The sequence below is a fragment of the Mus musculus genome, chromosome 4 (assembly GCF_000001635.26).
Source record: "Mus musculus strain C57BL/6J chromosome 4, GRCm38.p6 C57BL/6J".
Taxonomy (NCBI): Eukaryota; Metazoa; Chordata; class Mammalia; order Rodentia; family Muridae; genus Mus; species Mus musculus.
Window position 1 is genome coordinate 73,180,953 of NC_000070.6, and position 72,089 is coordinate 73,253,041.

Genomic DNA, 72,089 nt, shown 5'->3' on the forward strand with positions numbered 1-72,089 from the left:
GATATTGGATCTTTTAAAGGGATTGAACTTTTAATATGTAAAGACTGGGACTTTTAAAGTTGTTTAGATCTTGGGAATGAATAAGAATGTAAAGGGTTGAGGCTTACTAGTGATGTGTTTGTGTGTCAAGTTGACAAGGGGTCAATTGTATTGGCTAGTTTTGTGTCCACTTGACACGAGCTGGAGTTATCACAGAGTAAGGAGCTTCAGTTGGGGAAGTACCTGATGAGATCCAGTTGTGAGGCATTTTCTCAATTAGTGATCAAAGGGGAGAGGCCCCTTGTGGGTGGGACCATCTCTGGGCTGCTAGTCTTGGGTTCTATAAGAGAGCAGGCTGAGCAAGCCAGGGGAAGCAAACCTGTAAAGAACATCTCTCCATGGCCTGTGCATCAGCTCCTGCTTTCTGACCTGCTTGAGTTCCAGTCCTGACTTCTTTCAGTGATGAACAACAATGTGGAAATGTAAGCTGAATAAACCCTTTCCTCCCCCACTGCTTCTTGGCCATGATGTTAGTGCAGAAACAGAAATCCTGACTAAGACATACAGGTTACATTTTAACATCAATCACATATATAGAATATCATTTTACACTATATAATTATGGTATATTTTTGTGTATATGACAATATTAATCTTAATATCATATGGCATCTTATAAAATTATATGATACATTATCTATGACATAATCATACCTGATAGACACATAATCCTATATAATTGATATAACTGTATTTGTATATTATTGATATAATTACATGTGTTATATTATATAGCGATATATTATATAGTGATATATGTCTTATGATATAAGTTAATATCAATATATTTATATGAACATTTATGTTAATATAACGTAAATACTTTATAAGGTATATATATGTATATATGCATCTATTAATTTGAAAGGAGCCAAGGAGGTGTGGGAGGAGTTTTAGGAAGGGGATGGAGGGCAACATGATATGAAAAACAAAAAGGAAAATTAAAAGTAATCAAAAAATGCTTGAAATGAGAAATTTTCCTGCATAATTGAAAAACAATTACATAAAATGATTACAGACCATGAAGAGCCAAAATTATCACCAGAATTCTCAAATTACTGAGCATTTTCCACAGGACAGGCAGCTACCATGGTTGTCTATGTACATTGCTAGAGCGATGTCACACTAAAAATACCTATTATTTAATATCTGTATTGATTATTACTTCTGCCTTTCTATGGTGACTCTGCTCAGGATCACTCTTTTTCAGAAGTAACAGAGAAAGGGACATGGGAATAATTAGATTTTAAAGTATATTTGAAATTTTTAAAGAAAATTGTGGTGAATATCACAGAAAGCATTTTTCTAAGCTTCATAAATTAGATATAGTCTTCCATCTTCCAAGCACAGATACCAATATCATGAAGAAGACCTCAGCTTCTATAAATCCAAATGGGGAGATTGTATAGGACAAACTGTACAAATCATCTTGCAACTGTGGTTTGTGAGATTATGGTTTTTAAAGAAGAAATGAAAATTGTTTGAAATAGCATGAGTGATCTACATTAATGTGGTAGGCACTAGAGCTGTAATTGTAGCTTACCATGTTCATTCTAATTTCAACTTCACTGTCTTTTTAAAGTGAGCAACACAGAAAATACAATAATAAGAAAAATAAAACTGAAAAAAAAAAGAAAATGAAAAAAGAATACTAATAATCAACATATTTCTCTTTTTTATTTGGGGCAGGAGAATGACCAATAAATTCACACACAGGGAAGAGCTAACAGTCAGTGGTAATAGAAATACAGTTATTCATTATCTTTAAAAAGTATAAGAATGAAGACAATGACAGTAAAACATCAAATACCAAGATTTAATATAAAAAATAAGTTTTCTAAAAAAACATCTGCTGAAATATTTGAAAGTATGCTGGACATATTTTATTAATTTTAAACAAACCTAGATTTATCTGGGCAAGAGTGTCTTAATTTAAAAATTGGCTCCATTATGTTGACCCATAAAAATATTTGTAGTGAAAAAGGAAGTCATGAATTTAAAGAACAGTGGCCTTGTTTTTCACTAATTTTTATTTCAGGCATATGTGTATGTGCATATTCAGATAAGTTCCTATGTAAAACATGTTTTATCAGTATAATGCTACCTGTATGTTGTTAGGGCTCTTTGGTACTGATCAACCAATTGACACACCCTCCCTCACCCCAGAGAAGACCATGCAATTTTTTCTCAGTGTTCCTTAATTGCTTATATTTCTTTTTATAGGGTTTTTATAGGGTTAAGGCCTCATGAACTATTCTCTGTCTAGTTTTACAGGTTCATTAGTGTATCCTAGTTCAGCTTGTTTGGGCAGATTTATTGTGAGAATTTCTTGGTATGGCTTCTGATATTACTAGTAGACACAATCTCACAACGAACTCATTGATCCCCTAGCATTACAATCTTCCTATACCCTCCTCCTCAATGGTCCCTGAACCCTAGTTGATGAGGGTTGTAGATATATTCATTGACAATTGTTTCCACAGCTCTATAATTTTATCAGTTGTGATTTTCTGTAGTGGTCTGGCTGTCCAAAAGAGAAGTTTCTTTCATAAGAGTGAAGATAAACTTATCTGTGAGTAAAACAACACATGTTTATAGATTGCTTTAAGAGCCAATGACTACCTACACAATCCCCAATAGGCGAGAGATGGTACACCCTATTATGAGTAGTTACCCAAGCAAGCCCAGAAAACTCCAAAAACATTTAACTTATTGCTATTGTCAGTGAAAGCTAGGGCCCTATTGCTAGGAGACACTACGAATTACAATCACAGGGTCCAAAAAACTATGGACTTGCATTGACCTAAAAGCCTTCTCCCTGATCACTAGCTTTCATAGTAGGAAAAGCAAAATTCAATTTTACAAAGGAGGGGATAAAACAACAGTCCTACCCGTATATGATACCTATGAACCTCAAAAGTCACTGATATAGCACCTCAGTAGTAACAGACAGCTTTCTATTTGGCTTAAGACCTACTCAACAGGCCATAGCACCTAAAGCTGATCCTGTGCCACAGCTCTCCATACACAAATTCTTCTGGGAGACAGCTGATTTCACAGTAGTGCTGACACACATGTGAACACAGGTAAGACCACCACTTCTGCACAAATTCCTGGCCCAAGAAGGAATTGCCCAGAGTCATCAGGACACAGGAAATATGAAGCAGCCTGAGACAGGATTTTTCCAATTTCTGTCTGCACCCAGAGCTGATCCTGTACTACAGCTCTCCATGCCCAAATACCACCTGGAGAGAGCTGGTCTCCCAGGACTGCTGACATACCTACGAAAACAGGTAAGATCACCACTTCTCAAATTCCTGCCCGAGAGGGAACCACTAAGAACCATCAGAACACAGAAACCATGAAAAAGCCTGGAAGAGATCCTTCTGGCTTCCTTCTGCACACCAAAGCTGACTCTGTGCCACAGCTCTCCATAATCAAATTCCTCCCAGTGAGATCTGGTATCCCAGGACGACTGACACATAGGCTTGCAGAAGGGACCAGCCACAGACAGAGAGGACAGAAGACCAGCTAACACCAGAGATAAACAGATGGCAAGAGGCAAAGGTAAGAACATAAACAACAGAAAGCAAGGCTACTTGGCATCATTAAAACCCAGTTCTCCCACCACAATAAGTGCTTTATAAAACAACACACCAGCCCCGGGCTACCTTGCCAGCAGAGTCTTGCCCAACACCCGCAAGGGCCCACACGGGACTCCCACGGGACCCTAAGACCTCTGATGAGTGTAACACAGCGCCTGCCCCAATCCAATCGCGCGGAACCTGAGACTGTGGTACATAGGGAAGCAGGCTACCTGGGCCTGATCTGGGGCACAAGTCCCTTCCTCTCGACTCGAGCCCCGGGCTACCTTGCCAGCTGAGTCGCCTGACAACCGGAAGGGCCCACACAGGATTCCACACGTGATCCTAAGACCTCTAGTGAGTGGAACAAAACTTCTGCCAGGAGTCTGGTTCGAACACCAGATATCTGGGTACCTGCCTTGCAAGAAGAGAGCTTGCCTGCAGAGAATACTCTGCCCACTGAAACTAAGGAGAGTGCTACCCTCCAGGTCTGCTTATAGAGGCTAACAGAGTCACCTGAAGAACAAGCTCTTAACAGTGACAACTAAAACAGCTAGCTTCAGAGATTACCAGATGGCGAAAGGCAAACGTAAGAATCCTACTAACAGAAATCAAGACCACTCACCATCTTCAGAACGCAGCACTCCCACCCCACCTAGTCCTGGGCACCCCAACACAACCGAAAATCTAGACCCAGATTTAAAAACATTTCTCATGATGATGATAGAGGACATCAAGAAGGACTTTCATAAGTCACTTAAAGAATTACAGGAGAGCACTGCTAAAGAGTTACAGGCCCTTAAAGAAAAGCAGGAAAACACAGCCAAACAGGTAGAAATCATTAAAGAAAAACAGGAAAACACATCCAAACAGGTGATGGAAATGAACAAAACCATACTAGAACTAAAAGGGGAAGTAGACACAATAAAGAAAACCCAAAGTGAGGCAACGCTGGAGATAGAAACCCTAGGAAAGAGATCTGGAACCATAGATGCGAGCATCAGCAACAGAATACAAGAAATGGAAGAGAGAATCTCAGGTGCAGAAGATTCCATAGAGAACATTGACACAACAGTGAAAGAAAATACTAAATGCAAAAGGATCCTAACTCAAAACATCCAGGTAATCCAGGACACAATGAGAAGACCAAACCTACGGATAATAGGAATTGATGAGAATGAAGATTTTCAACTTAAAGGGCCAGCTAATATCTTCAACAAAATAATAGAAGAATGTTGCAGCCTCCAGCAGCTCGCAACGTGAACGGTTCGACTGAGAAGGCCGCTCGAGCTGTAAGAGAGGAATCTAGACGGGGCGGAAGAAAAAACGGAGCTAAGACAATTTCATTCTGATCAAAGCTCAAATTTTATTATTGCGACATTAGTTATGAAGGAAGGGGGAGGGGACCCGATTCCCGCCGAATAATCTCTGGTCCAGTAGAAAGGTGCACGTGTGTGGCTCCTCAGGTTCCAGCAGTGGGCGTGGCAGAACGAATGAGCAGGAAGCTCCACCCCGAGCAAGCAGGTTTCAGGCTAGGGGAGGGGAGACTACATCTCCTCCCTTTTATTAACAAAATAAAAAAAAAAAGAAAAAGCTGGCCTGAGGGGGGAAAATTATCTATGCTCAATAGTTCTGCCTGGAATCTAGGGCTAAAGAAAAAACTTGCTTCACTGGGATTCTTTAACTTTTCTTATGGTAAACTGTATCTGGCTTAAGACTGTCCTTTCTAGTAAACAACTAACTGAAAGGCCTGGAGCTGCAGACTCTGACTTTATAATGCTAATTAGTACTTGGTAGGTAACTTTCTAGTTGAATATTAAGTAGGGCGTTGGAACTCTGGCTAAGTTTGACTGAACGATGTGAAAATAGCACTAAGTTGATATTCCTCCGCATTTTTGGAAGATAGGTGGGAAACAGGGAGAAGGCGTTCGACCGGCTCTTTTATTTGGGTGGGAGGCAGTGAAGGGCTTGCCCTTTCAACAGTACGTCTCCAATCTCTCTCCCCCCTATTAATTAAGTTAAATAAGGCAACGCTTAACTGAGGTGATCAAATGATTTTCTCATCCGTAGATGAGTGGGCTTTTAACCTTGGCTTGGGTGGACATGGACCCGATTCCTCCCGTGGGTAAAACCCACACATGTGGCTCTCGGTACCTTTTGGGGAGGCGAGGTAGAGCTGGAAAATATTTTTTATTTTTAACCAAAATTTGGTACCAACCTCTTTCAAACCGGGTTTATCTCACAGGAAACTCAGAAATGGTCAAGCCGGACCTTCCCTTGCAGTAAGTATCTCTGCACCAAGCGGTGCCCATACTGAATTTGTACAATCACAAACCAGTATGCACAGTTCTGAGTGCTGTGCAGCTCCTAAAGGAGAATTATCAACCTCAGAATTAGCAAAGCCTAAGCAAGAATTATGTCGTTAGTAACACCACGATTTGTGGCTAAAATAGGAGCTGGAAGTCGTTCCTCCTCATCCCTGTTTTTTCCACAGCCTATTGAGCTAAGGACACCTTGCAGTAACAGCAAGGGTGAAAAGCCAGAGGTCAGCTAAGGGGCTAAGCCTGTCTATCAAAATAAAAACCAATCTTTATTAATATGGAAATATCTACTCTTCTAGCCCTCTAGGTAAACCTAAATTTTTAACTCAGACTGAAAACCACGTGCTGGAAATGTCCTGAGACTGGGGGTAACAGCTGCCACCTGTGTGCTCTAGGGGGGCGGGGATGCACATCCACTGGTCCGCCTCGGGAATGTTGATTTACCTGCTTGAAAGACAAAATCTTGAAAGACAGTGAGAAAGTAGGAAAGCAGAACTTCTTTCCGGGAAGTCTAGGTACTTTATTCAAATGCAAATTGTAAAGCTGAGGCTAGTCTCCGGCCTCCTGTCGGGAGCTGGTTCAGAGAGTAGCTGGAGAACAGCTTTGAGAGTTGTTGCTCTCAGCTGAATTTTAAGCACAAAAGGAATTTTAGTCTTTAGAATGATACTTACCAGAAGAGTCAGAATCTGTGTTCATCTGACGAATTAATCTCTCTGGCAGCCACCGCGCTCCATCTTCATCTCGTGAAAAAACACAAACTGAGCCCCTACCCCAAATTAGAACTGGATCTGGACCCTTCCATTCATTAGTCAGGGGGTCCTTCCATTTTACCAATGCATAAGAATTAGAAGTAACTGGATGCCAGTGGTGATCCGCTGCAGACTGGCCCTTGATATCGGTGTGCAAGAAATTTAGGACAAATAAAGTGAAGGCAAGGTGGACCTTTGGTGACCTTGGGGGATATAGCTGACCCTCTTTTGTCTTAAAAAGCCAATTCTTTAAGGTGCGATGAGCACGTTCAACTATTCCTTGTCCCATGGGGTTGTAAGGAATTCCAGTTTTATGTTTAATACCGAATTCTTTACAGAATGAAATAAAGTTTTTACTGGAATAAGATGGCCCATTGTCTGTCTTAATAAGTTTAGGCAATCCCATGGCATTAAATGCTTGTAGGCAATGATCAATTACATTTTTTGAAGCTTCTCCTGTATGCAGAGAAGCAAAAAGAAATCCTGAACAAGTATCAATGCAAACATGTATATATTTTAGTTTTCCAAATTCTGCATAATGGGTTATATCCATTTGCCAAATATGATTAGGCATAAGGCCTCTAGGATTAACTCCTAGATGCGGCACTGGAGATAAAGTAATACATATAGGACATTGTTTTACGATCATTCTCGCTTGCTCCTTTGTGATCTTATGTCGGAGCCTTAGGGTATGGCTGGAAAGATGAAACCTTTCGTGATCACGTTGGGCCAAAGCAACCCGATCTGAAACTAAGGCTTCTCCTATTAGAGCTCTGTCAATGCGATCATTACCCTCTGCCAGAGGTCCAGGAAGACCAGAGTGAGACCGTATGTGGCCAATATAAAACGGATTTTTCCGGGCGAGAATGATGTTTTGTAATTCTGAAAATAAAGATCCTGACGGCGTATTGAAGTTAAACGTACCACAGGTTTCCAATAAGGGTACTGACTGAGCAACATATAAACTGTCAGTAAAAATAGTAAAGGCCTCATGCACAGACTGAAAAACCTTCAGTACTGCTGTTAATTCAGCGAGCTGAGCCAAGAGACCAGGAGTCTCTATGATAACCTGTTGATTACTAATAAGATATCCAGCTCGCCCTTTAGAGGAGCCATCAGTAAAAATCAATAGAGCATTATTTAAAGGCTGTAAGGAAGTCATCTTAGGAAATATCATATCATGCACATTTAAGAATTTTATCAACCTATCTTGGGGGTAGTGGTTATCTAGAGTTCCTTCAAACCCTAATTGCGCAAGCAACCAATCTGTACTATGCTGTTTCAGCCAAGTGTCCTGACTCACGTTGTAAGGCTGGACAATGATATCTGGCTCCTTTCCAAAATAAGTCAATACCTGCCTTCTTCCAGTGATAATCATCTGAGCCACTGCTTCGTGATATGGCAAGATATTACGTTTGGGAGAAATCCTCGAATGTATCCACATTATAGGAAAATTTTGCCATAGCAATCCCGTAGGCACATGAGTCGTATTAAAAATTAACAGGTGCAGCGGCAGGGAGTAATCTATGTAAGTGACAAACTGTTCTTCAATAGCCTTTTCCACTAGCTGTAAGGCCAGTAATCCTTCTGAGGTTAGGGATCTAGGGGAATTGGGATCAGAACTCCCTTTAAGAATATCAAATAAAGGTTTCAACTCCCCTGTAGTAAGCTTTAGATAGGGGCGAAGCCAATTTATATCACCTAACAATTTTTGAAAATCATTTAAGGTCCATAAGTTATCTCTACGAATAACAATTTTCTGGGGAAAAACAGCTTGATCAGTGAGTCTAAAACCCAAATAATTATAAGGATCCTGAGTTTGTATCTTTTCAGAAGCAATTTGTAATCCCTTATCAGCCAGGGCCTTTCGTAAGTCTCCATAACACAAAAGCAAATCTTGGGGGTCCTTTCCCGCCATCAAGACATCATCTGTGAAATGGATGATGTAAATATTTGGCCATTGTTGTCTAACAGGCTGAATTGCCTTTGCCACAAACCTTTGACATAAGGTGGGACTATTAGCCATGCCCTGCGGGAGAACTGTCCAATGATATCTTTTCATGGGTTCCTTGAAATTTACAGAAGGAACACTAAAAGCAAATCTCTCACAATCCTTTGGATGCAAAGGGATGGTAAAGAAACAATCTTTCAAATCTATAACAATCTTATAATATCACTTAGGAATGGCTACTGGGGAGGGGAGCCCCGGTTGTAAAGTTCCCATAAGTATCATGGTTTCATTAACCTTTCTTAAATCTTGCAACAGTCTCCATTTTCCCGATTTCTTCCTGATAATGAAAATGGGTGTATTCCAGGGAGAGTGAGACTCCACCAAATGTCCTGCTTCTAACTGCTTCTGCACTAGCAAAGAAGCGGCCTCTATTTTCTCTTTAGGTAAAGACCACTGATCTACCCACACCGGAATATCATTATGCCATTGAATTTTTTCGGCGTGGGATGCAGGCAAGACAGCGGCCGCTACTGAAAATACTTTAAACCTCTCACGTTAGACTGTCCCTTCTTTATTAGTCCACGATCAGGCAGGGGTCCCTGCCTGAACGTCTGTTCAGTCACCATCTCCTTAGAACTGCACAGGATAACGCCCATCTGTGACAACAGATCTCTTCCCCACAGGGTTACAGGCAAATTTGGCATAACATACGGCTGAATATTTCCTGATTTTCCATCCTCATCTCTCCAGGTTAGCAATTTGGAACTACGTTTTGGGTTACTGGCATAACCAATTCCTTGAAGGTGAGTCAAGGAAACAGACAGGGGCCAGTTTGAGGGCCAGTCCTGCCCTCTGATGATCGTTACATCGGCCCCGGTATCTATTAATCCTTCAAAGCTTTTTCCATCAAGAATCAATTTAAGGTTAGGTCTCTGATTGGTGATAGATTTCACCCAATTTACGCCAGAGGAGTCAAAGTTATTCTGTCCTTCTTCATTTTCAAGGAATTTAGATAGTGACCAGCGCAAAAGGATCAAAGTAAGTTGAGCAATTTTCTGATTAGCGGGTATAGTTATAGCACCACGAGGGCAAGCGGCTATGATTTTAATTTCTCCCTCATAATCATTACTTATAACACCTGGATAAATCTGCAGGCCTTCTACAATAGAACTGCTTCGTCCTAAGAGAAAACCACAGGTTCCTACAGGTAGTGGTCCAAAAACTCCGGTAGGCAGAGTTTGGACTCCCACTTCTGGGGTTAATGCTGCATGGACAGTGGAACAGAGGTCCAGTCTTGCATTTCCTGGGTTTGACCTGACAAGCTCAAGAACTGATCTTGTTGGCTGGGCAGCAGATTTATAGCCCCATAAGCTGTCTTCTTTGAGTAACTCGGGGCCTGGGGCTGACCCCTTTCCTCGTTTCCCGGCACCGGGCGGCTCAAAACCCTCGTTTTATGCTTACAATCTTTTGCCCAGTGGCGGCCCTTCCCACACCGGGGACATATTCCTGGGCCACGGCCTGTTTGTCTAACCTCGGCACCCTTGTTCTGAGGACAATCAATTGTAAAATGATCTAAACTTCCACACTTAAAGCATACATTTTTCCCTCGTTTCCTTGAGAACATTGCCTGCGCGTGGGTTCCCTGCAAGGTCTCGCAGGAAGGCCCGATGTCTGCGCAAAGGCGGACATATACCGCCAAATCTGTCATTCCCTTATGCGGTTGAATCGCAGCTCAGCAAATTGCATTAGCATTCTCATAAGCCAATTGCATAACGAAAGGACTTCCCGTGTTCGGATTCCCAAGGATTCTACTAGCTGAAGTCAATAGCCTGTCCACAAAATCCTGATATGGTTCATCAGAACTCTGCCGAATGCTAGCTAAACTTCCACCAATCTCTCCTTTGACTGGCAACCTTCCCCAAGCACGGCGTGCGGCCGTCGCAATTTGCGCGTACACTGCAACGGGAAAATCAATCTGATTTGTCTGTCCCTCATAAGGGCCCTCTCCTAAAAGCATGTTGCTATCCCAATCTGAATTACCAGCCTGAGCGTTAGAAGCAGCAGTTTTCTTACTGGCATCTCGCCATTCAGAATCCCAAAGCAAAAAATCTCCTCCTGACAGGGTAGCCTTAGAAAGAGTCTTCCAATCTAAAGGGGTTAAGTGTGACTCCACAACTGTGTCCAGTAATGCTTGAGTGAATGGGGCTGAAGGGCCATATTGCACAACAGCCGCCTTTAACTCTTTTATCAACTTGAAATCTAAGGTCTGGTAATGTCTGCCCCTAGTATCTTGCTGATCAACTACCTCGACCACCGGAAAGGCTAGCGTATTAGACATATTCTGTCCTTTCCCACGAGCCTGACTCACAACCTTTTCTAGCGGCACCTGGTGAACTACAGAAGAGTTACTCTTCTCCGCTTCTGACATATTTTTTAGTTCCCGAAGCTCATTAGTCAGCCTCTGAAGCTTAATCTCAAACTCTAACTCGCTTAGTCGTGTGTCCCTATGAGTGGCACCTCCCGAAGTGGGGACTACAGGTGGAGCGGGAGATTCACAAGAGGACCAATTCTCATTAAGGTAATGGGCAGCTCCTCTATCTGAGTGATTTTTGTTAAAAATCAGTTTTTCATCCGAGTTTCCACATTTATCAATTTTTGAGTTAAGAAGATCTTTTTCTGAGGAGGCCCTCTCTGACAGGCACTCCTCCTGAGATACCACAAGCTCCGCCTGGGGGCAACTTAGCCCTGGGGAAGTGGCATCTTTTATTGCATCATTTATGAGCGCCCAGAGGCCTAGGGTAAAATTATCTGCCTGAGTGATTTTTAAGGCCTCACCAACTTTCTCCCAGGTTCCACAATCTAGTGTTTCTTCTTCCTTGAACCATGGGCAACAGCTATCTATCTTACCTAAAAAATTTTTTACTAATTGTACTTCAAGCCTTACTCCTCTGGCCTGAAACAACTCCTGAAAACTATGGGCAACCGCCTGATCCATGACTTTAAACCCTTTCTTCTTCCACCTAAGCAGCTTCCTAAAAAGCTGCGGCTAACCTGCCTGTTTCCGTTTCTAGTTCCGATTAACACGCTGCTGACCCAAGCAGAACCAGGGTTGGGTTAGCACTGATTCAAGCTTAATTCGTATCCTACCGCATCCTCAGCAACACTTTACAAAACTGAAATTTTAAGCTAGCGCTAGCATGTGTACCTGTCCGTTGCTCCGATGTCCGATACGAAGATCCTTTCCTGTGGAGCTCCAATGCAGCGTTCCTCTTAGCATCTCTCTGCCATTCTTCAGGTCCCAGTTCTGGCGCCAAAATGTTGCGGCAACCAGCAGCTCGCAACGTGAACGGTTCGACTGAGAAGGCCGCTCGAGCTGTAAGAGAGGAATCTAGACGGGGCGGAAGAAAAAACGGAGCTAAGACAATTTCATTCTGATCAAAGCTCAAATTTTATTGTTGCGACATTAGTTATGAAGGAAGGGGGAGGGGACCCGATTCCCGCCGAATAATCTCTGGTCCAGTAGAAAGGTGCACGTGTGTGGCTCCTCAGGTTCCAGCAGTGGGTGTGGCAGAACGAATGAGCAGGAAGCTCCACCCCGAGCAAGCAGGTTTCAGGCTAGGGGAGGGGAGACTACAGAAGAAAACTTCCCAAACATAAAGAAAGAGATGCCCATGATCATACAAGAAGCCTACAGAACTCCAAATAGACTGGACCAGAAAAGAAATTCCTCCCGACACATAATAATCAGAACAACAAATGCACTAAATAAAGATAGAATATTAAAAGCAGTAAGGGAGAAAGGTCAAGTAACATATAAAGGAAGGCCTATCAGAATTACACCAGACTTTTCACCAGAGACTATGAAAGCCAGAAGAGCCTGGACAGATGTTATACAGACACTAAGAGAACACAAATGCCAGCCCAGGCTACTATACCCGGCCAAACTCTCAATTACCATAGATGGAGAAACCAAAGTATTCCACGACAAAACCAAATTCACACAATATCTTTCCACGAATCCAGCCCTTCAAAGGATAATAACAGAAAAGAAGCAATACAAGGACGGAAATCACGCCCTAGAACAACCAAGAAAGTAATCATTCAACAAACCAAAAAGAAGACAGCCACAAGAACAGAATGCCAAATCTAACAACAAAAATAAAAGGGAGCAACAATTACTTTTCCTTAATATCTCTTAATATCAATGGACTCAATTCCCCAATAAAAAGACATAGACTAACAGACTGGCTACACAAACAGGACCCAACATTCTGCTGCTTACAGGAAACCCATCTCAGGGAAAAAGACAGACACTACCTCAGAATGAAAGGCTGGAAAACAATTTTCCAAGCAAATGGACTGAAGAAACAAGCTGGAGTAGACATTTTATATTGGATAAAATCGACTTCCAACCCAAAGTTATCAAAAAAGACAAGGAGGGACACTTCATACTCATCAATATAAAATCCTCCAAGAGGAACTCTCAATTCTGAATATCTACGCACCAAATGCAAGGGCAGCCACATTCATTAGAGACACTTTAGTAAAGCTCAAAGCATACATTGCACCTCACACAATAATAGTGGGAGACTTCAACACACCACTTTCTTCAAAGGACAGATCGTGGAAACAGAAACTAAACAGGGACACAGTGAAACTAACAGAAGTTATGAAACAAATGGACTTGACAGATATCTACAGAACATTTTATCCTAAAACAAAAGGATATACCTTCTTCTCAGCACCTCACGGGACCTTCTCCAAAATTGACCATATAATTGGTCACAAAACAGGCCTCAATAGATACAAAAATATTGAAATTGTCCCATGTATCCTATCAGACCACCATGGCCTAAGACTGATCTTCAATAACAACATAAATAATGGAAAGCCAACATTCACGTGGAAACTGAATAACACTCTTCTCAATGATACCTTGGTCAAGGAAGGAATAAAGAAAGAAATTAAAGACGTTTTAGAGTTTAATGAAAATGAAGCCACAACGTACCCAAACCTATGGGACACAATGAAAGCATTTCTAAGAGGGAAACTCATAGCTCTGAGTGCCTCCAAGAAGAAACGGGAGACAGCACATACTAGCAGCTTGACAACACATCTAAAAGCTCTAGAAAAAAAGGAAGCAAATTCACCCAAGAGGAGTAGACTGCATGAAATAATCAAACTCAGGGGTGAAATCAACCAAGTGGAAACAAGAAGAACTATTCAAAGAATTAACAAAATGAGGAGTTGGTTCTTTGAGAAAATCAACAAGATAGATAAACCCTTAGCTAGACTCACTAAAGGGCACAGGGACAAAATCCTAATTAACAAAATGAGAAATGAAAAGGGAGACATAACAACAGATCCTGAAGAAATCCAAAACACCATCAAATCCTTCTACAAAAGGCTATACTCAACAAAACTGGAAAACCTCGACGAAATGAACAAATTTCTGGACAGATACCAGGTACCAAAGTTGAATCAGGATCAAGTTGACCATCTAAACAGTCCCATATCACCTAAAGAAATAGAAGCAGTTATTAATAGTCTCCCAACCAAAAAAAGCCCAGGACCAGATGGGTTTAGTGCAGAGTTCTATCAGACCTTCAAAGAAGATCTAATTCCAATTCTGCACAAACTATTTCACAAAATAGAAGTTGAAGGTACTCTACCCAACTCATTTTATGAAGCCACTATTACTCTGATACCTAATCCACAGAAAGATCCAACAAAGATAGAGAACTTCAGACCAATTTCTCTTATGAATATCGATGCAAAAATCCTCAATAAAATTCTCGCTAAGCGAATCCAAGAACACATTAAAGCAATCATCCAACCTGACCAAGTAGGTTTTATTCCAAGGATGCAGGGATGGTTTATTATACGAAAATCCATCAATGTAATCCATTATATAAACAAACTCAAAGACAAAAACCACATGATCATCTCGTTAGATGCAGAAAAAGCATTTGACAAGATCCAACACCCATTCATGATAAAAGTTTTGGAAAGATCAGGAATTCAAGGCCCATACCTAAACATGATAAAAGCAATCTACAGCAAACCAGTAGCCAACATCAAAGTAAATGGAGAGAAGCTGGAAGCAATCCCACTAAAATCAGGGACTAGACAAGGCTGCCCACTTTCTCCCTACCTTTTCAACATAGTACTTGAAGTATTAGCCAGAGCAATTTGACAACAAAAGGAGATCAAGGGGATACAAATTGGAAAAGAGGAAGTCAAAATATCACTTTTTGCAGATGATATGATAGTATATATAAGTGACCCTAAAAAATCTACCAGAGAACTCCTAAACCTGATAAACAGCTTCGGTGAAGTAGCTGGATATAAAATAAACTCAAACAAGTCAATGGCCTTTCTCTATACAAAGATTAAACAGGCTGAGAAAGAAATTAGGGAAACAACACCCTTCTCAATAGTCACACATAATATAAAATATCTTGGCGTGACTCTAACTAAGGAAGTGAAAGATCTGTATGATAAAAACTTCAAATCTCTGAAGAAAGAAATTAAGGAAGATCTCAGAAGATGGAAAGATCTCCCATGCTCATGGATTGGCAGGATCAACATTGTAAAAATGGCTATCTTGCCAAAAGCAATCTACAGATTCAATGCAATCCCCACCAAAATTCCAACTCAATTCTTCAACGAATTGGAAGGAGCAGTTTGCAAATTTGTCTGGAATAACAAAAAACCTAGGATAGCAAAAAGTCTTCTCAAGGATAAAAGAACTTCTGGCGGAATCACCATGCCAGACCTAAAGCTGTACCACAGAGCAATTGTGATAAAAACTGCATGGTACTGGTATAGAGACAGACAAGTAGACCAATGGAATAGAATTGAAGACCCAGAAATGAACCCACACACCTATGGTCACTTGATCTTCGACAAGGGAGCTAAAACCATCCAGTGGAAGAAAGACAGCATTTTCAACAAATAGTGCTGGCACAACTGGTTGTTATAGTGTAGAAGAATGCGAATCGATCCATACTTATCTCCTTGTACTAAGGTCAAATCTAAGTGGATCAAGGAACTTCACATAAAACCAGAGACACTGAAACTTATAGAGGAGAAAGTGGGGAAAAGCCTTGAAGATATGGGCACAGGGGAAAAATTCCTGAACAGAACAGCAATGGCTTGTGCTGTAAGATCGAGAATTGACAAATGGGACCTAATGAAACTCCAAAGTTTCTGCAAGGCAAAAGACACTGTCAATAAGACAAAAAGACCACCAACAGATTGGGAAAGGATCTTTACCTATCCTAAATCAGATAGGGGACTAATATCCAACATATATAAAGAACTCAAGAAGGTGGACTTCAGAAAATCAAATAACCCCATTAAAAAATGGGGCTCAGAACTGAACAAAGAATTCTCACCTGAGGAATACCAAATGGCAGAGAAGCACCTGAAAAAATGTTCAACATCCTTAATCATCAGGGAAATGCAAATCAAAACAACCCTGAGATTCCACCTCACACCAGTCAGAATGGCTAAGATCAAAAATTCAGGTGACAGCAGATGCTGGCGTGGATGTGGAGAAAGAGGAATACTCCTCCATTGTTGGTGGGAGTGCAGGCTTGTACAACCACTCTGGAAATTAGTCTGGCGGTTCCTCAGAAAACTGGACATAGTACTACCGAAGGATCCAGCAATACCTCTCCTGGGCATATATCCAGGAGATGCCCCAACTGGTAAGAAGGACACATGCTCCACTATGTTCATAGCAGCCTTATTTATAATAGCCAGAAGCTGGAAAGAACCTAGATGCCCCTCAACAGAGGAATGGATACAGAAAATGTGGTACATCTACACAATGGAGTACTACTCAGCTATTAAAAATAATGAATTTATGAAATTCCTAGCCAAATGGATGGACCTGGAGGGAATCATCCTGAGTGAAGTAACACATTCACAAAGAAACTCACACAATATGTATTCACTGATAAGTGGATATTAGCCCCAAACCTAGGATACCCAAGATATAAGATATAATTTGCTAAACACATGAAACTCAAGAAGAATGAAGACTGAAGTGTGGACACTATGTCCCTCCTTAGACTTGGGAACAAAACACCCATGGAAGGAGTTACAGAGACAAAGTTTGGAGCTGAGATGAAAGGATGGACCATGTAGAGACTGCCATATCCAGGGATCCACCCCATAATCAGCATCCAAACGCTGACACCATTGCATACACTAGCAAGATTTTATTGAAAGGACCCAGATGTAGCTGTCTCTTGTGAGACTATTCCGGGGCCTAGCAAACACAGAAGTGGATGCTCACAGTCAGCTAATGGATGGATCATAGGGCTCCCAATGGAGGAGCTAGAGAAAGTAGCCAAGGAGCTAAAGGGATCTGCAACCCTATAGGTGGAACAACATTATGAACTAACCAGTACCCCGGAGCTCTTGACTCTAGCTGCATATATATCAAAAGATGGCCTAGTCGGCCATCACTGGAAAGAGAGGCCCTTTGGACTTGCAAACTTTATATGCCCCAGTACAGGGGAACACCAGGGCCAAAAAGGGGGAGTGGGTGGGCAGGGGAGTGGGGGTGGGTGGATATGGGGGACTTTTGGTATAGCAGTGGAAATGTAAATGAGTTAAATACCTAATAAAAAATGGAAAAAAATAAATAAAACAACACACCAGAAAAACAAAACTCTGATTTAAAATTACATTTCATGATGTTGATAGAGGACTTTAAGAAGACATTAATAACACCCTTAAAGAAATACAGGAGAACAGGTAAACAGGTAGAAGCCATTAAAGAGGAAGCACAAAAATCTCTGCAAAGAATTACAGGAAAAAAACAAACATATGAAAAAAATTGAGGCAGAGGCAGGCAGATTTCTGAGTTCGAGGCCAGCTTGGTCTACAAAGTGAGTTCCAGGACATCCAAGGCTAAACATAGAAGCCCTGTCTCGAAAAACAAAAACAAACAAACAAACAAAAAGTTACAACAATAAAAATGAGGTTGTATGGCTAATTGTTCCTGTGTAAAGCCTATAATCTGACTGGTATACAAATCTGCTGTGGCATTGCCCTACTGGGTCTTGTCCAGGAAATCAATTATGAGCTCTTAAATGTCCAAAGGCAGTTCTTTAAAGGAATAGTACATTCTCTTAAATTAAGTTGTATTTTTATAAATATTTGTAAAATGTGAGAAGTAGCACTATCTAAAAAAGAAACAATTTAAAGCAATTGAAAACCATGAACTGGGGCTGGTGAGATGGCTCAGTGGGTAAGAGCACCCGACTGCTCTTCCGAAGGTCCAGAGTTCAAATCCCAGCAACCACATGGTGGCTCATAACCATCCGTAACAAGATCTGACTCCCTCTTCTGGTGTGTCTGAAGACAGCTACAGTGTACTTACATATAATAATAAATAAATCTTTAAAAAAAAAAGAAAAAAGAAAACCATGAACTATATATTGGCTATCAGAAAGAAGGAAAAAAAAAAAACTTGAGTTTTCACCATTTTGCAAACAGTGGCTGCAGCATTTAATTCAATTATTTGTGTTGAAGTGGAACAAAACTCAAGAGAATAAACACATGATCCAAGCATATATATATATATATATATATATATATATATATATATATATATATACATACACCCTTATATGAGCTCTTTATCAATACAGTAAGCACTTTCTGTATTGGCTATATACACAAACTTACAGGAAATACAAAAGCATTCATAGAAGCAAATTTTAAAAACTTTTTCTGCCTAAAAAGTTAGCCATGCAATATGCCAAATATCAGTACTCTGCAATAACCAATTTAGTTGCTGTATGAAATAAGGAATAGATATTTCATCAGGTTCTTAAGGCATTCTTTCCAAAATATGTTCAAGATTCTATCCTACAATTCTGTATTAAAACACCAACTTCATAATGGGGTATTAAAACTTGGAGATGAAGAAAGATAAACCTACACTAATGGTTCCTTTTGCCAAAGAATTGCTGTGGGCATATTGGGTAAGGATAACTAACACAAACTGTGAAAACTTGAATACAGAAGCTTCCTCTACTATCTGCAAAGTCATTTGTCTCTCACCAGTTATTTTGCATCCGTCTTGAGAACATCAAACAAAGGCTTAATTCCTCCTGTGGTGAGATGAAGTTGAGGTCTTAGCCAATTAACACCTCTTTGAAACTTTTGAAAATAATTTGAAGTAAGCAAATTATCTTTTCTTTCTTGAAATTTAATTTTTTTTTCAAAAAAACATTCGTCTATGGATATAACTGATGTCCCAAATATTGAAAAAGATTCTGTTTTGAGTCTTTTCTGGAGCAACAACTACTCCAAAATTTTAAAGCCTGTTGTTTCAGAGCAAAGCCTTATAATAAAACACCTTCAGAGGAATCAGTTAATGAAATATCCTCCATATAATGAATAATATACACTGAAAGGTTCAAAGTCCTAATATCTTGTATTGAAGCAGAGAAAAAAAAAAATCTTCTTACTTAGTGTAATGCTATTAGCCATTCCTTGAGGCAAAACTTTCCAATGATATTGCTTCATGGGCTCCTTAAAATTACAAGGTCACTAAAAGCAACCCCTTTACAATCATCAAGCTGCAAAGGACATTTAAAAAAAAAATTCCAAATCCAAGTCCATAATAATTCTATATGCATTTCCTGGAAGGACAGCTGGAATAGGCAGGGCAAATTGTATGTTCCATAGCCTCATTAACCTTTCATAAATCTTTAGTTTGAACTTTGTTTTGAACAACACCTGGATAGATTTGTAATAATGCTGCTTTGGCCTAAGAGTAACTCCCAGACCCTGGATGCAAGAGACTGAAAATTCCTGTAGGCAGGGTTTGCAAGACAAAAGAAATGCCACTCAAGCCTCTGCTGAAGCTGCTCTGAGCTTTGTATTAACTGAAATGTAAATGTTTTCAGTAGTCTCCTCAAGGCAGCAGCCTCCACTTGCTTGATTTTTTTTTTCTTAATTACAAATATGTGTGAGTTAAAAATCCTGAGCCTATGATCAAAATGCAAACTGCAGCCAAAGAAACATTGGCAGTTTAACCATAATTTTAAAAGTTTCTTTGCAATATTGATATGTATCCATAATTTTGGAAAGCAAGACCCAATTGTAACAACCCATTCTCTTTAAAATCAATTCCAAGAGCATTATTTTCACATTACAGTTTGGCTGCCAGTTCTTATATATGAATGCTTGACAGTGTAACTTTTAATACCTCATTAAACAGACATTGCTTTAAATCTTGTCTCTTAATAAGTCTAGTTTCTAGGATAAGAATTACATAAGATATTATCTCAATTTTTAAGTATCTTTAGAGACCTGTTTTCCCGGATTGGTTCATGCCACATGTTGTTTAAAATTACTCCAACCCTGAGTTACCAGTTTTGTGCTAACTTTCTTGTTACCAATGTTACAATTTTTTAGTGATACCCAATAACTGATAAGACAATACTCTAAGACATGAAGAACACATTTATACCTTTAAAACAAGTCAGAAACAACAATGAAGTGGCTACATACATTTTATACATTGAGATCATACACAATTTTTACTTTTTTTATCTATAATTCTAAGAAAGTATCTTCTAAACCCAATAATCACAATTTCAGAGAATTTTCTAGGAGAAAACAGCCATCAGTTTACTTGTCATAGAAATTGAAAAGCTGCTGGCCCCTTTAAGAGCCCCTTTTCTCCAGCTGTGCTTGACTCCCAACTACAGTGTAAGGTAACTTATGAGTTTCTGCTCTGTGCAAACTTAGACAGCCTACTAAACTAATAGATTTATAGCTAGTAGATAAAGTTTTAACCATTTTTTTCTTTTGAACATGAAACATAGAACAACAGTCATTCAGACAAAATTGTCACACATAGACAGATTGGTGTACCAAGGACAGACAATACACAGAGAAGGAAGAATCAGAACTAAGGATATCTCCAGTAGGAGCCAGAGAGGAAACAGGACATCTCCTGATTTCCTCCTGTCCCTAGGAGATCTGGGAAATGGATTTTCTTTCATTTTTGCTGACTCATCCCAGACAGGGGACAACTGCTTTTCTGAAACTTATTCTTTCTCTCTCTTTCTCATGTCATATGTATATTAACCATTCCTACTTCTGGGAACCATGCACAGCATAAATATACTTGAGCTAAGAATTCTTCTAACATCTTTTTGTTGGTGGTGGTGGTTTTTATTTTTTTGAGGGAGGGTATTTTTCTCTTTATTTTATTTTATTTTATTATTTTATTTTATTTTATCTTACTTCATTTTAAACCCTGTTCCTCTCTTCTGATACATGTCTTGGCCATGGGAAAAATGCCTATATAGAATTCCCCCATCCCAATACACTGGCATATCCCTAGAGAATTCAGCATCAGGTCAACACCACAGTCTCAGCCTTGCCTGTATCCCTCTGAATGCTGCACCTCTTACCACCATTCAGGATACCATTTATTCTTCTGTTTTCCGTGGAGCTCTACCAAAGACAGCATTCCTCAGTTAATCTCCACTCCCCACCTCCAATTTCAAGCCTCTTGTTCTGGCACCATCTATAGCTGTCCATCAGCAATGGAGAACTGGGTATACCTGAAAGGAAGGCTGGGAATAAAAAAGGATGGGCTGATGTGTTGGGAGCCGCGCCCACATTCGCCGTTACAAGATGGCGCTGACAGCTGTGTTCTAAGTGGTAAACAAATAATCTGCGCATGTGCCGAGGGTGGTTCTCCACTCCATGTGCTCTGCCTTCCCCGTGACGTCAACTCGGCCGATGGGCTGCAGCCAATCAGGGAGTGACACGTCCTAGGCGAAGGATAATTCTCCTTAATAGGGACGGGGTTTCGTTTTCTCCCTCTCTTGCTTCTTACACTCTTGCTCCTGAAGATGTAAGCAATAAAGTTTTGCCGCAGAAGATTCTGGTTTGCTGTGTTCTTCCTGGCCGGGCGTGAGAACGCGTTAATAACAATTGGTGCCGAATTCCGGGACGAGAAATTCCGGGACGAGAAAAAACTCGGGACTGGCGCAAGGAAGATCCCTCATTCCAGAACCAGAACTGCGGGTCGCGGTAATAAAGGTTCCCGTAAAGCAGACTGTTAAGAAGGATTCAACTGTATGAATTCAGAACTTTTCAGCTGGGGAACGAGAGTACCAGTGAGTACAGCTTTACGAGGTAAGTCTGGTCTTGAACTTTCTAAGGAAATTCAAGACAGTCTATCAGAAGTAAAGTGGAAAATGTTTGGCCTTGAATTTTTTCTAATGTTAGAAGCCCTTTTGTTCCTTTTCACATGTTATCAAGTGGTTAAGGCAGGGCGGATTCTGGATGAAATTCAGGGCAATCTATCAGAAGTAAAGCGGGGAGAGAGAGTAGGAGCAAAGAGAAAATATGGTACACAAAATAAGTATACAGGCCTTTCCAAGGGTCTTGAACCCGAGGAAAAGTTTAGGTCAGGTAAGAATACCTGGGGAGAGATTAGAAGGAAGGAAAAGAAAAAAGAAAAGAAAAAAGATCGATTAGCGGAGGTCTCTAGGAGATACTCGTCACTAGATGAGCTCAGGAAGCCAGCTCTTAGTAGCTCTGAAGCAGATGAAGAATTCTCCTCTGAGGAAACAGACTGGGAGGAAGAAGCAGCTCATTATGAGAAAAAAGGGTACCAGCCAGGTAAAGTGCTAGCTAATCAGTTAAGGAAGCCAAAAGCGGCTGGCGAAGGCCAGTTTGCTGATTGGCCTCAGGGCAGTCGGCTTCAAGGTCCGCCCTATGCGGAGTCCCCGCCCTGCGTAGTGCGTCAGCCCTGCGCAGAGAGACAATGCGCAGAGAGGCAGTGCGCAGACTCATTCATTCCCAGAGAGGAACAAAGGAAAATACAACAGGCATTTCCAGTCTTTGAAGGAGCCGAGGGTGGGCGTGTCCACGCTCCGGTAGAATACTTACAGATTAAAGAGCTTGCCGAGTCGGTCCGTAAATATGGAACCAATGCTAATTTTACCTTGGTGCAGTTAGACAGGCTTGCCGGCATGGCACTAACTCCTGCCGACTGGCAAACGGTTGTAAAAGCCGCTCTCCCTAGTATGGGCAAATATATGGAATGGAGAGCTCTTTGGCATGAAACTGCACAAGCACAGGCCCGAGCAAACGCAGCTGCTTTGACTCCAGAGCAGAGAGATTGGACTTTTGACTTGTTAACGGGTCAGGGAGCTTATTCTGCTGATCAAACAAACTACCATTGGGGAGCTTATGCCCAAGTTTCCTCCACGGCTATTAGGGCCTGGAAGGCGCTCTCCCGAGCAGGTGAAACCACTGGTCAATTAACAAAAGTTGTCCAGGGACCTCAGGAGTCCTTCTCAGATTTTGTGGCCAGAATGACAGAGGCAGCAGAGCGTATTTTTGGAGATTCAGAGCAAGCCGCGCCTCTGGTAGAACAGCTAATCTATGAGCAAGCCACAAAGGAGTGCCGAGCGGCCATAGCCCCAAGAAAGAACAAAGGCTTACAAGACTGGCTCAGGGTCTGTCGAGAGCTTGGGGGACCTCTCAGCAATGCAGGTTTAGCGGCTGCCATCCTTCAATCCCAAAACCGCTCCATGGGCAGAAATAATCAGAGGACATGTTTTAACTGCGGAAAGCCTGGGCATTTTAAGAAAGATTGCAGAGCTCCAGATAAACAGGGAGGGACTCTCACTCTTTGCTCTAAGTGTGGCAAGGGTTATCATAGAGCTGACCAGTGTCGCTCTGTGAGGGATATAAAGGGCAGAATCCTTCCCCCACCTGATAGTCAATCAACTGATGTGCCAAAAAACGGGTCATCGGGCCCTCGGTCCCAGGGCCCTCAAAGATATGGGAACCGGTTTGTCAGGACCCAGGAAGCAGTCAGAGAGGCGACCCAGGAAGACCCACAAGGGTGGACCTGCGTGCCGCCTCCGACTTCCTACTAATGCCTCAAATGAGTATTCAGCCGGTGCCGGTGGAGCCTATACCATCCTTGCCCCCGGGAACCATGGGCCTTATTCTCAGCCGGGGTTCACTCACCTTGCAGGGCTTAGTAGTCCACCCTGGAGTTATGGATTGTCAACATTCCCCTGAAATACAGGTCCTGTGCTCAAGCCCTAAAGGCGTTTTTTCTATTAGTAAAGGAGATAGGATAGCTCAGCTGCTGCTCCTCCCTGATAATACCAGGGAGAAATCTGCAGGACCTGAGATAAAGAAAATGGGCTCCTCAGGAAATGATTCTGCCTATTTGGTTGTATCTTTAAATGATAGACCTAAGCTCCGCCTTAAGATTAATGGAAAAGAGTTTGAAGGCATCCTTGATACCGGAGCAGATAAAAGTATAATCTCTACACATTGGTGGCCCAAAGCATGGCCCACCACAGAGTCATCTCATTCATTACAGGGCCTAGGATATCAATCATGTCCCACTATAAGCTCCGTTGCCTTGACGTGGGAATCCTCTGAAGGACAGCAAGGGAAATTCATACCTTATGTGCTCCCACTCCCGGTTAACCTCTGGGGAAGGGATATTATGCAGCATTTGGGCCTTATTTTGTCCAATGAAAATGCCCCATCGGGAGGGTATTCAACTAAAGCAAAAAATATCATGGCAAAGATGGGTTATAAAGAAGGAAAAGGGTTAGGACATCAAGAACAGGGAAGGATAGAGCCTATCTTACCTAATGGAAACCAAGACAGACAGGGTCTGGGTTTTCCATAGCGGCCATTGGGGCAGCACGGCCCATACCATGGAAAACGGGGAATCCAGTGTGGGTTCCTCAATGGCCCCTATCCTCTAAAAAACTGGAAGCTGTGATTCAACTGGTAGAGGAACAATTAAAACTAGGCCATATTGAGCCATCTACCTCACCTTGGAATACTCCAATTTTTGTAATTAAGAAAAAGTCAGGAAAGTGGAGACTGCTCCATGACCTCAGAGCCATTAATGAGCAAATGAACTTATTTGGCCCAGTACAGAGGGGTCTCCCTGTACTTTCCGCCTTACCACGTGGCTGGAATTTAATTATTATAGATATTAAAGATTGTTTCTTTTCTATACCTTTGTGTCCAAGGGATAGGCCCAGATTTGCCTTTACCATCCCCTCTATTAATCACATGGAACCTGATAAGAGGTATCAATGGAAGGTCTTACCACAGGGAATGTCCAATAGTCCTACAATGTGCCAACTTTATGTGCAAGAAGCTCTTTTGCCAGTGAGGGAACAATTCCCCTCTTTAATTTTGCTCCTTTACATGGATGACATCCTCCTGTGCCATAAAGACCTTACCATGCTACAAAAGGCATATCCTTTTCTACTTAAAACTTTAAGTCAGTGGGGTTTACAGATAGCCACAGAAAAGGTCCAAATTTCTGATACAGGACAATTCTTGGGCTCTGTGGTGTCCCCAGATAAGATTGTGCCCCAAAAGGTAGAGATAAGAAGAGATCACCTCCATACCTTAAATGATTTTCAAAAGCTGTTGGGAGATATTAATTGGCTCAGACCTTTTTTAAAGATTCCTTCCGCTGAGTTAAGGCCTTTGTTTGGTATTTTAGAAGGAGATCCTCATATCTCCTCCCCTAGGACTCTTACTCTAGCTGCTAACCAGGCCTTACAAAAAGTGGAAAATGCCTTACAAAATGCACAATTACAACGTATTGAGGATTCGCAGCCTTTCAGTTTGTGTGTCTTTAAGACAGCACAATTGCCAACTGCAGTTTTGTGGCAGAATGGGCCATTGTTGTGGATCCATCCAAACGTATCCCCAGCTAAAATAATAGATTGGTATCCTGATGCAATTGCACAGCTTGCCCTTAAAGGTCTAAAAGCAGCAATCACCCACTTTGGGCGAAGTCCATATCTTTTAATTGTACCTTATACCGCTGCACAGGTTCAAACCTTGGCAGCCACATCTAATGATTGGGCAGTTTTAGTTACCTCCTTTTCAGGAAAAATAGATAACCATTATCCAAAGCATCCAATCTTACAGTTTGCCCAAAATCAATCTGTTGTGTTTCCACAAATAACAGTAAGAAACCCACTTAAAAATGGGATTGTGGTATATACTGATGGATCAAAAACTGGCATAGGTGCCTATGTGGCTAATGGTAAAGTGGTATCCAAACAGTATAATGAAATTTCACCTCAAGTGGTAGAATGTTTAGTGGTTTTAGAAGTTTTAAAAACCTTTTTAGAACCCCTTAATATTGTGTCAGATTCCTGTTATGTGGTTAATGCAGTAAATCTTTTAGAAGTGGCTGGAGTGATTAAGCCTTCCAGTAGAGTTGCCAATATTTTTCAGCAGATACAATTAGTTTTGTTATCTAGAAGATCTCCTGTTTATATTACTCATGTTAGAGCCCATTCAGGCCTACCTGGCCCCATGGCTCTGGGAAACGATTTGGCAGATAAGGCCACTAAAGTGGTGGCTGCTGCCCTATCATCCCCGGTAGAGGCTGCAAGAAATTTTCATAACAATTTTCATGTGACGGCTGAAACATTACGCAGTCGTTTCTCCTTGACAAGAAAAGAAGCCCGTGACATTGTTACTCAATGTCAAAGCTGCTGTGAGTTCTTGCCAGTTCCTCATGTGGGAATTAACCCACGCGGTATTCGACCTCTACAGGTCTGGCAAATGGATGTTACACATGTTTCTTCCTTTGGAAAACTTCAATATCTCCATGTGTCCATTGACACATGTTCTGGCATCATGTTTGCTTCTCCGTTAACCGGAGAAAAAGCCTCACATGTGATTCAACATTGTCTTGAGGCATGGAGTGCTTGGGGGAAACCCAAACTCCTTAAGACTGATAATGGACCAGCTTATACGTCTCAAAAATTCCAACAGTTCTGCTGTCAGATGGACGTGACCCACCTGACTGGACTTCCATACAACCCTCAAGGACAGGGTATTGTTGAGCGTGCGCATCGCACCCTCAAAACCTATCTTATAAAACAGAAGAGGGGAATTGAAGAGATTTTACCCCGAGCACCAAGAGTGTCTGTGTCTTTGGCACTCTTTACACTCAATTTTTTAAATATTGATGCTCATGGCCATACTGCGGCTGAACGTCATTGTACAGAGCCAGATAGGCCCAATGAGATGGTTAAATGGAAAAATGTCCTTGATAATAAATGGTATGGCCCGGATCCTATTTTGATAAGATCCAGGGGAGCGGTCTGTGTTTTCCCACAGAATGAAGACAACCCATTTTGGATACCAGAAAGACTCACCCGAAAAATCCAGACTGACCAAGGGAATACTGATGTCCCTCGTCTTGGTGATGTCCAGGGCGTCAATAATAAAGAGAGAGCAGCGTTGGGGGATAATGTCGACATTTCCACTCCCAATGACGGTGATGTATAATGCTCAAGTATTCTCCTGCTTTTTTACCACTAACTAGGAACTGGGTTTAGCCTTGATTCAGACAGCCTTGGCTCTGTCTGGACAGGTCCAGACGACTGACACCATTAACACTTTGTCAGCCTCGGTGACTACAGTCATAGATAAACAGGCCTCAACTAATGTCTAGATACAGAGAGGTCTCATGCTGGTTAATCAACTCATAGATCTTGTCCAGAAACAACTAGATGTATTATGGCAAATAGCTCAGCTGAGATGTGAACAAAAGTTTCCGGGATTGTGTGTTACTTCCATTCAGTATGAGAAATTTACTAGGGCAGCTAATTTGTCAAAAAGTCTTTCTCAGTATATGTTACAGAATTGGATGGCTGAATTTGAACAGATCCCTTCGGGAATTGAGACTTCAGGTCAACTCCACGCGCTTGGACCTGTCGCTGACCAAAGGATTACCCAATTGGATCTCCTCAGCATTTTCCTTCTTTAAAGAATGGGTGGCATTGATATTATTTGGAGATACACTTTGCTGTGGATTAGTGTTGCTTCTTTGATTGGTCTGTAAGCTTAAGGCCCAAACTAGGAGAGACAAGGTGGTTATTGCCCAGGCGCTTGCAGGACTAGAACATGGTGCTCCCCCTGATATATGGTTATCTATGCTTAGGCAATAGGTCGCTGGCCACTCAGCTCTTACATCTCACGAGGCTAGTCTCATTGCACGGGATAGAGTGAGTGTGCTTCAGCAGCCCGAGAGAGTTGCACGGCTAAGCACTGCAGTAGAAAGGCTCTGCGGCATATATGAGCCTATTCTAGGGAGACATGTCATCTTTCAAGAAGGTTGAGTGTCCAAGTGTCCTTCTCTCCAGGCAAAACGACACGGGAGCAGGTCAGGGTTGCTCTGGGTAAAAGCCTGTGAGCCTAAGAGCTAATCCTGTACATGGCTCCTTTACCTACACACTGGGGATTTGACCTCTATCTCCACTCTCATTAATATGGGTGGCCTATTTGCTCTTATTAAAAGGAAAGGGGGAGATGTTGGGAGCCGCGCCCACATTCGCCGTTACAAGATGGCGCTGACAGCTGTGTTCTAAGTGGTAAACAAATAATCTGCGCATGTGCCGAGGGTGGTTCTCCACTCCATGTGCTCTGCCTTCCCCGTGACGTCAACTCGGCCGATGGGCTGCAGCCAATCAGGGAGTGACACGTCCTAGGCGAAGGATAATTCTCCTTAATAGGGACGGGGTTTCGTTTTCTCGCTCTCTTGCTTCTTACACTCTTGCTCCTGAAGATGTAAGCAATAAAGTTTTGCCGCAGAAGATTCTGGTTTGCTGTGTTCTTCCTGGCCGGGCGTGAGAACGCGTTAATAACACTGATGAGAGAAGAATGAAGCCAAGTCAAAGGTTCTCTGATCAAGTCTCAAAGCTTAATTTTCAGCTCTGCGTTTATATAGGCAAAACCCAAAGATCCATCTCTTTATTTCAGCTGGATTGAGTTGCAAAGCAAGCTCAGTAGGTAGTCACCTCCTCAAAGCTCAGCAAGAAATTCCACTACTAGCTACTATGCTAGGCTTCAACTCCAGCCCCATTTGTTTAGCCTATTCAAGGCTGGGGGAAGGGCACATCAAACAAATCAGTAGCCTTTGTATACTCAACTGATAGACGGGCTGAGAAAGAACTTAGGGAAATGACACACTTCACAATAGTCGCAAACATTATAAAATATCTTGCTGTGATTCTAACCAAACACGTGAAATATCTATATGACAAGAACTTCAAGTTTCTAAGGAAAAAATCAAAGAAGATTTCAGGAGATGGAAAGATCTCCCATGCTAATGGATTGGCAGGATTAATATAGTAAAAATTGCCAAAAGCAATCTACAGATTCAATGTAATCTCTATCAAAATTTGAACTCAGTTCTTCATAGAGTTAGAAAGAGCAATTCTGAAATTTATTTGGAATAACAAAAAAACCCAAGGTAGGAAAACTATTCTTAACAATAAAAAAACTTCTGGGGGAATAAACATCCATGACCTCAACCTGTACTACAAAGCAATGGTGATTTTAAAACTGCATGGTATTGGTATAGTGACAGGCAAAGGAATAGAATTGAAGACCCAGAAATGGGTCCACAAACCTACGGTCACTTGATCTTTGAAAAAGGAGCTAAAACCATCCAATGGAAAGAGACAGCATTTTCAACTGTAAGATTTGTGGTAGCTCAAAATGACCACTGTTGTAAAAAGTTAAGTAAATGTCAAGATGTTCTTTTCCCAGAATTGGCCCCTGGTCCTTTAGTTTACTCCATAAGACATAGTCCCCTGGTTGTTAAGAAAGGCCCACACAATGTCTCCGGCCCCCTTACCAGCCCTAAACTGTGACCTTTTATATATTCTAAAGAATGTATAAAAGGTATGTGCTTTAGCTACTTAGGTCGCTTCCATTCTGATTTCAGGATGACTCCACCATGCTGGATAAATAAACCTCTTGCATTTTGCATCAGTCTCCATCTCTGCATCTCTGTGAGTGGGACATATTGGACGTAAGGCTTTTCAGGTCTTACACAACAAATGGTGTGGTTCAACTGGCAGTTAGCATGTAGAAGACTGCAAATTGATCCATTCTCATCTCCCTGTACAAAGCTCAAGTCCAAGTTTGTCAAGGACCTCCATATAAAACCTGATGCACTGAATCTAATAGAAGAGAAATCAGGAAAAAGCCTTGAATACATATGCACAGCAGAAAATATCCTGAACAGAACTCCAATGACTTGTGCTCTAAGATCAAGAATCAACAAGTGGCACCTCAAAAATTGCAAAGCTTCTATAAGGCATAGGACACTATGCCTTATAGTACAAAAAGGCAACCAACAGATTGGGAAAAGATCTTTACCAATCTTACATATGACAGAGGGCTAATATCCAATATATACAAAGAACTCAATAAGTTAGACTCCAGAGATCCAAATAACACTATTAAAAAGTGGGGAACAGAGCTAAACAGAGATTTCTCAGCTGAGAAATATTGAATGGCTGAGAAGCACCTAAAGAAATATTCAACATCCTCAGCCATCAGGGAACTTATATAAATCACAATGACCCTGAGATTACACCTCATACCAGTAAGAATGGCTAAGATCAAAAACTCAGGTGACAGCACATGTTGGGGCGGATGTTGAGAAATAGGAACGCTCCTTTATTGCTGATGGGATTCCAAGTTAGTACAACCACTCTGGATATCAGTCTAGTGGTTCCCCAGAAAAATTGACATAGTACTACCTGAGGACACAGCTATATCACTCCTGGCATATAACCGGAAGATGTTCCAACATGTAATAAGTACACATGCTCCATTATGTTCATCGCCACCATATTTATAATAGCCAGAAGCTGGAATCAACCCATATGTCCCTCTACAAAAGAATGGATACAGAAAAGGTGGCAATAGAATACTACTATATAATAATAATACACAATAGAATACTACTCAGCTATTAAAACAATGACCTCATGAAATTCACAGGCAAATGGATGGAACTTGAAAATATCATATTGAGTGAGATAACCCAGTTACAAAAGAACCCACATGGTATGCAGTCAGTGATTAGTAGATATTATCCCAAAAGTTTGGATTACCCAAGATTCAATTTACAGATCATAGGACACTCAAGGAGAAGGAAGACAAAGAGTGAATGCTTCAGTGCTTCTTAGAAGGGTTAACAAAATACTCATAGGAGGAAATATGGACACCAAGTGTACAACAGAGACTGAAGGAAAGGCCATTCAGAAACTGCCCCACCTTGGGATCTATCCCATACACAGTTACCAAACCCAGGCACTATTTTCTATATCATTGCTGACAGAAGCCTGATATGGCTGCCTCCTGAGAGGCTCTGCCAGTGCCTGACAAACACAGATGCAGAAGCTATCAGCTAACCATTAGACTGAGTGCCAGGTTCCCGACTGAGGAGTTGGAGAAGCAACTAAAGGAGCTGAGGGGTTTGCAGCCCGATGGAGATTGTCAGTGTCAACTGGCCAGACCCTCCACAACTCCTGGGGACTGGACCACAAACCAAAGAGTACACATGAAGGGATCCATGGCTCTGGCATTGGATGGCCTTGTTGAACATCAGTGGGAGGAGTGGGCCTTGGACCTGAGGAGGTTAGATGCCCCACTGTAGGGGAATGCCAAGGTGGGAAGGTGAGAGTGGGTGGGTGGGTGGGGGGGAGTGGGCCTCATAGAGGCAGGTGGAGGGGGAGAAGGAAAAGGGGGTTTTCAGAGGGGAGACCTGGAAAGAGGATTGCATTTAAAATGTAAAGGAAATACCCAATAAAAGAAAAAAAAAGAAATAAAAATAAAACCCTACAGAACAAAGAGGAGGCCATGCCTACTGTTAGACACGTAATTAATCACACTTTGCTGGTGAAGTCATGTTTATTGGAGGAGAATGTACAACCAATAATTTACTAAACCAGTATAATATCTGTAACAATCTAGATATTTTTTGACTGGCAATGACGAGTTCAAAAGCAGAGTCTGGGGAAGGTCTTGAGGACATTTCTTTCTTTCTTTTTTTTAATTTTATTTTATTTTTTCCATATGTTTTTATTGGGTATTTATTTCAATTACATTTCCAATGCTATCCCAAAAGTCCCCCACACGCTCCTCCACCTACTCCCCTACCCACCCACTCGCCCTTTTTGGCCCTGGCGTTCCCTTGTACTGGAGCATTTAAAGTTTGCCTGTCCAATGGGCCTCTCTTTCCAGTGATGGCCGACTAGGCCATCTTTTGATACATATGCAGCTAGAGACAAGAGCTCCGGGGTACTGGTTAGTTCATAATGTTGTTGCACCTATAGGGTTGCAGATCCCTTTAGCTCCTTGGGTATTTTCTCTAGCTCCTCCATTGGGGGCCCTGTGATCCATCCAATAGCTGACTGTGAGCATCCACTTCTGTGTTTGCCAGGCCCGGGCATAGTCTCACAAGAGACAGCCAGATCAGGGACCTTTTAGGAAAATCTTGCTAGTGTATGCAATGGTGTCAACGTTTGGAAGCTGATTATGGGATGGATCCCCGGATATAGCAGTTTCTAGATGGTCAATCTTTTCGTCTCAGCTCCAACTTGAGGACATTTCTTAACTGAAGTTACTAGCTCTGCAAAGACAAGCACACTTTTGGAAGACCTTTGAGCAAGAGAAAAACCAAACACAGAATAATTCATGAGTAATTATTTTATTATTTCTTTTTCTCTCTCTTGACAAAATTAACATCATGCCCACAACAGAAATGTTGACAAGTAACTCTATACTATTACACAACAGGTAATGAAAGGTGGCTTTGAAGCTGAGGGTAAGTGAATGAGTGACATAGCTGGCCACTTACTGTTGTCCTGAAAGAACAAAAATAATAACAATGATTTGGTTTAAATAAATATCTGAAACCTAGTCCAAGAAAGTTAAATCTAGTATCCTCTAAATTATTCAAACAGAGCAATTTGAAAAGCTTACAAAACTCTTCTTATAAAAACCCATGCAGATGAAAGGATGGACCATCTAGAGACTGCCATATCCAGGGATCCATCCCATAATCAGCCTCCAAACACTGACACCATTGCACACACTAGCAAGGTTTTGCTAAAAGGACTCTGATATAGCTGTCTCTTGTGAGACTATGCTAGGGCCTAGCAAACACAGAAGTGGATGCTCACATTCAGCTATTGGATGGATCACAGGGCCCCCAATGGAGGAGCTAGAGAAGGTACCCAAGGAGCTAAAAGATTCTGCAACCCTATAGGTGCAACAACAATATGAACTAACAAGTACCCTGTAGCGCTTGACTCTAGCTGCATATGTATCAAAAGATGGCCTAGTAGGTCATCAGTGGAAAGAGAGACCCATTGGTTATGCAAACTTTATATGCCTCAGTACAGGGGAACGCCAGGGCTAAGAAGTGGGAGTGGGTGGGTAGGGGAGTGGGGGGGTATGGGGGACTTTTGGGATAGCATTGGAAATGTAAATGAGGAAAATACCTAATAAAAATGTTAAAAAAAAAAACCTTGCAGAGAAATTCCCAAATTTTGCAAACCAAAACCCAACCATTTAATCATTATGTTGTAGAATTGTGGAATGTGAAGGAGTTTTTTTTTTTTTTTTAATGATCATGTCAATCAGTACATTTCACACAGAGAAAGAAGAGGGTATCACAGATGAGAAAGCCTGAGTACATTCTGTATCTCTCGAATGCTGTGTCCTCTGGCTTCTCAGAACATCACATTCTCTGTAGTTCGTGGTTTTACTGTTAGCCCTCTTCACAGAATAACAAGAAACAGTAGTTATATGTCTAGTTATTAAACTATGTACTTTTAGGGAAAAAAAGGATGGAATTTTCTCTCTTTGGGATTATTTATCTATTTTTACTAATTGACAAGATGAAACTGAGAGTTTCATAGATTTGAACTATCCTGTCACATATGGTGGCAAGTGACAAAGTGAGAATGAGTAGGTGACTGCATGGTAAGGCTTAATTTTCAGTCATTAGCAAGCTACCCACTTTTGATCTGCGTGGAATATTTTTTACAATTTAATAAGTAGAAATATAATAAGAAGTTTGTAAAAACAATTTCTATCTTAGTAGAGAAAACTGAATATTAACATATCAGTTATAAAATTTCCCATACATATATATTTTTTCTTCTTTCAACTCTCCCAAAACAGAAGTATTATTCCACTCCTATCTTATAAAAAAAAAACAAAAAAACCCAAAAAACAAAAAACAAAAAACAAAAAACCCATGAGGTTAAGGCAAGTTGCTTGATTCTCCCAAGTTATCCAGCTGAAAAGCTTCCTTTCAAGTTAATGTTTTATTCTTCATTCTTTTCAAAAACAGTTAAATTGCCATGAAATGTCACCATGGCAGGAACATGTCTACTTCAACAAATTTAAAAAAAATGGTGTAAGACAAACATATTCTAAGGTTCTATTGTTTAAATATTTAATATATCATCTATTTTTCAACATAATATTTTTGTTAAATTTCTGTTTCTCTGATAATGTATTCTGACAAAGAGAAACTAAGGGAAGAAAGAGTTAATTTAGCTTTTAATTCTAGATTTCTATCATTTTTTGAAAGCAAAGGCACGGATTCAAGGAGGTGATTACATTGCATCCTCAATCAAGAGTAATTGATGAATACATTCTTGCTTGTTCTCAACTAGCTTTCCTCTCTCTTATACTATTCAGAACACTCTGCTCAAGGAATGGTGCTGTCCATCATCACTAGAGTCTACAATACCAGTTAACAATCAAAGTAGCCCTCCTCAGACTCCACATACCAAACAGATCCAGATAGTTCCTCCTCAAAGTTCTTCTCAAGTAGTCACAGGTTGTGTCAAATTGACGATTAGAACTACCAAGCGACAATGTTATAACAGCTTAGTATTTCTTATATTTTCCTTTTAAAATTTTAGCTGACAAATGTGAGCATATGTAAACAAAAGTACAACATATCCTATACTCTAATTATGTCATTCCTCATTTTGTATTATAACTGTAATAAGATCAGGCTGAATTTTATGTGTAGACTGTTAATTAAACATGAGCACACAGGCTAGTACATCTAGTACACCAAAGGTCACTCTTGAAAGAAAAATAGGTCTAACTAATAATTGAGTGTCATACAAGATTTATCACCTGTTGGCCTTTTCCACATACATGCCGGGCCTTCCTAGGAATTAGATTTTACCAGAGTAATTATAAAATTCTTTTTATTAAAGAGGCTTAGTCTATATGTAGGTCTTTTGCAAGGTTTTTACAGTAAACTTTATTTTTAAAATTAATCCTGCTGAAAATTTCACATTTGAGATTTTCTATTTTTACTATGGAAAATGTTAATTAAATTTGATATTATGAAAAACAAGGTATTACTTAAAACAATCCATTATCTATCATCATTCTGACATGTGAAAAAAGTATTAATTTACTTTTATTATAGAACTCTAGTGTTCAATTAATGAACTCCAGATTTTTTGAGGTTTCTTTGTTTTGAATTATATAATATTGAGTTAACATCTTATATTATATCAAATTTTGTGTTTTATAGTATTTAAACAAATCTTTTTCAAGGAACAGACATTTTAAAAGCAAAAACTAGAGAGCCAGTACCTTTCATGGATAATGCAGGCTTTTTCTTCTTCCACTCTACCAATATCTAATGAGTTCTAACACACTCCAAGAAATTTCATTCTTCAAAAAAGTTTAAAATCAGCATTAATCTAGACCCGCTTTGTTCTCAGGAAGAATTTTGTACAGGGCTGTCATAGCCGTGAAACCACTGGATTGTTACTTCTTTTCTGTGGTGGTAGTCCAGGATCTAGGCCAACAACTTAAAAGCATTGTCATAACTCCTATTTCCCAGTGCATCCTAAGCTAGAAGCAGGTCCAGGGAAATCTGGCAATACAGTGTATTTTAGCATATTTAAAAGAAACTCAAGTCGACATAAAGGATCCAAGATTCTATTTCCCTGTTGAAAGAATCTATGTACTGGGTAGGTGTTCTTTGTTTTAAAGCCTAGAAAACAACCTTGCTGTCTTCAGAACTAAATTTCCAGCTATGTTCTACACCTCCAAATTTCATGTTGTATTTATGTAAATGTTATTTATTAAAGGGTTATAATAATTTTTCTCTAAGAAATTCTATCATGTTGATGAGGAAATAGATTAAACCAGACTTAATGACCCTTAGAAAATCCCCTTCACCATTGTTTCTCACTCTTGCTACTTGTCAAGCTCTTCTCTGAATTTCTTGAGAAAATGAATATAATGGGAAGAATTATGTGGTAATCTTTATCTCACAACTGAGTGAACTAGAATAATACAGAAAATTCTCAGTAAGTATTGACATTAAGACACGTTACATACGATGAAACTCGTAACTGGTAACATTACCAGGCTAAAAACCTATGGTTAAACATATAATTGACCTTAGTAGATATCCTAATTATCACATATTTTATGAACTTGTGTGTCTACCTACAAATGTCAAGATATTTTGGGAGGTGTGTTAAAATATTCCAAAGTCCAAAAAAGATTATCAATCTAAAATATGTCTGGTCCCAATTTACAAAAGTAGGTATCCAAGCTTTTTACACTACTCAGAGCAGTGGATACCGAATACAGGTCAGAATCATCAAAATCAACTGGCACAGAAATATTGCTTGTGGGCCAAGATTTATGTTTTAGCAAGTTCTCTAATTGATTCTGATGTGGATGGAGGTTTTTAAGAACTGAGTTGTAAAATAAGAACAAAAGTGATGGCTTTTTTGAGCTATGATGGCATTATGATGGCACTTCAATTTTGTCATTGTAAGAGATCTGACCTAGTCTCAGCAGAGAAGTTTTGTCTAATATGATAGGCAAGAGGGTACACTGACAGCTGTCCATTCTTGTTCATGTTCTCTTAGAGCAAGTATGTTTCTATGATAAGCAAGTCTTTCTTAAGTCAGTGGTCATGGTAGTAATGTGCCAAAATACATTTATTTCTCCAATATAAGTCAGAATCATTTGCAGAACATGTTAAAGGAGGAATACATTTGAACCATTCTGTTTGCATCTCCTTTGCCTGGCATGAAACAATGTCCTTTTCATCCTAATGCACCCTCAGGACTGAAAAATAATGGTTCATTTTAGAATCATTAGTAAATATTGCTTGGCATCACTTTAATAGACATTTGAAATTTAGATCATTCTGTCATTATAAGGAGACCTGGACTCCAGTCATAGCTGAATGTTTCTATAATAGGTTCTCCCTCTGTACTTGTTTCTCTATATGTACACTAAAAATGTTTTTCACATGATATTGACATCTGCGTATCTGAATCTTTTTCCTTATTGTGATATATATTGTGAGTTTCCTGGGAGCTGGAATTGTATTATTTATTGGTGGAGAAATTTCAAGAGAGGGGTCTAGGCCCTTGCTTACCTGGATTTTGCTTACTCTTTTTTTCCCCCTTTTAAAAATTAAACATTCCATCCATTTATATCTCAAATGATATCCCCCTTCCTGGTTACCCCTACACAAACCCCCATCCCATATCTACCCTCTCCCCCTTCCTTTTAGCCTCTGTGAGTGTGCTCCTCCACTCAACTACCCACTCCTGCCCCACTGTGCCAGCATGCCCCTAAGATGGGGCATCCAATCTCCACAGGAACAAGGGCCTCTCCTCCCTCTGATGTTCAGCAAGATCATCCTCTGCTACACATGTACCTGGAGCCATGGATCCCTCCCTGTACACTCCTTGGTTGGTAGTCAAGTCCCTGGGAGCACTGGGTGGTCCGGCCAACTGACGTTCTCTCTATGGAGTTTCAATCCCCTGTTCCTCCCGTTCTTCTGCCCGTTTCCCCACCAGGGTCCCTGAGCTCAGTCTTATGGTTGGCTTCACGCATCCACATCTGCATTGGTCAGTTGCTGGCAGAACCTCCCAAGGAAGAGCCATACTAGGTTCCTATCAGCCAGTGCCTCTTGGCAACAGCAACAGTATTGGTTTTGGTGTCTGCAGACAAGATGAGAGAGTCTTTAGATGGGCTTCCTTCAGTCTTTGCTCCAATTTTGTCCCTGTGTTTCCTTTGGACAGGGAAAATTTGTGGGTTAAAAATTTTGAGATGGGTGGGTGGCTCCAACCCTCAACAGGGGCCCATGCATTTCTACTGGAGGTGGTCTCTACAGGTTCTATATTCCCTTTGCTGCATGCATTTCGGCTAAAGTCATCTACGTTGGATCCTGGGAGTCTGGTGTCTGGGACTCTCCAGTGACTACCCGCATTTCCTCACCCCCCCCACCCACTGATACATATTTTTATTCAATTTTCTGACCCTCTGTACCTCTCTTCCATCCCTTTCAGTACCTGATACTGCCCCCTTTATTTCCTTCCTGTCCTCCCTTCCTTCCAGGTCTCCCTTCACCTATGTGAAAGAGGAGGAAAGGATTTTAAAACCCTACTTTTTTTTTCTTGACAACCAAGGGGTACAGCATTAAGAGTGTGTCAGTACATGACTAGTTTTTTCTTATAAGTTTTATATTCTCATGATCTGCAAAGCAGCTTAGATTCTCTCACTTGTGAACATTCTCACTAAGACTTCTACCTTTTATGATGCTTCCCTACTTGGTTTTACCTCACTGAGTGCACTCAACCAAAAGCTCATTCTGGAGCTCCCTATGGGGGACTCATGTCTTCTGTTTTACTGCAGCATCCATGAGTTCATGATTGACTTCTTTCATGTAATAAGATTTCAACACATGGAAAAGGCATATAATTAGATTTAAGTTCTATTTGTAAGGGGAGAGTGAATGAAAGAAAAGATTTATGAAGTTGATGGTAATAATAAAGAGGGTTTGCTCAGAACCACTCTTTCCATGATTGACATACATCATTATATCTTGACAACAAAATTGAGATGGAGGTTTACCATTTTAAATTCCCATAAACATATATCTTTTACCACTTGATATTGTCAGTTTTGCCAGCTACTATTATCATGGATCATTATATTGTGCTTTTAATTATTATTTTCCCAATGATTAATGATCTTGAGTGTCTTTTCCTGTATTTATTGGCTTGTAAGAAAACAAATTCTCCCTTTCAGCAATCAATGGTTACTGGACGCTGTTCATCTAGAGATAAGGCCATGGGAAATTTCTTCTATCCTCATTAGCATATCAAATTATATTGTCAATGTATACCAGTCTTATTTAGGCTACCTCGTTCTTAACATTTCATGGGTGACGTTTTCCTTTAGTATATAGTAGATACTAGCAACAGACATCCTGTTCCTCTGGTCATTATTACCTTTCCCTCCTCTCTTCTATGAAGTTCCCTGATCCTAAGATATAGATAGTTTGTGTGTGTGTGTGTGTGTGTGTGTGTGTGTGTGTGTGTGTGTGTGCTATTTAAGGATCAAAGTCACTTATTTTTGTGCATTTTGACCAGTTGTAAATCTATGGCAATAGTCTCTACCTTCTTCAAAAAGAAGCTTCTTAGATGAGAGGTAAATGCTACATTTATTTTGGGGTATAATAATAGGAATTTAGAAGATAAGGTATAGTGATAAAGGAAAATGGCTATGATATGCTCTCTTCTAAGATCAATGTACTGTTTAACCATGGAAAATTTTGCCCAGCACTAAGTGTGCATAAGATTGCTTCTATTTTGTGTTCCTAATCTATCTAGGCAACTGTTGTTTTCACCAAGTATGATTGCCACTACTACACTATTAGAGATACTTTAGGGCTATTGACAATTCCTCTCCCTCGTAGTTTATGAAAATGTGAGCACTAGCTCTCAAGAAATTGATATCTCTAGATCATTATCAGATTAATTCTTTCAACTGATATGACATACATAATGGCACCAGCAGTAAAATTTTACCTTTGAATTTTATGGTATAATCAAGGCTAATTGAAATAGCATATATTTCTTTGGGAATCGTTTGATTCCCTGTAACAAACAAAGGGCATTTTCAAGTCTGTCACTGAGATATTTGTTAGGAAGATTGTGGTTCCAGTGATAGCACTAATACCCCATATGGTGTAATTCCAGTCAAATTATATATAAATATATATGCAATTATATGTAATATGTGTATAAAGTAAGGTTATGAAATAATATATTTTCCTATGTTTTTCTTCAAACACCCTTAGTACTATTTCCTTCCTTTCCCTCTGTAGTTCATCCATCCCTCACTCTGGCTAAGCCAAAACCCCTCCTTTTTTCTTTCCTGCTTTTAAAACACTCATGTACTTTTATCTCCCTCTCTAAAAATAAATACCTAATTAAAAAAACAAAATAAAAAAATCTATCTCTGTTTTTCTGTCTGGAATCCCCTTTCTCCAACTCTAACATCTGTTGTTATTGTATATTATTACATAGGCAAATCAAAAGGATTCATAGCTAATTTCTATAAAGAAGAGAGAAGAGTGTATGCCTTCTTGAACCTGTGTCATTTCACTCAATATAATATTTTTTCATTACATTCATTTACCTGAAAATCTTATTATTCCATTTTCCTTTATATCCATATAATATTCAATTTGTATGTATACTCTATTTTCATTATCCTTTCATCTGTGGAAGTGCATTTAGGTTTCCAGTTTCTGGCTATTGGAATAGGAAAGCTAAAAATATTGCTGAGCAAGTATCTGTGAAGAAGGGTGTTAAGGCCTTTACAAAAATGCCAAGGAGTCATATAGCTCTGTCATATAGTAGATCCATTTTTTTTCCTTTTTGAATTTTTCTATGTTGGGTTTCATAATGGCTCTGAGTTTGTGCTTCAAACAATAGTTTGCAATTACACATTTTACCCACATCTTTCTGAGAATTTGTTGTGAATTATTTTCTTAACCTTAGCTATTTTAAATGGGATAAAATAAAAATATGAAAAAGTATGTTTGATTTTCATTTCATTGATGAGCAAAGATTTTGAGAATTCTTGAAAACATTTTCTAGACATTTTAGTTTTCTCTCATGAAAACTCTTTCTTTCTATTTCTAGCCCATGTTTTATTTGCTGTTTGTCTACTTAATTATTTTTCTGCTCTTTGTATATTCTAGATATGATTGACGGTATCTCTCATTATGGACTTCCCTTTCACTCAATTGCTCATTTCCTTTACTGTACATAAGCTTCTTGGTTTGGTGAGAACCTACTCATATACCATTGGCCTTAATGACAGAATGAGTAGCATAGTGATCAGAAAGTTCTCTCCTGCAACTAAGGCTTATAAGGTGCTTCCTGTATTTTAGTCTACAGTTTCAGAAGTTCAGATTTTTTATTGAGACATTTGATCTATTTGGGGTTTATATTTCGGCTTTATTATATATATATATATATATATATATATATATATATATATATATAGAGAGAGAGAGAGAGAGAGAGAGTGTTTAATTTCATTTATCTATAGGAGGACATTTAGTTTCCCCCAAAGACATCTGTTAAACATGCTGCTTCTTCATTCATGTGTATTTTGGGCTTCTTTTTCAAATACCAGATGGTTGTTATATTGTGTACATATGTTAGGGTCTTCTATTTTTTCCATTGATATACATGTCTGTATTTGGCTGCGAGCCATCAGAAAACTTCTTATAATGATCAACATTTCCAACATTGTTGCAAGTTCCAAAATCAACTCACAAAATCAGTGGATTCTATATGCCAATAATAGCAGTCTTAAAAAGAGATCAATGAAACAGTCCCATTAAAAAGACTTAAAAAAAAAAGATATCAAAGACTAAAACCTAACTAAGGACCTGAAATCAATACTTCTACAATGAAAACTTTATATATCTGAAAAAATAAATTGAGGAAACCATTAGAAAACAGAATAACTGCCCATGCTTAGTTTTGATAACATATCCAACTTATTAAAAACAATTCATATATTCAGTGCAATCCCAATTAATCTCCCATGGAATTCATCACAAATATAGCAGAAAACATCCTCAAGTTCATTTGGAAGCGCACACACACACACACACACACACACACACACACACACGTGCGCACAAAGATACAAGATATTCAAAGCAATCCTGAGCAAAGAGAACAGTGCAGCCAGAATTATCATAGCACACTTCCTAATAGTTTACAGAGACACAGTATTACAAACACCAGAGTATTGGCAAGATGTACCTGTCCTTGTTTATACAATTTTCCAAATCTATGTCTTTGGTTGTTTTATTAACATTCAGATTTAAGAGTTCTGTATAAATTTAGGATTCAGTATTTTGTACATGATTTGTTACTGCATGCTTTGTGTTTTTTAAAGGCACACTATGTAGGAAGAAAAAGAAAAAAATGAATTAACAATGCCTTTTACTCTATTTAGATTTTAAATATTTTATTATTATTGCTAACTTTCCTTGATCCAGATTATAATGATGTCCTCTTGAGGACAATAATTAGAATTAGTACATAGGTATTTTATTAACTGTAGTTTCTATTTTATGTTTAGCTTAATACACACACACACCACACACACACATGCATACACACTGCAATAAAATAATCTCAAACTATAATTGCTTGGCAACATTTTTCTTTCTGTATAAATGGATCTTTCTCTCAATATATAAATATTTAATTAACAATAATCCTGTCATTAACCCACAAAACTGCCATAAATATTTAAACAAAACAAACTAGACTTCATTAATTCCATGCCAGAAATGCTAAGTACTGGGGTTGAACCCAGAAGAGACTTTCAATAAATTGATAAACCCTGAAAATGAAAACTTTTATCTGCAATGTTGAAAAAGACGTAGAAACAAACACTATAGTGGTAAACATTTGACAATTTAGTGTACATGTATTTATGTTTAATTTTGAATATTATTTACCCTACTTACTTCTTTAGCAGCAATACATCAAATATCGTATATCCACTCAACATTCATCAATGAATTATGAAACAGTATTAAATAGAATTAATTAGAAGATTAATGAATCATCTCTGTCCTCATTTATTATACAATATAATTTTCAAGGACTGAGTAATTATGAATTACCTGTGAGGGAACAGTTAATGGAGTCTGTTAACCTTGCTAAAAAGTAACAATACACAATAAATGGTTGCTTCTCTGTTATTAGCACATGGTTATGGATTGTCATTGTTTTAATTAACTGGAAAAGTTGCAATGAAACTATAATTGATATTCACTGAATGATAACAAATTATTACCTCTTCTTCTTTCATACACATCACCCAAACATGGTTTAAGATTCAGAGTCATTACTCTACCTATTTTATTTTATATATTTCTATTAGCCTCTTAGTTTGCCAACTAATCACATCCACCTGAGATGCATAAGTATGCTAAGTTAATATTACTTTATACAAGATTATTTAACATGAATGTTTCTGCATATATCCTTGAGGAACATACACAGCTGCCTCATAATTATTGTGATAATTTAGAAAGTATTAGTCATCAGCCCTTCATTATTATTTTTATTGTCTTCATCTTTTAGAAGCTGAAAAATGCACAAGCTGGAAAAAACATCTAGTGTTTACAACTTGACATTTCTGTTTCTAAAGCTTACATATATGTGTAGTTATATACATGTTTGTAAATACATGTATATATGTAGACATATATATGTACAGTTATACTAATATACACACATATGGATGATTAATAAAAGGGAGCCAGGAATTTGAAAGAGAGAGATATATAAGAGGATTTGAAGAAAGGAAGGGAGAGAGGAAATGATGGGATATTTCAAACTTTAAAAGAAGTGTTAAAACTTTAAAAAGAAGAAAAGGCAGTCATCTCTGCCTTCTCTTTGGATCTTTTTATGTCTAGGCATCTCTTTATAGCTTGACTGCCCAAAGAAGGCACCTCCTACTCTGGAATGTGGTCCTTTTCTTTTACATAATATTTCCAGGAAATGCCCTCAGAAGCCTGCCCAGAGAAGTGAGTTTCTTAGTTGATTCCATAGTCCATTCAGGTTATAATCAAGATTAACCATTACACCACTGTAACAGATGGAAGGTGTCACCCAAGCTGAAGTATCTAATTTTGCAGACAATTGAGATGTGTCTAAATAAGACAAGTTTCTTCCAATCATGACCATTAGATAGTAGCAAAAGAAAAACCAGGCAGTAATCAACTGATCCAGAGGGAGAAAAAAAAAAAAAAAAGGAAACAGGCAGCAAACAGCAATGTAAAGAAATTAAAGGAAAGAAACTAGAGAAAAACTAGGAGTGGGAAAATTATTTTAAAAAATCAGGCAAAGCATCTGCAAAGAGATGTCACGGGGAAAAAAGTGAATAAATAATATAATATTTGGGGCAAAAGGTACAGCAAATTCAAGGATCACAGGCGCTTTACTGTTCCTGAAAAGAACAAGACATCTTGAGAAATATTCATCATGTCAGAAACAATATTGGAGATACGGGGCCTGAATGCTGTAATTTCTGCTGGAGTCCCTGGAAAAGACTTAATTTAAACTCAAGAGATAATGGACACTGGCTATATTTTTCTGTTCCAATTCTGAACAGAAATTTGAAAACATGGGAAGTGGAAACAAATGTGACAGAATATCAGGTAGCAGTATAGTTACCATTCCTCATTATAGAGAAGAAAAATAGAATTTCCCACAGACCCTAGAATTTGAAGCCATTAAAAAAAGTAGACTGGTAATATCCTATATTCATTAGGGGCTTGATATTCAGGAAAGAAACACTCATGGAAATCAGGGACTTTCTTGTATATTTGGTGCTCTGTATTACAAACAAATTAAGATCTTGCCTTTCTAATCAGAGACTTGTGAACTGCACTGAAACTCTATCTACCGAACTGTCTAGACAAAGTGGTTTATGGGGCTCAGAGCTGAACAAAGAATTCTCACCTGAGGAATACCGAATGGCAGAGAAGCACCTGAAAAAATGTTCAACATCCTTAATCATCAGGGAAATGCAAATCAAAACAACTCTGAGATTCCACTTCACTCCAGTCAGAATGGCAAAGATCAAAAACTCAGGTGACAGCAGATGCTGGCGAGGATGTGGAGAAAGGGGAACACTCCTCCATTGTTGGTGGGATTGCAAGCTTGTACAACCACTCTGGAAATCAGTCTGGCGGTTCCTCAGAAAATTGGACATAGTACTACCGGAGGATCCCGCAATACCTCTCCTGGGCATATATCCAGAAGATGTCCCAACCGGTAAGAAGGACACATGCTCCACTATGTTCATAGCAGCCTTGTTTATAATAGCCAGAAGCTGGAAAGAACCCAGATGCCCCTCAACAGAGGAATGGATACAGAAAATGTGGTACATTTACACAATGGAGTACTACTCAGCTATTAAAAAAATGAATTTATGAAATTCCTATGCAAATGGATGGACCTGGAGGGTATCATCCTGAGTGAAGTAACCCAATCACAAAGGAACTCACACAATATGTACTCACTGATAAGTGGATATTAGCCCAGAGACTTAGGATACCCAAGATATAAGATACAACTTGCCAAACGCATGAAATTCAAGAAGAACGAAGACCAAAATGTGGACACTTTACCATTTCTTAGAAATGGGAACAAAATACCCATAGAAGGAGTTACAGAGACAAAATTTGGAGCTGTGACAAAAGGATGGTCCATCTAGTGATTGCCATATGCAGGGATCCATCCCATAATCAGCTTCCAAATGCTGACACTATTGCATACACTAGCAAGATTTCGCTGAAAGGACCCAGATATAGCTCTCTCTTGTGAGACTATGCCGGGGCCTAGCAAACACAGAAGTGGAATGTCACAGTCAGCTATCGGATGGGTCACACGGCCTCTAATGGAGGAGCTAGAGAAATTACCCAAGGAGCTAAAGGGAACTGCAACCCTATAGGTGGAACAACAATATGAACTAACCAGTACTCGGGAGCTCTTGTCTTTAGCTGCATATGTATCAAAAGATGGCCTAGTCGGCCATCACTGCAAAGAGAGGCCCATTGGACTTGCAAACTTTATATGCCCCAGTACAGGGGAACGCCAGGGCCAAAAAGGGGGAGTGGGTGGGTAGGGGATTGGGGGGGTGGGTATGGGGGACCTTTGGGATAGCATTGAAAATGTAAACGAGGAAAATACCTAATTAAAAAAAAAAAGAAATTTTAAGAACTTCTGATACATATGCAGCTAGAGACAGGAGCTCAAGGGATACTGATTAGTTCATATTGTTGTTCCCCCTATAGGGTTGCTGACCCCTTTAGCTCCTTGGGTACTTTCTCTAGCTCCTCCATTGGGGGCCCTGTGATCCATCCAATAGCTGACTGTGAGCATCCACTTATGTGTTTTCCAGGCCCCGGCATAGCCTCAGAAGTGATAGCTATATCAGAGTCCTTCAGGAAAATCTTGTTGGTGTATGCAATGGTGTCAGCGTTTGGAGGCTGATTATGGGAGAGATGCCCCTTGGTCTAGCAAACTTTCTATGCCTCAGTATGGAGGAATGCCAGGGCCAAGAAGTGGGAGTGGGTGGGGAGGAGAAGGGCGTCTGGGGACTTTCTGGATAGCATTTGAAATGTAAATGAAGAAAATACCTAATTAAAAAAAAACAGAAATTATAAGAACAAGGATTCAGAAAACACCCCCACCTAACACGACTTCACTTCTAACTTATCTGTAACGCAATACTCCTTGTCCATGAATCAAGTATATAATAATGCATTTATTTGACATCTTTGTTTATATTTATTCCCTTACCACATATACTTTTTAAGGAAAACTATGAATAGTCACTAATATCAATTCTCTAAAGATTGCTAATCAAAATGCATGTCTATTTCTACTCTGTCAGAGTCTGAGAAGATAAAGCCAGATAAGGAACCAACACCAGTCTTTGTTTGGTTTGGTGTTTGGTTTTTCACAGAATTTAAATTTTATACAGAAGTATTGTATAAAATTCCCTAAGGACCAAACCTTACTCAGAAAAATATTTCATGATTCACTTAAAGTTCATGCCTACCACACATTCCTTTCTTGTCAGTCAAAAAAAAAAAAAAAAAAAAAAAAGTAACTGGCATATAGAAACAAAGGGATGAAATTTGCACTTTTGCATGTTTTCAGCTCCTGGTTGACTAGAAAATTAGTTATAATTGTCTGACACTCTTAATAGTTGTTAAATTAACTAAGTAGAGCACACTTAATTATACCTGGGGCAAGAAACAAAGTTAGATCAAATTAAACACAGCTTGGCAATTGTATTACAATTAGATATACCTAGTAATTTATAGGCTCCTACCAACGTCTCTGTACTATGCTTATATAGTTTCCCTTTCCCCTACACTGTTATTTTTTTACCTGCATGAATCTAATTTTCTGTTAAAAATTTTATTAATTTTCAAAAACATGAATAATTCTTTTTAAAAAATGATTTATTTTTAACTTTTAAAAGTATTTTTTCCTGCATGTGTCTATGAATGTGTATGTGACTGTGAGGGCAAATACCTCCACAGCATCACATCCCATATTTCTCTATGAAGCAGAAGTTGCAGGTGTCTGTGATTTACCCAAAGCAAGTGTTAGAAACAAACTGGAGTTCTATGAAAGAAAGGTACTCACACTTAAAACACTGAACCAACTCTTCACATCAAATGAAAATAATTTCTTCTTTTATTTCTCTGTATTTTAATATTTTTTACTCATTCATTTTACATACCACTCACAGCCCCTTCCCCAGTCACCCCCTTGCACAATCCTTCTCCCCATCTTCCTTCCCCTTCTCCTCTGAGTGGGTGGGGTTCCCTAGGGTATATCCCTATCCTGGTATATCAAGTCTATGCTAGCTAGGCACATCCTCTCTCACTGAGGCTAGAAAACGCATCCCAGCTAGAAGAACATATCCCACATACAGGCAACTGCTTTTGGAATAGGTCCTGCTGCAATTGTTTGGGACCCACATGATGACCAAGCTGCACATCTGCTACATATGTGCTGGGAGGCCTAGGTCCAGGCAGTGTATGTTCTTTGCTTGGTGGTTCAGTCTCTGTGAGACCCAAGGTTCCAGGTTAGTTCACTCTTTTGGTCTTCCCTATGGGGCCTGTAATCCTTCTTCCTATTCTTCCATAAGAGTACCCAAGTTCTGTCCATTGTTTGGCTGTGGGTATCTGCAGCTATCTGAGTTAGCTGTTAGGTGGAGCCTCTCTAAGAACTGCCTTGCTAAGATTTTGCTGAAAGGACCCTGATATAGCTGTCTCTTGTGAGACTATGCCGGGGCCTAACAAACACAGAAGTGGATGCTCACAGTCAGCTATTGGATGGATCACAGGGCCCCCAATGAAGGAGCTAGAGAATGTACCCAAGGAGCTAAAGGATTCTGCAACCCTATAGGTGGAACAACATTATGAACTAACCAGTACCCAGGAGCTCTTGACTCTAGCTGCATATGTATCAAAAGATGGCCTAGTCGGCCATCAGTGGAAAGAGAGGCCCATTAGACATGCAAACTTTATATGCCCCAGTACAAGGGAAGACCAGGGCCAAGAAGTGGGACTGGGTGGGTAGGGGAGTGGGGGCCAGGATATGGGGGACTTTTGGGATAGCATTGGAAATGTAAATGAGGAAAATACCTAGTAATATATATATATATAAAGAACAATGTAAAAAAAAAAAGAACTGCCTTGCTAGACTTCTGTCTACAAGCATAACAGAGTATCATTAATAGTGTCAGGGACTGGTACTTGCCCATAGGATGGGTATCAAATTAGGCCTCTTCTTGGTTGGGTAATCCCTTAGTCTCTGCTCCATCCCCCTTCTCTGCATTTCTTGTAGTCATGATAATTTTGGTGAGAAAAATTTGTGTGTGTTCCTATCCCTACACTGAGCTTTCTGCCTGGCTACAGGAGGTGGCATCTTCAGGTTCCATATTCTCAATGCTGGGAGTCACAGCTAAGATTACCCCCATTGATTCTTGTCTCCCTCCCTTACTCAGATTTCTGTCTTATCCTGGAGATGTCCCCCACCTCTCCTCTCATCAGTTGCAGATTTCCGTTTGCTTTCATGGCCATCTCTTCTGTCCCTAGCACACCTGATACTGAGAACCACCCATCCCACAACCCCTCTCCATCCAGTTCCCTCCTTTCATCAGCCTCTTATTATTATTTTATCACCCTTATAAGTGATATTCAAGCATCTTTAATTGTGCCTTCCATGTTCTTTAGCTTCTACAAGTCTGTAAACTATAGCATGGGTGTACTGAATTTTATGGCTAGTAGCCTTTTATAAGTGAACACATACCATGCATTTCCTTTTGGGACTGGGTTACCTCACTCTAGATGGTATTCTCAATTTCATCCATTTGCCAGAAAAATTCATATCTTGAGTTATTTTGTAATAACTGAATAGTATTCCATTTTATTGATGTACCATATTTTTTATTCATTCTTCAATTTAAGGACATCTAGTTTTTTTCTGGTTTTTAGAAATTACAAATACAGCTACTTTGAACATAGTTGAGCAAGTGTCATTGTGGGATAGTTGATCATCTTTTGGCTATATGCCCAGGAGTGGTAGGTATATCTGGGTCTTGAGGTAGAACTATTGCCACCGTTCAGAGAAACTGCCAATTGTTTTCCAAAGTGGTTGTACAAGTTTTCACTCCCACCAGAAATGAAGGAGTGTGCTCATTGATCCACATCCTCAACAGAATGTGCCATCACTTGAGTTTTTATATATATATATATATATATATATATATATATATATATATATATAAAACATTTTTTAATTTATTTTTTTATTACGATTTTCCTCAATTACATTTCCAATGCTATCCCAAAAGTCCCCCACACCCCCCCCAACTCCCCTACCCACCCATCCCAATTTTTTGGCCCTGGCGTTCCCCTGTACTGGGGCATATAAAGTTTGCCTGTCCAATGGGCCTCTCTTTCCAGTGATGGCCGACTAGGCCATCTTTTGATACATATGCAGCTAGAGACAAGAGCTCCGGGGTACTGGTTAGTTCATAATGTTGCACCTACAGGGTTGCAGATCTCTTTAGCTCCTTGGATACTTTCTCTAGCTCCTCTATTGGGGGCCCTGTGATCCATCCAATAGTTGACTGTGAACATCCACTTCTGTGTTTGCTAGGCCCTGGCCTAGTCTCACAAGAGACAGCTATACCACGGTCCTTGCAACAAACGCTTGCTAGTGTATGCAATGGTGTCATCGTTTGGAGGCTAATTATGGGATGGATCTAGCAATTCTAATGGGTATAAGAGTTACTCAAACTGGCTTTTCCCTGATGACTAAGGACTTTGAATATTTCTTTAACTGCTTCTTGGTCATTCAAGATTCCTCTGTTAGAATTATCTGTCTATTTCTGTCCCCATTTTTAATTGGGTTATTTGGGTTGTTGGTGTCTAACTTCTTGTGTTCTTTATAAATTTTGGATATTAACTCTCTGCAGATGTAGGGTTAGTGAAGAGCCTTTCCGAATTCTGTTGGCTGCTGATTTGTCCTACTGATATTGTCCTTTGCCTTACAGAAGCTTTTCAGTTTCATGAGGTCCCATTTATCATTTGTTGATCTTAGAGCCTGACCCGTTGGTGTTCTGCTGAGGAAATTGTCTCTTTGTACCAAGACTCGGGAACCAATGAAGTAGAGGGGATAAAAATATTATAAGAGCCAGATGAAATGGGGAGTTTGTTATAAAATTGTGTTTTCTAGGAATTTCAGAATTGACACATATAAAGTCCCATGAATGGAACTGCCTAAATATAAGCTTAACAATGACAACACTAATAGACATGCTAAACCAGACAAGAGAAAGCCCACAGAAAGTGTCAACCCTACACAAAGAAGTGCAGGCAACTGAGAATGCTGATAGTGGGAGAAATAGTTTCCCTCATGGAAGAACTCAAAAATTGGTTATACAGTCCCAAAATGTAAGCTCTGCAAACACACATACTAGTAACTTTATAAAGATTTACAAAGCTGTTCTTATGCATTGTTGAATGTATACACATTTACATATACCAACATACACATATACATATATATTACAACAATTAATAAATAAAATATCATTTGAAAGAAAAGAAGAAACAGTATATGGGAAGATTTATATGGAGAAAAAGGGGTAAATGATGTAATTAGATAACTTCAAAAAGTAAAAGAAATAATTGTAAAAATCAATATCAAATTATTTTAATTTTGATGTTTTACTTTTCTAAACTTTAGCAACTTGGGGAAAATGATTTGAAAAAAGACTTGAAGAATGAACAACCACTAAGGTCCTATAGGGATGGGGTGAGACTGTAAATTCTAAGGTCATGGTACATCAGATGAATAAAAAAAGATTCCTCAACCTAATGAAACTCTCATTACTTTGTTCTCCCATTACTTTTATAAATTTCAATTTTAAGGATTTGTCAGAATCTTTCAATTATTTTATTTTACAAGAATAAACTTCAAATTAAAGAAAACCGTTGTTTTTTAATCTACTCAAATAGAATGGGAAGTGATATCTAGTTTTACAATTTTATTGAAAATTGTTTATTTATTTTTTATTGGATATTTTCTTTATTTACAATTCAAATGTTATGCCCTTTCCCATTTCGCCCCCCCCCCCCCAGAAATACCCTATCCCTTTTCCCCTCTCCCTGCTTCTGAGGCTATTCCCACACATATCCATTCTGACCTTCCTGCCCTAGCAGTCCCCTACACTGGAGCATTGAGTTTTCATAGAACCAAGGGCCTCTCTTCCAATTGATGCCCCACAAGGCCATTCTCTGTTACATATGCAGCTGGAGCCATAGGTCCCTCCATGTGTATTCCTTGGTTGATTTAGACTCCACAATCTGTCTCTCTGGATTTGCTCCCATGAGTATTTTGTTCCCCTTTCTAAGAAGGACTGAAGCATTTACACTTTGGTCATCCTTCTTCTTGAGCTTCATGTGGTCTGTGAATTGTATTTTGGATATTCTTACCTTTTGGGGTAATATCCACTTATCAGTGAGTGCATACTGTATGTGCTCTTTTGGAACTGGCTTACCTTATTCAGGATAATATTTTCTAGTTCCATCATTTGCCTAAGAATTTCATGAAGTCATTGTTTTTAATAGCTGAGTAGTACTACATTGTGTAAATGTAACACATTTTCTGTGTTCATTCTTTCAACAGAAGAATGGATACAGAGAATTTTTATATATGTATTTATCAAAGACATTGACATGTATTTTTCATTTTTGTTAGTGTTCATTTTATTTGTATTTCTATAGTTTTGCTATCTATGTAATACTAGGTTCATGAAAGAAATTTAGAGAAATTCTTTCCTCTTCTATTTTAACAAATATAATATTTTCTCTTTATATCCATTAATCTGCAATTTTTGAGAAATATTTTTTAGTTTTTCTTTGAATATCCAGTAATATTGTATACTGAATCTATCTGGTCCTGCCCTTTTTGCACTTTTGGAAATTTTAAATTACTGCTTTAATATTACATGCCATTATGAGCATATGAAAATTACTTACTTCATTTTCTTATGTCTTTGTAGGTCATATATATCTAAAAACATATACATTTCTTTTAGATTTTCCTAGTATGGTAGAACATATCTATACCTAAATGTTTCTTTTTCTTTCTTTCTTTCTTTCTTTCTTTCTTTCTTTCTTTCTTTCTTTCTTTCTTCTTTCTTTCTTACTTTTTTTTTTTTTTGAGACAGGGTTTCTCTGTGTAGTCCTGGCTGTCCTGGAACTCACTTTGTAGACCAGGCTGCCCTTGAACTCAGAAATCCGCCTGCCTCTGCCTCCTGAGTGCTGGGATTAAAGGCGTGTGGCACCACAACCGGCTGCCTGAATGTTTCTTAGTTCTGTTGCTTACAATATTTCTTTTTTTTTCTTTTTTTTTCCATTTTTTATTAGGTATTTAGCTCATTTACATTTCCAATGCTATACCAAAAGTCCCCCATACCCGCCCACCCCCACTCCCCTAACCACCCACTCCCCCTTTTTGGCCCTGGCGTTCCCCTGTACTGGGGCATACAAAGTTTGCGTGTCTAATGGGCCTCTCTTTCCAGTGATGGTCGACTAGGCCATCTTTTGATACATATGCAGCTAGAGTCAAGAGCTCCAGCGTACTGGTTAGTTCATAATGTTGTTCCACCTATAGGGTTGCAGATCCCTTTAGCTCCTTGGGTTCTTTCTCTAGCTCCTCCATTGGGAGCACTGTGATCCATCCATTAGCTGACTGTGAGCATCCACTTCTGTGTCTGCTAGGCCCCGGCATAGTCTCACAAGAGATAGCTACATCTGGGTCCTTTCGATAAAATCTTGCTAGGGTATGCAATGGTGTCAGCGTTTGGATGCTGATTATGGGGTGGATCCCTGGATATGGCAGTCTCTACATGGTCCATCCTTTCATCTCAGCTCCAAACTTTGTCTCTGTAACTCCTTCCATGGGTGTTTTGTTCCCAATTCTAAAGAGGGCATAGTGTCCACACTTCAGTCTTCATTCTTCTTGAGTTTCATGTGTTTAGCAAATTGTACCTTATATCTTGGGAATCCTAGGTTTGGGGCTAATATCCACTTATCAGTGAGTACATATTGTGTGAGTTCCTTTGTGAATGTGTTACCTCACTGAGGATGATGCCCTCAAGGTCCATCCATTTGGCTAGGAATTTCATAAATTCATTCTTTTTAATAGCTGAGTAGTACTCCATTGTGTAGATTTACCACATTTTCTGTATCCATTCCTCTGTTGAGGGGCATCTGGGTTCTGTCCAGCTTCTGGCTATTATAAATAAGGCTGCTATGAACATAGTGGAGCATGTGTCCTTCTTACCAGTTGGGGTATCTTCTGGATATATGCCCAGAAGAGGTATTGCTGGATCCTCCGGTACTACTATGTCCAATTTTCTGAGGAACCGCCAGACTGATTTCCAGAGTGGTTGTATAAGCCTGCAATCCCACCAACAATGGAGGAGTGTTCCTCTTTCTCCACATCCATGCCTGCATCTGCTGTCACCTGAATTTTTGATCTTAGCCATTCTGACTGGTGTGAGGTGGAATCTCAGAGTTGTTTTGATTTGCATTTCCCTGATGATTAAGGATGTTGAACATTTTTTCAGGTGCTTCTCTGCCATTTGGTATTCCTCAGGTGAGAATTCTTTCTTCAGTTCTGAGCCCCATTTTTTAATGGGGTTGTTCGATTTTCTGAAGTCTATCTTCTTGAGTTCTTTATATATGTTGGATATTAGTCCCCTATCTGATTTAGGATAGGTAAAGATCCTTTCCCAATCTGTTGGTGGTCTTTTTGTCTTATTGACGGTGTCTTTTGCCTTGCAGAAACTTTGGAGTTTCTTTAGGTCCAATTTGTTAATTCTTGATCTTACAGCACATGCCATTGCTGTTCTGTTCAGGAATTTTTCCCCTGTGCCCATATCTTCAAGGCTTTTCCCCACTTTCTCCTCTATAAGTTTCAGTGTCTCTGGTTTTATGTGAAGTTCCTTGATACATTTAGATTTGACCTTAGTACAAGGAGATAAGTATGGATTGATTCGCATTCTTCTACATGATAACAACCAGTTGTGCCAGCAACAATTGATGAAAATGCTGTCTTTCTTCCACTGGATGGTTTTAGCTCCCTTGTCGAAGATCAAGTGACCATAGGTGTGTGGGTTCATTTCTGGGTCTTCAATTCTATTCCATTGGTCTACTTGTCTGTTTCTAGACCAGTAACATGCAGTTTTTATCACAATTGCTCTGTAGTAAAGCTTTAGGTCAGGCATGGTGATGCCACCAGAGGTTCTTTTATCCTTGAGAAGACTTTTTGCTATCCTAGGTTTTTTGTTATTCCAGATGAATTTGCAAATTGCTCCTTCTAATTCGTTGAAGAATTGAGTTGGAATTTTGATGGGGATTGCATTGAATCTGTAGATTGCTTTTGGCAAGATAGCCATTTTTACAATGTTGATCCTGCCAATCCATGAGCATGGGAGATCTTTCCATCTTCTGAGATCTTCTTTAATTTCTTTCTTCAGAGATTTGAAGTTTTTATCATACAGATCTTTCACTTCCTTAGTTAGAGTCACGCCAAGATATTTTATATTATTTATGACTATTGAGAAGGGTGTTGTTTCCCTAATTTCTTTCTCAGCCTGTTTAATCTTTGTATAGAGAAAGGCCATTGACTTGTTTGAGTTTATTTTATATCCAGCTACTTCACCGAAGCTGTTTATCAGGTTTAGGAGTTCTCTGGTAGAATTTTTAGGGTCACTTATATATACTATCATATCATCTGCAAAAAGTGATATTTTGACTTCCCCTTTTCCAATTTGTATCCCTTTGATCTCCTTTTGTTGTCGAATTGCTCTGGCTAATACTTCAAGTACTATTTTGAAAAGGTAGGGAGAAAGTGGGCAGTCTTGTCTAGTCCCTGATTTTAGTGGGATTGCTTCCAGCTTCTCTCCATTTACTTTGATGTTGGCTACTGGTTTGCTGTAGATTGCTTTTACCATGTTTAGGTATGGGCCTTGAATTCCTGATTTTTCCAAAACTTTTATCATGAATGGGTGTTGGATCTTGTCAAATGCTTTTTCTGCATCTAACAAGATGATCATGTGGTTTTTGTCTTTGAGTTTGTTTATATAATGGATTACATTGATGGATTTTCGTATATTAAACCATCCCTGCATTCCTGGAATAAAACCTACTTGGTCAGGATGGATGATTGCTTTAATATGTTCTTGGATTCGGTTAGCAAGAATTTTATTGAGGATTTTTGCATCGATATTCATAAGAGAAATTGGTCTGAAGTTCTCTATCTTTGTTGGGTCTTTCTGTGGTTTAGGTATCAGAGTAATAGTGGCCTCATAAAATGAGTTGGGTAGAGTACCTTCTACTTCTATTTTGTGAAATAGTTTGTGCAGAACTGGAATTAGATCTTCTTTGAAGGTCTGATAGAACTCTGCACTAAACCCGTCTGGTCCTGGGCTTTTTTTGGCTGGGAGACTATTAATAACTGCTTCTATTTCTTTAGGTGATATGTGACTGTTTAGATGGTCAACTTGATCCTGACTCAACTTTGGTACCTGGTATCTGTCCAGAAATTTGTCCATTTCGTCCAGGTTTTCCAGTTTTGTTGAGTATAACCTTTTGTAGAAGGATCTGATGGTGTTTTGGATTTCTTCAGGATCTGTTGTTATGTCTCCCTTTTCATTTCTGATTTTGTTAATTAGGATTTTGTCCCTGTGCCCTTTAGTGAGTCTAGCTAAGGGTTTATCTATCTTGTTGACTTTCTCAAAGAACCAACTCCTCGTTTGGTTAATTCTTTGAATAGTTCTTCTTGTTTCCACTTGGTTGATTTCACCCCTGAGTTTGATTATTTCCTGCCTTCTACTCCTCTTGGGTGAATTTGCTTCCTTTTTTTCTAGAGCTTTTAGATGTGTTGTCAAGCTGCTAGTATGTGCTGTCTCCCATTTCTTCTTGGAGGCACTCAGAGCTATGAGTTTCCCTCTTAGAAATGCTTTCATTGTGTCCCAAAGGTTTGGGTACGTTGTGGCTTCATTTTCATTAAACTCTAAAAAGTCTTTAATTTCTTTCTTTATTCCTTCCTTGACCAAGTTATCATTGAGAAGAGTGTTGTTCAGTTTCCACGTGAATGTTGGCTTTCCATTATTTATGTTGTTATTGAAGATCAGTCTTAGGCCATGGTGGTCTGATAGGATACATGGGACAATTTCAATATTTTTGTATCTGTTGAGGCCTGTTTTGTGACCAATTATATGGTCAATTTTGGAGAAGGTCCCGTGAGGTGCTGAGAAGAAGGTATATCCTTTTGTTTTAGGATAAAATGTTCTGTAGATATCTGTCAGGTCCATTTGTTTCATAACTTCTTTTAGTTTCACTGTGTCCCTGTTTAGTTTCTGTTTCCATGATCTGTCCCTTGATGAAAGTGGTGTGTTGAAGTCTCCCACTATTATTGTGTGAGGTGCAATGTGTGCTTTGAGTTTTACTAAAGTGTCTTTAATGAATGTGGCTGCCCTTGCATTTGGAGCGTAGATATTCAGAATTGAGAGTTCCTCTTGGAAGATTTTACCTTTGATGAGTATGAAGTGTCCCTCCTTGTCTTTTTTGATAACTTTGGGTTGGAAGTCGATTTTTTCCGATATTAGAATGGCTACTCCAGCTTGTTTCTTCAGACCATTTGCTTGGAAAATTGTTTTCCAGCCTTTCACTCTGAGGTAGTGTCTGTCTTTTTCCCTGAGATGGGTTTCCTGTAAGCAGCAGAATGTTGGGTCCTGTTTGTGTAGCCAGTCTGTTAGTCTAAGTCTTTTTATTGAGGAATTGAGTCCATTAATATTAAGAGATATTAAGGAAAAGTAATTGTTGCTTCCTTTTATTTTTGTTGTTAGAGTTGGCATTCTGTTCTTGTGGCTGTCTTCTTTTTGGTTTGTTGAGGGATTACTTTCTTGCTTGTTCTAGGGCGTGATTTCCGTCCTTGTATTGCTTCTTTTCTGTTATTATCCTTTGAAGGGCTGGATTCGTGTAGAGATATTGTGTGAATTTGGATTTGTCGTGGAATACTTTGGTTTCTCCTTCTATGGTAATTGAGAGTTTGGCCAGGTATATTAGCCTGGGCTGGCATTTGTGTTCTCTTAGTGTCTGTATAACATCTGTCCAGGCTCTTCTGGCTTTCATATTCTCTGGTGAAAAGTTTGGTGTAATTCTGATAGGCCTTCCTTTATATGTTACTTGACCTTTCTCCCTTACTGCTTTTAATATTCTATCTTTATTTAGTGCATTTGTTGTTCTGATTATTATGTGTCGGGAGGAATTTCTTTTCTGGTCCAGTCTATTTGGAGTTCTGTAGGCTTCTTGTATGATCATGGGCATCTCTTTCTTTATGTTTGGGAAGTTTTCTTCAATTATTTTGTTGAAGATATTAGCTGGCCCTTTAAGTTGAAAATCTTCATTCTCATCAATTCCTATTATCCGTAGGTTTGGTCTTCTCATTGTGTCCTGGATTTCCTGGATGTTTTGAGTTAGGATCCTTTTGCATTTTGTATTTTCTTTGACTGTTGTGTCGATGTTCTCTATGGAATCTTCTGCACCTGAGATTCTCTCTTCCATTTCTTGTATTCTGTTGCTGATGCTCGCATCTATGTTTCCAGATCTCTTTCCTAGGGTTTCTATCTCCAGCGTTGCCTTGCTTTGGGTTTTCTTTACTGTGTCTACTTCCCTTTTTAGTTCTAGTATGGTTTTGTTCATTTCCATTACCTGTTTGGATGTGTTTTCCTGTTTTTCTTTAAGGACTTCTACCTGTTTGGCTGTGTTTTCCTGCTTTTCTTTAAGGGCCTGTAACTCTTTAGCAGTGCTCTCCTGTAATTCTTTAAGTGACTTATGAAAGTCCTTCTTGATGTCCTCTATCATCATCATGAGAAATGTTTTTAAATCTGGGTCTAGATTTTCGGTTGTGTTGGGGTGCCCAGGACTAGGTGGGGTGGGAGTGCTGCGTTCTGATGATGGTGAGTGGTCTTGATTTCTGTTAGTAGGATTCTTACGTTTGCCTTTCGCCATCTGGTAATCTCTGAAGCTAGCTGATATAGTTGTCTCTGTTAAGAGCTTGTTCTTCAGGTGACTCTGTTAGCCTCTATAAGCAAAACTGGGAGGGTAGCACTCTCCTTAGTTTCAGTGGGTAGAGTATTCTCTGCAGGAAAGCTCTCTTCTTGCAGGGAAGGTACCCAGATATCTGGTGTTCGAACCGAACTCCTGGCAGAAGTTGTGTTCCAGTCACTAGAGGTCTTAGGATCCCTTGTGGAATCCTGTGTGGGCCCTTGCGGGTGTCAGGCGACTCCACTGGCATGGAAGCCCAGGGCTCGAGTGGAGCGGAAGGGGCTTTTGCCCCGGGTCAGGCCCGGGTAGTCTGCTTCCCTATGTACCGCAGTCTCAGGTTTCATGCGATTGGATTGGGGCCGGTGCTGTGTTCCACTCACCAGAGGTCTTAGGATCCCTTGGGGAATCCTGTGTGGGCCCTTGCGGGTGTCAGGTGACTCCGCTGGCAAGGAAGCCCGGGGCTCGAGTGGAGCGGAAGGTCGCTTACAATATTTCTTTGCTCCATCATTTTATCTTAAGTTAGTGTCTATTATCGGTATGAAATTTTTTCCTTTGAGCCAATAAAGAGTCATTCCCTGTTTTCTTATGCAATCTCTTAGTCCATGACTCTTAGTTGGGGAATTGAGGTCATTTTTATTGATTATTATTGAACATTGTGTATAGAGTCTTTCATTTTGTTGTTTTAAGTACTTTTATTGTGTATTTTTTATTCAAACTCCTCAGATTAGGTGTTCTTTATGACTTCTTGTATATGCATAATCTCTTTGTTTTCTTTCAAGCACCCTCTGTAAAGCTTTTTAAAGTCCATAAATTCCTTAAATCATTTATCTCTGATGGAAATTTTTTCTTTCTCAGTTAGTTATGAGGGTATAGTTCCTGGTATAAACATTTGGTCTGATCAACTGTAGTCATTCCTTACATTCCAAGATTTCTTGTGTTCATAGTATCCATTGAAAATTCAGCTATTATTCTTATGGGTCTACGTTTGTATGTGACCTTATCTTTCTTACTCTTTCACGATTCTTCCCTTGTTCTATATATTTACTGTTTTAACTCATATATAATGCAGAATGTTGCAGGATTTTTCCTGTACAATCATATTAGGGCAGTGGGAAGATAGGGATTGGACAGGAGAAACCAGTTGGAGCAAGGAGTTGAGGTGACAGAGAGAGGGGCCTGAGGAGGAGGAGAGAGAGAGAACCATAATGGAGACTGACATGATGTTATCAAAAAAGTGAGAATAATTGGGTTAATGCTTTATCATTATCATTTGGTTCTGAAATTATTGTGTTGGCAGCTTGTAAATTCTGTTATTATTGGCCAAGTAAGCATTACTAGTCTTGATTTTACCAGGTAATTAGATGTTGAGATGGACAACAAGTGGTGCATGGGGAGTTTTGTGAGAGTGAGAGGAACTCTGGGGCCCTGTCCAAGAGATGGCCCGGTGGGAGCCATATAATCTCAAAGGGCTGGTGAGTTGGTGGGCCAAGAGACAGAGCAAGTGAGATCACCTGGCACAGAGGCTAGCTCTAGAGAGTTGGCAGCAGGAGCTCAGGACTGTGGCCTGGCACCTCTGAGAGTTGGGAGGTTTATTTTTTAAATATTTTCCACAATGGTAGAGAGATTCTGTGTGGCCCTGTCTAGTTGGTGTTCTGTGTGGTTTTTGTACCTTCATAGATCTCTCTGTCTCTGTCTCTGTCTCTGTCTGTCTCTCTCTTAGACTAGCATTCTTCCCCTATAGGCAACTCTTGTTTTTAGATTAGTCTTTTTTTCTATCAATTTATCGAAAATATTTTCTATCATATTTACCTGGAACTGTCATACCTAGTATTCGTTGGTTTGGTCTTTTTATATTATCTCAGAGTTTCTGTATGGTGTTTTATTTTTGTCTTTTGATTTTATTTATTTTATCAAGTAATACAACTACTATTTTGAAATTACTATCTTGTTGCTTTTCTGAGAGCATATTATGAGACTATTTTTATTTGCTGGAGACTTACTGGGTTTCATGCTTCTATTGAAATGAGGCATTGGCTTTTTGAGTTACATCATTGTTTCTCTTGTCAACTGAGTGATTACAGATCTCTTTCCAGTCAGACAAACTTATCAGGTGGTTGACCAACTTCTGAGGTATAGGGTTTAGTCTTTGAGCAATTCAGCTTTCACATTTGAATCAAATTTCTTGATTCACCCACACTATTAAGGTTTCTAATCCTAGAATCATATTATTTGTAGAGTTAGAAGATTCTGACAGTCATCTTTAGGAGTCTGAGAGATAGTCTCAGGAAATTTCTAAACAGCGGGTGCTGGTCAGCATGCAAATGCAAATTTAATATTCTTACCAGGGAAATAGGGTACAGAAAGGAAACTGAAAGGCTGGCATAGATCAGATGGTCCTCATGCAGGTCATTGGATTGGACTGTAGCTGCTGGTGTAGATTTAGTACTAATATGCAGTGGATAGTCCTTGGGTGCCGTGATCCAGTTAAGATGGAAGCAGAATCCTAGGCTCTGTGATTCCAGGTGGGGGAACCAACGTGCTCAGTGGGGGTGAGTTGAGTTTCTGGAAGGAGTATGTGATGCCTACAGTGAAAATATAAGTCCAGAAGGGGGCAAGAAGGCAGTGCAAGGGATATGGTTCCTAGGCAGATTAGAGATTTACCAGTGTTAGTCAAGTGCCCCTGTCTGGAGAGGGATAGTCACAGAAGATTTTAGACTAGAGGTAGAGAGAAACTGAAAGAGAATTGTATTCTTACATGACTTGTAAGAATTAAGGTGATTTGTATTAATGTAGGTTAAATGGTGGCCTGCATCCACCCCAGGACTCTGGCCAATGGAGGAGGCAGGACATGGGAGTTTAGATTGCACTTACTCCAGGCCAGTGCATGGCAAACTATGAACTATGTGAAGCACATTTCCCTAGCCTGGTACCAAAGGGAAGAGGGCTGGGTAGAGCTCTGGCTGGGTCCCTCAGGAGGAGAGTCCTTGGTTTGTTTGGCAGGCAGCTTGGTTTGGTGGAGGCCATGGTTGGGCATGCTGAGAGGCCTTCTGTGAGAGGTTAGTGGGCAGGATCTTTAGACAAAAGTCCTGTTCCATTGTTCCCCACCACAGGACCCGATGAAAAGAGACAGTTATTGTCAGGGCAGAGAGTAGCAATGAGAAAACCTTACCCCACTTTCTCAGGGCAGGCCTGAGGTTAAATAATTTTTACAGGGAGAAGTGTCTGGGAAGGAAAGCCTAATTGGCTAAGCCCTTCAGGCCTTTAGATGACTAGTTAAAACAGAGATCTGTCTTGAGGCTACATGATCCTTGGTCACATCCTCTACCTGTGGAGGGGCTTGGGGCATTGCCCATACATGACTCATGGTCACAGACATATGGAGAGCTGTGGCCTCTTGTCAGGGGCCTGGTGTCCAGGAGTGTGGCAAATGCCTACCATTCCTTGCAGGGTCACCTGTGAAGTCACCAGGGTTCCAAACCTAGCTCAACCAGAAACCAGGGTGTCTTTCACCATTCCACATATTAACATTTGTGTAAGTGAAGTCTTGACTAGAATAATAAGTAAGCTTTTTACTTTTTTGTGCAAATTCTTGATTTGAAAAATCATCAAGCATATGAAATGATTCTAGGGACTCTTTCTGAAAGTCCCTGACTCTAGTCTCCTTAGAACTGGTCCATGTCACTTTGAACTCCATAAAAGCAAAGAATGCTAGCAAGCAAGATGACTGAAAGGTAACTGCACCACTCAGAAGTCCATTATACAAATGAGAACCATATCCATGGAGTATAGCTTGTGCATAGCTTAGCTGTGTCTCTTTTTTCTAGGAACTGTTACCCTTGTTGGGAACTCTGGTGACTCTTGTATTTTTAGGATCATCCATAGACTTGTACATTTTGTTTATTTCTTATAACTTTTAAGTTTCCCTTACTTTCTAGTTTTAATGTGCCTCTTACCAGAAAAGAATATTTGATTTTAGAGGAAATGGTCAGACAACAAATATCATTCTATTTACTGATATAGTCTTCAAATATCATTCCTCATGGCTTCTAATACATAGTTACTGTAAAAGTAAGCCAGGCAGTGGTGGCACATGTGTTTAATCCCAGCACTTGGGAGGCAGAGGCAGGCAGATTTCTGAGTTCGAGGCCAGCCTGGTCTACAGAGTGAGTTCCAGGGCACTAGGGCTATACAGAGAAACCCTGTCTCGGAAAAAAAAAATCAAAACAAAACAAAACAAAACAAGACAAAAAGATACTGTAAAAGTAAATGAAACTATTGTTTAAGTACATTGCTAAATAATCCATTTTTAGGCTATTGCAAGTGAAATTTTCATCTTAATTTTCTTTTCAGATAGTTTGTTGTTTAGGGAAATGTTTCTGATTTTTATGTATGTCAGTATTTTTATGTTTCTAAGGTCTCAACTCTGAGTCAAATATATACCAAGCAGGTATCTGTCTTGCTCTACTGCTCTACTTCTTTTTAAAAAAATATTTCTTTCTTTTTTTTTTATTTATTACGTATTTTCCTCAATGAAATTTCCAATGCTATCCCAAAAGTCCCCCATACCCTCCCCCCAACTTCCGTACCCACCCATTCTCATTTTTTTTGGCCCTGGCATTCCCCTGTACTGGGGCATATAAAGTTTGTGTGTCTGATGGGCCTCTCTTTCCAGTGATGGCCGACTAGGCCATTTTTGATACATATGTAGCTAGAGTCAAGAGCTCCAGGGTACTGGTTAGTTCATAATGTTGTTGCATCTACAGGGTTGAAGATCTCTTTAGCTCCTTGGATACTTTCTCTAGCTCCTCCATTGGGGGCCCTGTGATCCATCCAATAGCTGATTGTGAGCATCCACTTATGTGTTTGCTAGGCCCCTGCCTAGTCTCACAAGAGACAGCTTTATCTGGGTCCTTTCAGCAAAATCTTGCTAGTGTATGCAGTGGTGTCAGCGTTAGGAAGCTGATTATGGGGTGGATCCCTAAATAAGGCAGTCTCTAGATGGTCCATCCTTTTGTCTCAGCTCAAACTTTGTCTCTGTAACTCCTTCCATGGGTGTTTTGTTCCCAATTCTAATAAGGGGCACAGTGTCCACACTTTGGTCTTCATTCTTCTAGAGTTTCATGCATTTGGCAAATTGTATCTTATATCTTGGGTATACTAAGTTTTGGGCTAGTATCCACTTATCAGTGAGTACATATTGTGTAAGTTCCTTTGTGATTGGGTTACCTCGCTCAGGATGATGCCCTCCAGGTCCATCCATTAAGCTAGGAATTTCATAAATTCATTCTTTTTAATAGCTGAGTAGTACTCCATTGTGTAAATGTACCACATTTTCTGTATCCATTCCTCTGTTGAGGGGCATCTGGATTCTTTCCAGCTTCTGCCTATTATAAATAAGGCTGCTATGAACATAGTGGAGCATGTGTCCTTCTTACCGGTTGGGGCATCTTCTGGATATATGCCCAGAAGAGGTATTGCTGGATCCTCCGGTAGTACTATGTCCAATTTTCTAAGGAACCGCCAGACTGATTTCCAGAGTGGTTGTACAAGCTTGCAATCCCACCAACAGTGGAGAAGTGGTCCTCTTTCTCCACATCCTCGACAGCATCTGCTCTCACCTGAATTTTTGATCTTAGCCATTCTGACTAGTGTGAGGTGGAATCTCAGGGTTGTTTTGATTTGCATTTCCCTGATAATTAAGGATGTTGAACATTTTTTCAGGTGCTTCTCTGCCATTCGGTATTTCTTGGGTGAGAATTCTTTGTTCAGTTCTGAGAACCACATGATCATCTCCTTAGATGCGGAAAAAGTATTCGACAAGATCCAACACCCATTCATGATAAAAGTCTTGGAAAGATCAGGAATTCAAGACCCATACCTAACCATGATGAAAGCAATCTACAGCAAACCAGTAGCCAACATCAAAGTAAATGGTGAGAAGCTTGAAGCAATCCCACTAAAATCAGGGACTAGACAAGGCTGTCCACTCTCTTCATACCTATTCAACATTGTTCTTGAAGTCCTAGCCAGAGCAATTCGACAACAAAAGGAGATCAAGGGGATACAAATTGAAAAAGAGGAAGTCAAAATATCACTTTTTGCAGATGATATGATAGTATATATCAGTGACCCTAAAAATTCCACCAGAGAACTCCTAAAACTGATAAACAGCTTCTGTGAAGTAGCAGGATATAAAATTAACTCAAACAAGTCAATGGCCTTTCTCTATACAAAGAATAAACAGGCTGAGAAAGAAATTAGGGAAACAACACCCTTCTCAATAGTCACAAATAATATAAAATATCTTGGTGTGACTCTAACTAAGGAAGTGAAAAATCTGTATGATAAAAACTTCAAGTCTCTGAAGAAAGAAATTAAAGAAGATCTCAGAAGATGGAAAGATCTCCCATGCTCATGGATTGGCAGGATCAACGTTGTAAAAATGGCTATCTTGCCAAAAGCAATCTACAGATTCAATGCCATCCCCATCAAAATTCCAACTCAAATCTTCAACGAATTAGAAAGAGCAATCTGCAAATTCATCTGGAATAACAAAAAACCGAGGATAGCAAAAACTCTTCTCAAGGATAAAAGAACCTCTGGTGGAATCACCGTCCCTGACCTAAAGCTTTACTACAGAGCAATTGTGATAAAAACTGAATGGCACTGGTATAGTGACAGACAAGTAGACCAATGGAATAGAATTGAAGACCCAGAAATGAACCCACACACCTATGGTCACTTGATCTTCGACAAGGGAGCTAAAACCATCCAGTGGAAGAAAGACAGCATTTTTTTAATCTTTTTTTTTTAATTAGGTATTTTCCTCATATACATTTTCAATGCTATCCCACAGGTCCCCCATACCCACCCCCCCAATCCCCTACCCACCCACTCCCTCTTTTTGGCCCTGGTGTTCCCCTGTACTGGGGCATATAAAGTTTGCCAGTCCAATGGGCCTCCCTTTGCAGTGATGGCCTACTAGGCCATCTTTTGATACATATGCAGCTAGAGACAAGAGCTCCGGGGAACTGGTTAGTTCATATTGTTGTTCCACCTATAGGGTTGCAGTTCCCTTTAGCTCCTTGGGTAATTTTTCTAGCTCCTCCATTGGGGGCCGTGTGACCCATCCAATAGCTGACTGTGATCATCCACTTATGTGTTTGCTAGGCCCCTGCCTAGTCTCACAAGAGACAGCTATATCTGGGTCCTTTCAGCAAAATCTTGCTAGTGTATGCAATGGTGTCAGCATTTGGAAGCTGATTATGGGATGGATCTTTGCATATGGCAATCACTAGATGGTCCATCCTTTTGTCACAGCTCCAAATTTTGTCTCTGTCACTCCTTCCATGGGTGTTTTGTTCCCATTTCTAAGAAAGGGTAAAGTGTCTACACTTTGGTCTTTGTTCTTCTTGAATTTCATGCGTTTGGCAAGTTGTATCTTATATCTTGGGTATCCTAAGACAGCATTTTCAACAAATGGTGCTGGCACAACTGGTTGTTATCATGTAGAAGAATGCGAATCGATCCATTCCTATCTCCTTGTACTAAGGTAAAATCTAAGTGTATCAAGGAACTTCACATAAAACCAGAGACACTGAAACTTATAGAGGAGAAAGTGGGGAAAAGCCTCAAAGATATGGGCATAGGGGAAAAATTCCTGAATAGAACAGCAATGGCTTGTGCTGTAAGATCGAGAATTGACAAATAGGACCTCATGAAACTGCAAAGCTTCTGCAAGGCAAAAGATACTGTCAATAAAACAAGAAGGCCACCAACAGATTGGGAAAGGTTCTTTACCTATCCTAAATCAGATAGGGGACTAATATCCAACATATATAAAGAACTCAAGAGGGTGGACTCCAGAAAATCAAATAACCCCATTATTTATTTCTTTTTAAAATTAATTTATTTTTTACACTCCATATTTTATTCCCCCCATCTATCATCCAACTCTTCCACACCCCATATCTCTTCCCCACTCTCTTGTCTCCATGTGGATGTCCCTACCCTCCATCCTACCTGACCTCCATACTCCCTGGAGCCTCCAGTCTCCTAAGGGTTAGGTGCATCATCTCTGAATGAACACAGACCTGGAAGTCCTGAATTTACTGACTCCAGTTATCCTTCATCCAGGTCACTCATATTTTAAGAAATCCTCATGCATTACTAATTTGTAGTTCAACATGAGAACATATGACTTAGGCAATTGCTCCTCAAACACTAATAAGTGTAAAATATTCTCAGGAATGTTGACACACACACAAAAAAATATGGATTCTGATTCTCCACAGGTGGTGTAAGACTGAGAATTTGCGTTTATCATATATTCTAATGGAACCCTATAAGTAACCACAATCCAGTATGTTTCAAAATGTAACTATATGATCGATAAAACACTGATGACTGTCATTACCTACAATGATCTCTGATTTAAAGGTGTGGAGAACTGCAGAAACTTTAGAGTACCTTACCGCCTCCCATGTCAAGAGTCATTGCTACTGAGAAAAGGTGGATAGAGTATTTAGTTTCTTGAAAACTACTGATATAGAAAACAGAGCTAATTTCTGTATATGTGCAGCATAAACAATTTACACAAGGAACCAGGTATCTCATAAAAAACCAGTTGCAAAAGTGAGAAAGCAGCATAGTTAGTTCTGGGATGGTGTTCATGAAGGTTAATTACTTCTTCCCCCAACTTTTCTGCTGAGACTTTTTATTAATAATCCAAGTGTTAAGAGATCACTTTGTGACAAAAGTCACAACTGTTAGACCAAACATGTTACCCAGTAAGAGTTAATGAGTAAACTCCATCACTACCTACCCACAAGGATTACATAGGCATAGAAAGAGTCCTATTTTATGTCAATTATCACAATGTACAATACATTTTTATCCTGAGCCTAAATATGGTAACCTATCTGTTTTGGCCTAATTATATTTCCTATAAAAATCCATATGTTGATAACTTCTCCCTAATGCCTCAGAATTTGACTATATTTGGAAACCAAGTTACCCTAAAGATTAAGTTATACTGAAGCTCTGATAGGAGGATATTTAGCCATAGAGAGATATAGAGCATATACACACAGTACACAACAAGTTGAAAAAACAAAGGTAAATGTTGGTAAAATGTTGCAAGCAATGAATTCTTATAAAACAAAACTGAAAATACATCGATCTTGATTTTATAACTTGTAGAACTGTTCAAAACTTAGATTTTCTTGTTTAAAATGCTCAGACAGTGATGCTCCATGTCTTGTGAAAATGTTGTGGTAGTGGGAGCTTAAGTAAGGAGGTAAAAATATCCTAGATTGGATAGAAAATGAATCTAGAGTGGATATGTTTTCTATTTCAGTTCATGACAGAAAATCATAAAAATGCTAACAATATATAGGTGAGAAATGTTTATGCTTGTCAGCGAAGACTGCCTAGAGTTTAGTTACTATTGTTTGAATCCCAGTTGCCTTCGCTTCAGCACATAATTTGAATTTAAGTGCTGCATCTTGCTGATATTGACATGCAGTTGGGACATGTCCTTCTTGTTGTAAATTGAGAAAAAAGTAAGATCGCCCAATTATAACAAAGTGTGCTAGTTAATTTTCATCATGGAAATGACTAGATTTAGAATGACAGTGAAAATATACCTCCATGTGCCCATGAGGGTATTTCCAGAAAGATTTGAGTGAGAAGAAAACAGAAATAATGAATGTGGTCATCATTATCCTGTTGGTTAGTTTGGGTCTTGATGTAAATTAAAGTGGAAAGATAGCTGAATGTGACTCTTTATTGCTCTGTTTCCCAAATGAAGATGCAAGGTGTAGCAATACTTCATGCTCATGACATCATGGCTTACTGTTAGACCTTCCTTGCTTTCAAAGTCTATACCCTTGAACTGCGATACCAAACAAAAACTTCCCTTCTAAAATATAATACCTTTCTTTTCAAATATTTTTCACATCAATGCAAATGGTTTAATCAAGAACAAAAAACAAACAAGAAAACAGAAAAGAATTTTAGAAGAGGGGCACCTATTTCTGTAATAAAGTTAGCCATCTGGTTCTTGGGTTATAGGGATCAAATCCCAGGGGAAATGTGAAGTCAATTGATACTATGGGTTACAGAACCCAAGAGTCCTATAATAGAGCTTACCATGGCATTCTTTCGGGAGTCTGGAATACCAGAATGATCATAGATATGTTGAAACAAAAGACTATGATCATAAAAATTCAAATAAGGACACTACTGGGAACTGGCATAGAAGACCTTTTGGTGCATTGCTGCCAAGAACTGATGTGCATTTTTCTGGTGTCCTGAGATTTTGGATGAAACTCACTTCAGAAGTATTAGTCTAAGCTACTTGTTGAAACAAACTGCAAGATGAACACGCGTTCAAACATAGCTATTGCTCATTTATCTTATTCATATCTACAAGAAAAGATCAAAAACAAAAAAAATATGAAGCTTGGTTAATTTAAAGGAGAATGATAAAATTTAAAGTTGGAGAATGGCAACAAGGCACTTATGGTTCCACAAGAGAGTATCACCATTAAACTTGTTTTTTAAGGCTTTTTATAGATTCTTGTGAATTTGGTATCATGCATGACAATTCTACTCATCTCCCAATCCCTTCATATCTTCCTTCTGCTCTTTCAACCTCTCTCTCAAAAAACTTAAAAATTAAAATTAAAATAGCAAACAACATCATCAACATCCGCAACAACAACAAAACCATCTTATCATGAAAGCTGAAGTGTGTTCCAGTGTGTCACACAATAAACATTTTGTCCAAATATCTTTACCTGAAAATGTTCATTGCAATGGGTTGTTGGTTGTGTTCAATGCTTCTGACTTTGGGTATACTATCAATACTAAATCCTCACCAGAAATTCCCCTGAATAACCTCTTGTTGCCCTGGGTCATGGAGATCCTACAGCTTTGGATCCCCAGGAAAGGCCCTTTCATTCACTCCAGGAGTTCATAGAAGGGGTAGATGTTAGGGTGGGCTTACTCAAAGCCATGGATATAGGCCTGGATGGTAGCTGAGTCTGTCAGCCTGCCAGCTATTCTGCATATATATTACCAGGAATCTACTGTGATGCCCAGGCAAGGTGCAGATGGCTCACCTGAGTGCTACAGCAGGTGAAAAGTGGGGCCATCTCTCTCATATGTTGCAGGAAGTGAAGAGCTGGGCCAGCTCTGGGAAACCCTCATACTAAGGCTAAGACTAAGACTATCTTCTATTCATAGCAGTGGTGGTAAAATGTGCCATGGACATTGACACACACCAATGCTGGTGCATGGCCATAGACCTAGAGATTATCATCAGAAGCAGCACAGATCAGGACTTCACCATGGCCTCAGATGGCAGCATAGGCTACTCACATCCATCTGCTCCACCACCTTTCATCATACTCAAACAATTCCATTGAAGTTTCTCTCTCATATTTCCACCACATACCTACATATCATAATGGCACTCAGAAACTCATGGTGTTTTTCTGGATATATAGTTTGTTTTTTACTGAACAATAAGATTCTCTGAAGAAAAGGACACCAACTTGTATACATGAAAATTAATTTTGAAGGAAAGAGCCTGAATTGAGAAGTCCACCATAGGAGTATGAAAAAGACATAAGAAAACTGGATTCTTTGTAAAGAAGGAGGATAAAAATATTTAGGAAATTGGTGGATGGATCTGGAGGATATCATCCTGAGTGAGGTAACCCAATCACAAAGGAACACACATTATATGCCCTCACTGATAAGCAGATATTAGCCCAAACACTTAGAATATCCAAAATACAGTTTCTAAAATACATGAAAATCAAGAAGGAAGACCAAAGTGTGGATACTTCACTCCTTCTTAGAATGGGGAAAAAAATGGAAGGAGTTACAGAGAAAAAGTTTGGAGCTGAGACAGAAGGAAGGACCATCCAGAGACTGCCCCGGGGCCAGGAAGCAGGAGTGGATGGGTTGGGAAGCAGGGCAGGGGGAGGGTATAGGTGGCTTTGGGGATAGCATTTGAAATGTAAAGTAAGAAAATATCTAATAAAAGATGACAAAAAGAAGAAAATTGGTGACACATAGAAAGAGATAAGCCCCTCACTCAAAGACCTACTTCAACCTTCTTGCCAACAGAAAAGTAAGAACCGCAGCTTAAGGCTGCTCAAGGATACTCAATCTTTACAGCCACAAACCTATAACTTTAAAATCTTATTAGAAATCCCATTTATAAGGAAAGTACACATAGTGCTGCTATCAGCTTTTGTCAGAGGAGTTCCTTTTATAGTAGTTAGTGTTGATAACAGAAACTCATAACTAGTCAATATTTTGACAATAAGTGGCACTTAAACTCTCTCCCCTAAATGGAACATCTAAATCACCCCGTTCAAGATGCAGGGTACAGAATTGGGATGGAGAATGGTTGTGAAAAATATAAGATTCAGGGGATGAAATGGTGTACTCATTTCCTTTTCAAAATTATTTTCCACTTACTTGTTCCTCTTTGCTTTATCCCCGTTTATAACATCATGAAACAAACAAACAAACAGATCAATCAATAAATAAATTCACCATTATATTTGTAGATTTATTGCTGAGTCCAATCACATCATGCTACAACAGAAACATTTGTACTCCTATTTTCCTATCTAGATGTGTTCCGATGAGACTCGTCATTTGCTATATCATCAAATATAATGGGTCTTGAAGTAAAAAAATCATCTTTTCTCCTCCCCAGAGTGTTACCAATGAGGGATCACTTGATTTTGAAAGGCTACTCTCTGGTATCTACATTCAACTATTTCATGGGTACATGGAAATCAGTACCTATGAACAAGAAAAATCAAGCTCACAAGGACGTTGTCAAGAAAATCTCCTGTGTACTGTGTAGAAGTATCATCTGTCAAAACAAAGCTGAAATCATAACAAAACACCAGAAATAAGAGGTAGGAGTTCTGGTATAGAGACAGGAACTCTGTGGAGTTAGTTAGTCAGGCATGTGCAATTTGGCAGCCAGACTTTGAGGAGATGTTGAAACTGAGAAGAGGTAACCAACCATGTTGCACACATAGACTAGAATAGATGGATTATTTATAAACTAATCAGGGAACAAGCCCAAGCTCATGGTCTAAGTATGTATTCCTAAATAATAAAGTGTCTCTGTCCTTATTTGGGAACTGGTTAAAAAGTTCCGTAGTTACAGAATATCTGTCTTTAAAGTTGCCTATCTTGATACTTTTCCTTGCTAGACTTTGGGAGAGCAATTTCTTAAAGGTATAGACAATCAATTGAATGTGCCATTAAATGGAATTTGTCAAACTGAAGAAATTCATGAATGACTTTCTTCAGTTCTAGAAATGGATAACTTGATGTTTTTCCTCTGGAGACCAACTTTTGTCAAACTATAGATTAAATTTAGGACAGGTTTGGTAACAAAAAGTTATATTCTTTCAAGATCTATGGATCAAATGTATGATGGGGTAATACAATCAAAAGAAAGTATTAGAACGTCTTCTAATTTATGTTTTGTCTTTCCTTATTGAATATCTTCATGAGTGGCTATGAGAATAGGGGAGGCATTTCAGACCAGCTGCACAGTATTTAGCACTGATATATGACATTGATAATTAATTTTAAATATGTCAGAAGTAAAAAAATATAGAGTTCATCTATAAGACAAAATAAAGAATCTGGGGATCAGCATGAGTATACACTGCTTCATTCCAGAGTCACTAAAATCAAAACTAAAAAGCCCGTTAGAAGCTGGAGCAGCATGGCCAACCCATTCTCAAAATAACTTATTCAGCAATGACTAAGCTTCTTGACAGGTGAAGATGAGAACAGCAGACTAGCAAACAATTGACTCATTCTCTACCTTCAACCCTGGGAATCAAAAAATTGAGCAATTTCTTTTTTTTTAATTTTTATTAGGTATTTTCCTCATTTACATTTCCAATGCTATCCCAAAAGTCCCCCATACCCACT